At 46.7% G+C, this 61,992-nt stretch overlaps 2 protein-coding genes across 2 annotated transcripts; both read right to left on the minus strand.

Annotated features, from left to right (window-relative positions):
• Window positions 1-36,413: 36,413 nt before the first annotated feature.
• On the minus strand, window positions 36,414-39,392 carry LOC140065257 (protein BTG4-like). The gene is made up of 5 exons (XM_072112855.1): window positions 39,220-39,392; window positions 38,513-38,647; window positions 38,164-38,419; window positions 37,779-37,883; window positions 36,414-36,443 (listed from the first exon to the last, which is right to left on the minus strand). The coding sequence occupies exons 1-5, from the start codon at window positions 39,390-39,392 to the stop codon at window positions 36,414-36,416; spliced, it is 699 nt and encodes a 232-aa protein (XP_071968956.1).
• A 10,994-nt stretch (window positions 39,393-50,386) lies between these two features.
• LOC140065258 (maternal B9.10 protein-like) lies at window positions 50,387-51,956 on the minus strand. Its single transcript, XM_072112856.1, has 4 exons — window positions 51,784-51,956; window positions 51,012-51,146; window positions 50,663-50,918; window positions 50,387-50,527 (listed from the first exon to the last, which is right to left on the minus strand). The coding sequence occupies exons 1-4, from the start codon at window positions 51,954-51,956 to the stop codon at window positions 50,387-50,389; spliced, it is 705 nt and encodes a 234-aa protein (XP_071968957.1).
• Between the last annotated feature and the right edge of the window lie 10,036 nt (window positions 51,957-61,992).

Genomic DNA, 61,992 nt, shown 5'->3' on the forward strand with positions numbered 1-61,992 from the left:
AGCTGAAAACATTCACCATTTGTTCTATTGGATCTATAGAAACCAAAATAAATTTTCCACTGATCCACGTCCAGTTCTAAAATATTTCTACATTAGTTGATAAGCAAGTCGCCATTTTCATGCCTTGTCCATAAGTTTCCCCATCTTGGTCCTCCACGTAATTAGATATCCTGATAGATCTATATGGAGGTTCTTGAAAACCCATCATGGATCCTCATCTCTAGACGACCTCATGCAGGTCCATCAGGATCTTCTCTCTAACGTGTAATATTTGCCTATTTCAGGTGTATCCGGGTGAACAGGAATGACCGGGAGGAGACCATCCTGGAGGCCTGTGCCCATAGTGGCCTCAGCTACCAAGACCTGTCCCTCCCCAAGGAGATGACCCTGTGGATTGATCCCTACGAGGTCTCCTGCCGGTGAGTTGTCCCTCCTCCTGTAATACTCAGTAGGGCTGGTGGTGGATGTTTCCGGTACTAATGGCCGTGTCTCACATTTCTTTCTATGGACAGATTGGGTGAGGATAATTATCCTTATACGGTAGCGAGCTTCCATCCAAAGAAGCCGCGTCTTCCAGATCCAGTAGAAGAGGAGAAGGTGCCATCTGGACCCGGTCCCATCACTTCCTCCACCCCACCACCAGAAAATGGCGGCGCCACAGTCCCATCATCACCAAGTCTGAGTGGGGAAGACAGCGGTATAGAGGATGGGACTACTACCCCCACCAGACCAGGGAGCCGCAATGTGGACGACCCAGTCCCTATACCGGTGAGGAATGATTAACCTGACACTTGTAGTTGAGGGGTGATGACGCCCCGGGGGAGGTGGGGTATGGGGTGATGACGCTGTGGGGGTGCAGGGTGATGACGATCTCGGGGGGGGTGCGGGGTGATGACGCTGTGGGGGTGCAAGGTGATGATGCTGTGGGGGTGCAGGGTGTTGACACTCAAGGGTAATGACCGGGAGGTGGGGTGATGGCGATCTCGGGGGTTATAGCGAGAGGAGTTCCTATGATTAATGTTTCTTTTATGCTGTCTCCTCAGGCCCCCCCGAGCTGTCTTCAGGACCGCAGCCCCCCTCTGGATCCCCGGGTGGAGGGCCCCATAGTTTTATCAAAATTCCCCAGAAAACCATCAGCAAGGATTCTGGGTACAGGCCCAGTGGGTGACAGATCCTCTTGTCTGAAGATTGGGGGTCAGGGAGATAATTGTATTTTAATTGTATTTATTTTTTTTATTGAAAACAAGAAATTGTAAATATTTATAATGTAATAAAGATCTGGAGATAAATCGGCTGCTATGTCTTTAATGAAGGTGAGACCACACCCCCTCATATACATACACAAGGGGGCGCTGTGGTCAGTGGGTCTGGGGAGACCACACCCCCTCATATACATACACAAGGGGGCGCTGTGGTCAGTGGGTCTGGGGAGACCACACCCCCTCATATACATACACAAGGGGGCGCTGTGCTCAGTGGGTCTGGGGAGATGACGGTGGGGGGGTTATAGTCACAACTACTGAGGGAGAAGCTCCTCCTGCAATTAAGGACCTGCCACCAGGAACATGTGACCACAGGTCCTAAAACACAGTATAATGTAGTAACTCAGATGAGATCTAGAGGGCGCTGTTCCTCTGCCTTACACATATACATAACATATGCCTAGAGCAGGACCGGGCATTGTGCAGCCGCAGGTCACATCAGGCACAGGGAGTATACGGCACTATTGTGGTGGGCGGGTCACGCAGGGACATTGGTGGCAGGACATGCGCTGGTGCTGTACAGCAGTAGGGATTGCGGCTTGTGTGCAGTAATACACTCCCTGCTCTGCCACTAGGGGCAGCACCGCTCCCAGCACAGGCAACGTGAGGACGGCACCACCCGCCGGCGCTGGGCGCCCTAATGCTACAAGAGGGGGGCGACATTAGAAAATCAGAGGGGGCAGTATAAATGAGGGCATAAGGAGATGGGGCATTATATATGGGGCCATAAGAGGGGTATGATGAAGGGGGGCACCAGGTATTACATCTAAAAACATTCCACTTTCCCATGTGACCACAGGGAAAGATTATTTGCCCCCCCCCCTCCCCTGTTATGGAGGGGGTCTCCTATTTATATCTATCAACTCCAAGACCCCATAAGTCATTGCGTTATACATGGTGGTCCCCATGTGCTAGTCCTTACCTGTCACACTATATATTATATTTTGGCTGTTGCATATTTACCTGTATATAAGATACATGAATGGCGGCCTCCCCTGTAGTAAGATGGCGGCAGGGAGGTGACATATCTCCTGCACCTCATGTCTCCCGCTGGCGCCATCTGTTGTGTATTTTCTGCTGCGCATTAGGCATAGCTCCCAACCGTCCCGATTTTGCCGGGAAAGTCCTTTTTCTTACCTAGCTGTCAGATTGTCACGGATTTTCCCCTGGTGGGAACACGGTGGCAAGCTCAGGGAGAACGCATAGGCCCTGTGAGGCACGCGGACGGGCCAGGACGGACATGAGGCACACATGCCGGCCAGACACTAGTTGTGCAGACCGGACGCGAGGCGTGTAGCCCGGCAGGACTCGAAGCGCAAAGACCAGGCCTGACGCGAGGCGCGGGACGTGCCGCTTCTCAGGAGAGGTGGGTAGGGCAGGGAGCCGCGGGCAAGTAATAGATAGTGGTGGGCCCCTTTGGAGCTCTGGGGCCCCGGTCAGCCGGATGCCGACGCCGGGCCTGCCTGGACGCCCTATAATTTCCGGTATCAACTCCCTTTACTGCAGATTTATCCCATTACGTAGATCTCTGCCTACAAAAATGTCAGAAAACTTCCATCTTTAAGCATATTTTAACCACTCACATAAGAAGTGTCCATGGTCAGAAACAAGAGAATCATCCTCTTTATACTGTGACCCCTCATGACCTCGGTATTCATGCAACAGTACAATATCCAAGACAAGATCCCACATTGTGCGATACACAAACCACGTTCATCCTTGCAGCCGTCTCCTTCATATTGAGCCATAATTATTTTTCCTTTCAAGAACGGATTTTTATCCAAAGAAGAGGCACGGCCATGGGCAGGAAATTTGCCCCGAGCTACGCAAACCTCTATGTGGGCTGATTTGAAGAACAAAACATCTTTACACATCCATCCTCCAAACGGCTCACCTACAAACGTTACATAGATTATATTTTTATTATTGAGGGACAAAAGATGAAGCCATCAATTTCATTCAAGATATTAACAACAACTGGGGCCTGGAATTCACTTCCAACATTACTAAAGAAGAAATTGAATTCCTAGATATAACGATTCCCCGTTTCAATGACAAAATCCTCACCAAAACCTACTTCAAGGCGGTAGATAGTAATGGTTACCTCGATTTTACTGGTAGTCACTATAAAAAATAAAAATGGAAGACCAACATCACGTTCGGCCAATTTAAGAGAATTAGGCGTAATTGCACGACGGATGAAGATTACACCACCCAAAGCAAGCTTCTGTGCAACAGGTTCCTCGCCAAAGGATATCCACCTCCTGTCTCTCCGGCATGTGCCAGGGCAGGGGCCACCAGTCAAGCTGATTGCTTTGAACCCAAAAGAGAGCAAAGTACCCTCCCGAAAAACTAATATTAATTTCATTACCACATATTCCAATGATGGCAGTCAGATTGGAATCTCCTCTTGCACGACCCCCATCTCAGGAGCTCCGTTCCCTGTGCCCCCCCCCAGTCACCTTCACGAGGTCTCGTACCCTTAATCCGTTAGCCTCAAGCTGTTTACGTGCGCCCAAAACCAATAAACCGGTCTCAAGTATACTGTTATGTTACATACAATATTAGTAGTCTCTTCATTAGATTTATTTGCTCAACCAATCACTTTGAAAATGTTCTATATATAATTTACTCCATTTTATTATCCCATTTATAACATTGCATCCACTTATTTATGGTTTTAATCATGGCGGCGATATGTACTTGTCTCTTATGTGCCCTCCTCAAAAGGGATTCACTAGCTTATTAAGCCATAGTATTCACTATACTTGGCGATATACTTCTCTCTCATATAGCGCCCCCTGTCTATTGCCGAGGGAGTGCAGTTTTTACGGACCCCTCAGCGCGATACACATCTTTCTTCAATAGTATTGGTGCCTGCTCCTTAATGCGCAGGCGCCGACTCCCCCGGACCTTCTGAGCATACGCGCCAATAACCTCCTTACTCCTCGAGCACATCACCACATCAGCATTTATCTATCCATCTCCTATCTCTCCATTTCTCTCTGTATCTCAGTCTTGGTGCGGATCTAGTATCGGGTTTGGGCTCTCGCTCTGGCTGCCCATTTCTCTTTGTATAGAGGAGCTCGGGGTCTTTCCTGTATCCGGTCTTGTTGCTGCTCTTCCCATATCTCCTCCATCTTTCTATCCCCCCCCCCCCCACCAATATCTTAGAGATTTATTTTTCTTACAAAAAGTTTCCCTGTTCTTGTTTTTCTTGTTTCCTCCCATAGATATAATGGCGTCTTACACCTTCGTCCCCCTGGAGATGAGAGGAGCTGTTGGCCGGGGTTAGTTATAAAAAACTCTGGCCAACAGATTCCAAAAACTGGACCCAATGAAGGTCAAAATATTCGGAGACAAGGTCTTAGAAATTCTTTCCAAAAAAAAATACACAGGACACTGGTCCCCGGAGAAGCCAATGAGAGGCCGGGCCTACAGGTAACGCACTGCTCATATGTGGTACCATCATCCCAACATCCATCAGCATCTCCAAACATTCCTGCATCAGGGACTTTCTATCAGTTACCAAAATTCCTAAATCAGTTTTCCTAAAAGTTTCCCGCACTTACTTATTGAATAATTCCCATGTCATCCTGCTCCATAGTCGGTTCTAGAGAATTTCCTACATCTCCAATGTTTTTATATTGTTCCATTATAATTCTTTTTAGTAATCCCAGTTTTGTCTTCTGGCAATAATTCTAAATATTCCAACATTGATCCATCAGCTTCTCACATAAATGACTCCATTGTTCTATTGGGAGAAGTTTTATATCCATGTCCAGGTGTAGAATATTTCTGTATTTCAGCATTTTGCCATTTATTTTCCTTATTACTTTGTATGTCCATAAATTTCCCACCATCACATCTTTCGATAACTCCATATAGATCCATCCGGATATCTAGAAAACCCATCATGGATCCTCATCTCTAGACGACTTCATGCAGGTCCATCAGGATCTTCTCTCTAACGTGTAATATTTGCCTATTTCAGGTGTATCCGGGTGAACAGGAATGACCGGGAGGAGACCATCCTGGAGGCCTGTGCCCATAGTGGCCTCAGCTACCAGGACCTGTCCCTCCCCAAGGAGATGACCCTACGAGGTCTCCTGCCGGTGAGTTGTCCCTCCTCCTGTAATACTCAGTAGGGCTGGTGGTGGATGTTTCCGGTACTAATGGCCATGTCTCACATTTCTTTCTATGGACAGATTAGGGGAGGATAATTATCCTTATACGGTAGCGAGCTTCCATCCAAAGAAGCCGCGTCTTCCGGATGCAGTAGAAGAGGAGAAGGTGCCATCTGGACCCGGTCCCATCACTTCCTCCACCCCACCACCAGAAGATGGCGGCGCCACAGTCCCATCAACACCTAGTCTGAGTGGGGAAGACAGCGGAATAGAGGATGGGACTACTACTCCCACCAGACCAGGGAGCCGCAATGTGGAGGAACCAGTCCCTATACCGGTGAAGAACGATTAACCTGACACTTGTAGCTGAGGGGTGATGATGCTCGGGGGAGTGCAAGGTGATGACCGGGAGGTGGGGTGCGGGGTGATGACGCTGTGGGGGTGCAGGGTGATGACGATCTCGGGGGTTATAGCGAGATGAGTTCCTATGATTAATGTTTCTTTTATTCTGTCTCCTCAGGCCCCCCGAGCTGTCTTCAGGACCGCGGCCCCCCTCTGGATCCCCGGGTGGAGGGCCCCACAGTTTTATCAAAATTCCCCAGAAGACTACCAGCAAGGATTCTGGGTACAGGCCCAGTGGGTGACAGATCCTCTTATCTCCCGGACCCCCAATCTTCAGACAATTGTAAATATTTATAATGTAATAAAGATCTGGAGATAAATCGGCTGCTATGTCTGTAATGAAGGTGAGACCACACCCCCTCATATACATACACAAGGGGGCGCTGTGGTCAGTGGATCTGGGGAGACCACACCCCCTCATATACATACACAAGGGGGCACTGTGGTCAGTGGGTCTGGGGAGACCACAACCCCTCATATACATACACAAGGGGGCGCTGTGGTCAGTGGGTCTGGGGAGACCACACCCCCTCATATACATACACAAGGGGGCGCTGTGGTCAGTGGGTCTGGGGAGACCACACCCCCTCATATACATACACAAGGGGGCGCTGTGGTCAGTGGGTCTGGGGAGACCACGGTGGTGGGGGGTTTATAGCCACAACTACTGAGGGAGAATCTCCTCCTGCAATTAAGGACCTGCCACCAGGAACATGTGACCACAGGTCCTAAAACACAGTATAATGCAGTAACTCAGATGAGATCTAGAGGGCGCTGTTCCTCTGCCTTACACATATACATAACATATGCCTAGAGCAGGACCGGGCATTGTGCAGCTGCAGGTCACACCCGGTACAGGGAATATCCGGCACTATTGTGGTGGGTGGTCACGCGGGGACATTGGTGGCATGAGATGAGCTGATGCTGTACAGCAGTAGGGATCGCGGCTTGTGTGCAGTAATACACTCCCTGCTCTGCCACTAGGGGCAGCACCGCTCCCAGCGCAGGCAACGTGAGGATGGCACCACCCGCCAGCGCTGGGCGTCCTAATGCTACATGAGGGGGTGACATTAAAAACACAAAGGGGGCACTATAAATGAGGGAATAAGGAGATGGGGCATTATATATGGGGGCATAATAAGAGGGGTATGATGAAGGGGGCACCAGGTATTACATCTGAAAACATTCCACTTTCTCATGTGACCACAGAGGAAGATTAATTCCCCCCCCCCCCCCTGTTATGGAGGGGGTCTCCTATTTATATCTATCAACTCCAAAACCCCATAAGTCCTTGTGTTATACATGGTGGTCCCCATGCGCTAGTCCTTACCTGTCACACTATATATTATATTTCGGCTGTTGCATATTTACCTGTATATAAGATACATGGATGGCGGCCTCCCCTGTAGTAAGATGGTGGCAGGGAGGTGACATATCTCCTGCACCTCATGTCTCACGCTGGCGCCATCTGTTGTGTATTTTCGGCTGCGCATTAGGCATAGCTCCCAACCGTCTCGATTTTGCCGGGAAAGTCCTTTTTCTTACCTCTGCCCCTCATCAGGGGCAGCTGTCAGATTGTCCCGGATTTCCCCCCAGGTCCCGCCTCTGTGCCCCGCATAGTAAATACTTTCATAGCCTGAACTAATAGTACAGAATGGCTTCTACAGACATAGGGCAGGGAATCCTTTAGAGAGAAGTGTCGGGTTAGTGGAGAGCAGGGACCACGTCATCAGGTTCAGATCAGCATCTGTCCATATATGGTCTCCAGGGCTTCCCCAGACAAGCTATTTAATTAAATAAATTTTTGCCCCGTCTGGGATTCGAACTCTAGACCCTCTGCATTAGAAATAGGAGCCTCAAACCATAGGGCCATAAACTCAGTGGTTGTGTAGCTAAGGATTTTCTCAGAGGCTATTATTGTAATAATTGAGACTATTATAAATTTTATTATGGAGACGATTATTAATAATAAAATAACCATCTCCATAATAATAAGTCTCAATAATTACAATAATCTGAGAAGATGCCTCTCTATATACCAAGGTATTAAATCTGTGTAACAGTAACAGTTCTTAGTTATCAAAATAATCATTGAGATCATAGCTCAGTGCATAGAGGTGCTGTGTCATTGTTCCTGGACACTGCAGGTTCAAGGTTCTAATCCCAGTCAGGATAAAAAAAAAAAAATTTAACATTGAGAATAATAATAATAAATAATAATAAAATGTGGGGTATGGCCAGGGAGTGATTGGGGGTGTGGCTTAGGGGGATCGCTACGCGTGCTGCCATTTTGTCCCTCTTTCCCTATTACAAATGTTGGGAGGTATGGCATTAGGCCACAGTCGCTGATGTCCTGCAGTTTTCCCGGATCCCATGTGAGCGGCGCATGTACTAGAGGAGAACTATACACAGGTGTTACATCGCACCAGGTGACCCCCATATATTGGTCATTTGTGGACAGATTAATTTTATGTCAAAGAAAAAAAAAAACAAACTTCATAGAACTTTGGGTCGTGTTATTTATTCACCAGTTTTTTTGAACAGATCAGATTATGTATCACCGATCGTGCGGTGTTATGTATATACAACTATGGTGTTTTAGGAAGTCACATGACATGTTGCCATGTTGCTTTTATGCTATATATACACACACACACACACACACACAATCACCGGCCACTTTATTAGGTACACCTGTCCAACTGCTCGTTAACACTTAATTTCTAATCAGCCAATCACATGGCAGCATGATGCACATGGCACATTGTGCATTTAGGCATGTAGACATGGTCAAGACAATCTCCTGCAGTTCTCCCGAGCATCAGTATGGGGAAGAAAGGTGATTTGTGGCCTTTGAACGTGGCATGGTTGTTGGTGCCAGAAGGGCTGGTCTGAGTATTTCAGAAACTGCTGATCTACTGGGATTTTCACGCACAACCATCTCTAGGGTTTACAGAGAATGGTCCGAAAAAGAAAAAACATCCAGTAAACGGCAGTTCTGTGGGCAGAAATGCCTTGTCGATGCCAGAGGAGAATGGGCAGACTGGTTCGAGCTGATAGAAAGGCAACAGTGACTCAAATCGCCACCCGCTACAACCAAGGTAGGCAGAAGAGCATCTCTGAACGCACAGTACGTCCAACTCTGAGGCAGATGGGCTACAGCAGCAGAAGACTACACCGGGTGCCACTCCTTTCAGCTAAGAACAGGAAACTGAGGCTACAATTTGCACAAGCTCATCGAAATTGGACAGTAGAAGATTGGAAAAACGTTGCCTGGTCTGATGAGCATGGATCCATCCTGCCTTGTATCAGCGGCTCAGGCTGGTGCTGGTGGTGTCATGGATCCATCCTGCCTTGTATCAGCGGCTCAGGCTGGTGGTGGTGGTATGGTGTGGGGAATATTTTCTTGGCACTCTTTGGGCCCCTTGGTACCAATTGAGCATCGTTGCAACGCCACAGCCTACCTGAGTATTGTTGCTGCCCATGTCCATCCCTTTATGAGCACAATGTACCCTGTAACATCTGATGGCTACTTTCAGCAGGATAATGCGCCATGTCATAAAGCTGGAATCATCTCAGACTGGTTTCTTGAACATGACAATGAGGTCACTGGACACAAATGGCCTCCACAGTCACCAGATCTCAATCCAATAGAGCATCTTTGGGATGTGGTGGAACGGGAGATTCGCATCATGGATGTGCAGCCGACAAATCTGTGGCAACTGTGTGATGCCATCATGTCACTATGGAGCAAAATCTCTGAGGAGCTTCCAGCACCTTGTTGTATCTATGCCACGAAGAATTGAGGCAGTTCTGAAGGCAAAACTGGGTCCAACCCGTTACTAGCATGGTGCACCTAATAAAGTCGCCGGTGAGTGCATTTACATATGTTGCAATTATACTCACCCTGGTGGGAACGTGGTGGCAAGCTCAGGAAGGAGACCGCATAGACCCTGTGAGGCACGCGGACAGGCCAGGACGGACATGAGGCACACATGCCGGCCAGACACGAGCTGTGCAGGCCGGACGCGAGGTGTGTAGCCCGGCAGGACTCGAAGCGCAAAGACCGGGCCTGACGCGAGGCGCGGGACGTGCCGCTTCTCAGGAGAGGTGGGTAGGGCAGGGAGCCCATCCCACTACCTCTCCACCCACCTGCTATGCAGCCTGCATTCAGGGGAGGTAGTGGGACGACCACAGGCAAGTAATAGATAGTGGTGGGCCCCTTTGGAGCCCTGGGGCCCCGGTCCGCCGGATGCCGACGCCGGGCCTGCCTGGACGCCCTATAATTTCCGATATCAACTCCCTTTACTGCAGATTTATCCCATTACGTAGATCTGTGCCTACAAAAAATGTCAGAAAACTTCCATCTTTAAACATATTTTACCACTCACATAGGAAATGTCCATGGTCAGAAACAAGTGTGAATCATCCTCTTTATACTGTGACCCCTCATGACCTCGGGATTCATGCAACAGTACAAAATCCAAGACAAGATCCCACAATGTCCGATACGCAAACCACGTTCATCCTTGCAGCCGTCTCCTTCATATTGAACCATAATTATTTTTCCTTTCAAGAACGGATTTTTATCCAGAGAAGAGGCACGGCCATGGGCAGGAAATTTGCCCCGAGCTATGCAAACCTCTATGTGGGCTGATTTGAAGAACAAAACATCTTTACACATCCATCCTCCAACAAATGCCTCACCTACAAACGTTACATAGATGATATTTTATTATTTGTAGAGGGACAAAAGATGAGGCCATCAATTTCATTCAAGATATTAATAACAACTGGGGCCTGGAATTCACTTCAAACATTACTAAAGAAGAAATTGAATTCCTAGATATAACGATTCCCCGTTAAATAAAAATATGGAAGACCAACATCCCGTTCGGGCAATTTAAGAGAATTAGGCGTAATTGCACGACGGATGAAGATTACACCACCCAAAGCAAGCTTCTGTGCAACAGGTTCCTCGCCAAAGGATATCCACCTCCTGTCTCTCCGGCATGTGCCAGGGCCGGGGCCACCAGTCAAGCTGATTGCTTTGAACCCAAAAGAGAGCAAAGTACCCTCCTGAAAAACTAATATTAATTTCATTACCACATATTCCAATGATGGCAGTCAGATTGGGGGGGGGGGGGGCCACAGGGAACGGAGCTCCTGAGATGGGGGTCGTGCAAGAGGAGATTCCAGTCACCTTCAAGAGGTCTCAAACCCTTATAAATCAGTTAGCCTCGAGCTGTTTACATGCGCCCAAAACCAATAGACCGGTCTCAAGTATACTGTTATGTTACATACAATATTAGTAGGCTCTTCATTCGATTAATTTGCTCAACCAGTCACTTTGAAAATGTTCTATATATAATTTACTCTATTTTATTATCCCATTTATAACATTGCATCCGCTTATTTATGGTTTTAATCATGGCGGCGATATGTACTTGTCTCTTATGTGCCCTCAAAAGGGATTCATTAGCTTATTAAGCTATAGTATTCACTATACTTGGCGATATACTTCTCTCATATAGCGCCCCCTGTCTATTGCCGAGGGAGTGCCGTTCTTTCTACGGACCCCTCAGCGCGATACACATCTTTTCAGTAGTATTGGTGCCCGCTCCTTAATGCGCAGGCGCCGACTCCCCCAGACCTTCTGCGCATGCGCGCCAATAACCTCCTTACTCCTCGAGCACATCACCACATCAGCATTTATCTATCCATCTCCTATCTCTCCATTTCGCTCTCTGTATCTCAGGTCTTGGTGCGGCTCTAGTATCGGGGTTGGGCTCTCGCTCTCTGGCTGCCGATTTCTCTTTGTATAGAGGAGCTCGGGGTCTTTGCTGTATCCGGTCTTGTTGCTGCTCTTCACGTCTGCTGCATCTCCTCCATCTTTCTATCCCCCCCCCCCCCCAATATCTTAGAGATTTATTTTTCTTACAAAAAAAGTTGACCTGTTCTTGTTTCCTCCCATAGATATAATGGCCTCTTACACATTCGTCCCCCTGGAGATGAGAGGAGCTGTTGGCCGGGGTTAGTTATATTAAGACTCTGCACAACAGATTCCAAAAACTGGACCCAATGAAGGTCAAACTATTCGGAGACAAGGTCTTAGAAATTCTTTCCAAAAAATACACGGGACACTGGTCCCCGGAGAAGCCAATGAGAGGCCAGGCCTACAGGTAACGCACTGCTCTGATATGTGGTAACATCATTCCTACATCCATCAGCGTCTCCAAACATTCCTACATCAGGGACTTTATATCAGTTACCAAAATTCCTAAATCAGTAATTTGCCTAAAAGTTTCCCGCACTTATTGAATAAATGGAATAATTCCCATGTCATCCTGCTCCATAGTCGGTTCTAGAGAATTTCCTACATCTCCAATGTTTTCATATTGTTCCATTATTGTTCTTTTTAGTAATCCCAGTTTTGTCTTCTGGCAATAATTCTAAATATTCCAACATTGATCCATCAGCTTCTCACATAAATGACTCCATTGTTCTATTGGGAGAAGTTTTATATCCATGTCCAGGTGTAGAATATTTCTGTATTTCAGCATTTTGCCATTTATTTTCCTTATTACTTTGTATGTCCATAAATTTCCCACCATCACATCTTTCGATAACTCCATATAGATCCATCCGGATATCTAGAAAACCCATCATGGATCCTCATCTCTAGACGACTTCATGCAGGTCCATCAGGATCTTCTCTCTAACGTGTAATATTTGCCTATTTCAGGTGTATCCGGGTGAACAGGAATGACCGGGAGGAGACCATCCTGGAGGCCTGTGCCCATAGTGGCCTCAGCTACCAGGACCTGTCCCTCCCCAAGGAGATGACCCTGTGGATCGATCCCTACGAGGTCTCCTGCCGGTGAGTTGTCCCTCCTCCTGTAATACTCAGTAGGGCTGGTGGTGGATGTTTCCGGTACTAATGGCCGTGTCTCACATTTCTTTCTATGGACAGATTGGGTGAGGATAATTATCCTTATACGGTAGCGAGCTTCCATCCAAAGAAGCCGCGTCTTCCAGATCAAGTAGGAGAGGAGGTGGTGCCATCTGGACCCAGTCCTGTCACTTCCTCCACCCCAACACCAGAAGATGGCGGCTCCACAGTCCCATCATCACCGAGTCTGAGTGGGGATGACAGTATAGAGGATGGGACTACTACCCCCACCAGACCAGGGAGCCGCAATGTGGAGGACCCAGTCCCTATACCGGTGAGGAACGATTAACCTGACACTTGTAGCTGAGCTGTAGGGATGGGGTGCGGGGTGATGACGATCTTGGGGGTTATAGTGAGAGGAGTTCCTATGATTGATGTTGTTTCTTTTATTCTGTCTCCTCAGGCCCCTCCGAGCTGTCTTCAGGACCGCGGCCCCCCTCTGGATCCCCGGGTGGAGGGCCACACAGTTTTATCAAAATTCCCCAGAAGACCACCAGCAAGGATTCTGGGAACAGGAAGTGTGAGGGGAAGATCCTCTTGTCTGAAGATTAGGGGTCAGGGAGATAATTGTATTTATTTTTTTTTTAATTGAAAACAAGAAATTGTAAATATTTATAATGTAATAAAGATCTGGAGATAAAAATGCTGCTATGTCTGTAATGAAGGTGAGACCACACCCCCTCATATACATTACCTAGGGGGCACTGTGGTCAGTGGGTCTGGGGAGACCACACCCCCTCATATACATACACAAGGGGGCGCTGTGGTCAGTGGGTCTGGGGAGATCACGGTGGGGGGGGCTTATAGCCACAACTACTGAGGGAGAAGCTCCTCCTGCAATTAAGGACCTGCCACCAGGAACATGTGACCACAGGTCCTAAAATACAGTATAATGCAGTAATTCAGATGAGATCTAGAGGGCGCTGTTCCTCTGCCTTACACATATACATAACATATGCCTAGAGCAGGATCGGGCATTGTGCAGCCACAGGTCACATCCGGCACAGGGAATATTCGGCACTATTGTGGTGGGCGGTCACATGGGGACAGGACATGAGCTGGTGCTGTACAGCAGTAGGGATCGCGGCTTGTGTGCAGTAATACACTCCCTGCTCTGCCACTAGGGGCCGCACCGCTCCCAGCGCAGGCAACGTGAGGACGGCACCACCCGCCAGCGCTGGGCGTCCTAATGCTACATGAGGGGGTGACATTAAAAAAAACAAAGGGGGCAGTTATAAGAGGGGGCAGTATAAATGAGGGAATAAGGAGATGGGGCATTATATATGGGGGCATAATTATCCAGACCCTATAGAAGAGCAGCAAGTGTCATCTGGTTCCAGTACCATCATTGGGTCTGAGTGGGGAAGAAACAGACAGCGGTATAGATATTAACAGCGATGGGACTACTCCAAGATCAGAATGTGGAGGAAATATGGGAGAACCCTGCACCAATACAGGAGAGGAATGATTTATCCAATCAGGAGTTTGCCCAGAAGTTCCCTTCACTTGCTCAAATTAGCAAAATTTCCTATCACTATTGACAACCAGTAAATTACTACAAAGGATTTCATGAGTGATCTGTATACATGTACTGTCCATGGTCAGATGTAGAGAATTCCCTGCATTGTGTATCGGCAGCTTCAAACATTTGTAATTGTTTTATATTGTTCCATTATTATATTGTTCCATTATTATTATTATTATTATTCTATTTCATCCATTTTGTTTATTGAAAACAATTCTAAAGATTCCAACATCGATTCATCAACTTCTCAAATAAATGACAGTTTTATTGGCCCTATAATAACCAAAATAATTCCCCCCCCCCCCCCCACTGGTCCATGTCCAGTTCTAGAATATTTCTGTATTGGTCGATAAGTAATTAACCATTTTTATTCCACATATTTCATTCCGTGCCCATAAAGTTCTAATCTTGGTCCTTCACATCTTTAGATATCCTGATCTATTTGGGGTTCTCAAAACCCATCATTAATCATCTCTAGACGACCTCATGCAGGGCCATCAGGATCTTCTCTCTAACGTGTAATATTTGCCTATTTCAGGTGTATCCGGGTGAACAGGAATGACCGGGAGGAGACCATCCTGGAGGCCTGTGCCCATAGTGGCCTCAGCTACCAGGACCTGTCCCTCCCCAAGGAGATGACCCTGTGGATCGATCCCTATGAAGTCTGACAATAAACATTCAATGCACACACGTGTTTCACAATAAGAAAAACATGGATACAAATACCCACAACATTTTAAAAACAAAAGCGCGTTTCCAGATATGAGAGATTGCAGAATCCCCCCCCCCCCCCTTTGTAGTTTTATCCTGGGGGAAGGGGGACACACACACAAAAACCAAAATGGAGTTTGAGAAATTTTCCCTAAACATACTTACAGTATGTGCCACTCAATAGGAAAAGGTACCAAAGCAGAAGAGGGGGGGGGGGGGGGAGCCAGCTCTTCTGGAGGGTCCCACATTTCTCAGACAATTTTCCTGATGAAGAAGCTACTCAGGGAGAGTGAGAATTTGCTGGACGCCAAACAGCGCAAGCGGAGCGGGAGCATGAGCTGTGGATGGCCCAGATATAGCTCCAACAGGAGCCAAGAGCTTCACCATCACAGAGAGTCCATGGACAGTTTCTTTTAGGCGCCGTCTGGATCATTGTCCTGTCCTGGAGAATGATGGGGACCTGGATGTCTTTTTGCAAGGATTTGAGAGGGTCTGCAGGCAATTTCAACTGCCGCCTGCTGGATGGGCAGATGCCTTACCCCTGGACTTTTAGGCAAAGCACTGGAGGCGTTTGTAGCCTTTCCTGCCTCTGTGGAGCACGATTAGGAGGCTATAGAAAGGGCTCTGATACTCCAGAGGAGTACAGAGCATTTCCGTACCGTCAGGCGGACAGATACAGATAGTCATGCGGAGTTTGCACCATTTCACCAGGTTTAGCATTTCCTGGCAGAGGATGGGGTGTGACTACCCTAGAGGAGATGGATGACCTGATCACCATGGACTAATTTATTCACACCTGTACTGCGGAGGTGCGACCGTTCATACCAGAATGGAAGCCAAAATCCTTGGAATAGGCTGGAGGGGGTGGTAAGCCCCCTGTCAACTCTTCTACTGTTCACAAAGCTTCTGGGGTGACACCTACCTCACCCAAGCCAGCGGGAGACCGGTGCAGATGTTCTATGAGGCACATCAGTATTACATGCCCAGAGAAGAGGAAGACCACCCCTTCGCCCACACCAATGGTCTCTTCACCTTCTGTTTTGTCTGTGGGAATAAGGGTGGCTGGTGACAACCTACAGGAGGTTACAGTGGGTGACAATGTCAGTGGGTTTGAGGGATACAGTGCACAGATGACCCTTGTGAACCCGTCACTTGTCAAACCAGAGGATCTCATCCCAGGTGTTTCTGGTGTTGGAGGCCTCACCCCAGCTTTGCCCAATGCACGTGTGTACCTGGATTGGGGGAGCGGTAACGGATAACCTTCCCAAAGTTGTGGAGACAGATTTAGGATAATTAGTGTCTAGATATGTGCCCATGGGTGCTAAGGAGGACCTGGGCACACTTGGTGCCACAAGTGAGTTGGAGACTGCCCAATATGAACAGTGATAGTTATAGGTCCAATGATATGAGAGAATAGTCTACTGATTATCTGCATAATCCTAGTGTAACTATTACCAGCTGTGCTAGATGTCTGCATGCATAGTCCTGATATAGCTATAGCCAGCGGTGATGTATCAGCAGGCTCTGTGGACTGTAATGTGTTATCCAATGCTGTAGATAGTATGCACCTACCTAGTGATAGCATGATCGGCACTTCATGTGCTGGAGGGATTTCATGTATATCTGATGTGGGAACTACAGATACCATAGCGTCAGACACGGCTGTTACACCGGATTCATTTCTTCACAGAGGGGAGGAATACGTCCTTTCCAGACTTCTGCAAGGGGCTCATTTAAGGCCATCAATATTCCATCGGGCGTCCTAACATTTTCCAGACCCGATTGCCTCCCTCCAATATGTCGATTTATGATTGGCTACTGAAGACAAGGACCTCCATCTTTGTTAGCAGAACTGTTCACATTGCTGCATGAAGCAGGTTTGAAACTGATCGAAAAGGTCAAGCCATTGCAAACTGAGGTCAGATAACAAAGTTGACAAGGCCAAACGGTATTTCATAGAGGGCTTTGCAGAAATATCCAGGCCTCCATGATCTATGAAAGACAATGATCCAATTGGACCATGGGGAGAGGAACAGGAAGATTTTTTTAAAAGAGAAACCTGCAAACCAAACCAGGAGGATGAGACTGGAACATTCAGGTTCTTGCCTCTGAACCTCTGCAGTACTGTTGCAGGTGGGAGAGGAGAATTTGGGGAGATTTTCCAAGCTTAAGATTCCGGGTTTGAAATTTGTGCAACACATCTTGTGCGGGTGCATTTTACAGTTAAATCAACTGAACAATGGATTTCAACAAAATCATTTTGCAGACTTCCCATTTCACACCTAAACTTCACCTCTGGGGGTCCCAGGTGTCGCATCAGATTTGCACATTGTTTGTCTGTCACCAACGCAAAATTACATTCAAAGCCAAGTCTGTGCTTCCTCAGTTGATGCACTATGAGGGAGAAATGTCTGGACACATTTCAGGAGCCTTGTCCTTCTCTTTAGGAGAGAGGACGAGAAAACAGAGGAGGCGGTTTATATAGACTGGTCCAGATATCATTCAGAAGGGCCACACTACACAGGCTTTGGTACCCAGAAGGGGGATGTGCAGTTCAGTGCAGACTACCAGGACATTACAGGTTCAATCTCTGCCCTTTGTGCCGAGTAGAGATGGAATTGGATGAGGAAGAGAACAGGAGCCACTGGTTATTTATAGTGACAGCTCATAAGTTGTGAGATCTTACAGATCACTTAGTAGTGTGGAAGATGAGGTTATGTAGACTTCCCAACAAAGTCCTGATGCACAGCGAGGCAAAAATATTTAAGTAAACATCCAAAAATGCCAACATCCATGTAGTAGTGAAGGTCTCAGCACATCAGAAAGGCGCACATCAGCCAACCGTAGGAACCACCACTGCAGAGGAATTAGCAAAAGCAGCTAGAAGTGGAGAATTGCTGGAAAACATTGAGTCTTTGGAGGCATCTCCAGTCAAGAAAAAGTGACACGCTTTGCCTTTTGCAGAGGATCCACCCATTGCTGCGCCTCAGGTTGATCTAAAACCTCCCTTTGTTTGTGATAACAGGGTTGTGTGTCATGACTCCAATGGGCGACCTCAATTTGCAAATGATTTGGTATAACAACAAGAAGATCCCAAGTACAACCATAAAAGTTGTCATTTGGAAAAAAAAAAATTAAGACCGTCCAAGATGCAGGTCAGTCAGGTCTCATCTGTGCTCAAGTAAATCCACGACCTACAGGACAGATGCCTCCAGTCTTACGAATTACACCTGCCTGCAGGAGGTCCATGGTCTACATTGCAGATTACATAGGTCCTTTACCTACGAGTAAACATGGACTCCGATGCTTTGGTGGTTGACACATTTTCAAGATGGCTGTGGAGAGAGCATCATCTCTTACAGAGAAGATTTCAACCCAAGGCATTAAGGAATCATGTGTCTGTACTCGGGGAATTCCAAAAATGATCACTTCAGACAGAGGAAGTCACTTAATTTTCCCAATAAAGTAAAATCTAGAGATACAACAGTTCCATGTACCCTACAATCCATAATCTGCAGGGATGGTGGAAAGGATGAACAGATACTTAAAGATGAGAATTGCCAAACTGTTGCTTGACAAAAGGAAATACCTGGGTAGATTCAGTCCCTTTTGTTCTGATGAGTATAAGGATCAGATTCCTCAATAACACAATTTACTCCTTTTGAACTAAGGACAGAAGAAAAATGCCATTGGTTTTCCAAATGAGCCATTGTCCACTCCCCATAAGGACGCTATAGTCAGGTCATAGATACTGCAGGAGAAGGCAAGTACAATTCTTCCACATGCAGAATCTAATATGTAACGTATGATATCACATCACTCTCCAGGTTTGTGAAGGAAGCTTCAGTGATTAACACATTGAGGATTAGATCTCTAAGATTTCTTGGAGGAACATATCCAGGACTATTCTCGTGACATCTCAGGAGCCTTTGCATGGACCATGGTGCCAAATGTATTGAAATGCACGATACACATATTGAACTTGTTGCAAAAGCAGAACCCAAACCAAGATCCACACAAGGAACATTCATAATAGGACTGGTACCTGGGAGTGTAAATTACAAGATGCATTATCCTGGGGTGTAACTATAAGGAAAGGAGAGCCACTGGGTCTGGAGAAGTCACAAATCACATGATATCTTCAGGAAAAGTAGGAAGAGCGAGAGCAAATCAGGTGTTAAACCCAAAATGCTGTTAACTATAGATCCATCAATTCTTCCTATTACAGGAAGAGATGATGAAGATTGGGAATCAAATTTACCAGTTCCCTTAAAATTTGGAAACACCAGAGTTGACATTTCCATAAGCTTTACAGTCACAAATACCATTAACCCTCAAGTTAAGATTCCCTCGTATGATAAATATGGAGAAAACAGAGCCACTAGTTTTAGAAGGCAACACAAGGTTAGATCTTCCATTAGATTCCACCTTCACATGGACAAAAGGAGAGAGATTTTTGGGAAGTTTTACAAATAGTCTAAAGAGATTCTTAAAGGACAATAAGGGAACGTGAAATGGTTAAATAAGAAATTAGGGTTTAATCAACACCAACCATCCCCCAAAGCCTCAGGAATATATCTAATAACTAAGGCAAATTATAAACTGGGAATCTGAAGGTCACTATGGTCACCCATACACAGGGCTTGTGCTGGGGTTACATTTAGTCCATCTGATCCCTTTCAGATTAATAATTTCCAGTCTAAACCTCTATTAAGAAATGGTAAATGTGTTACTATAATGTGGACATAAAATATTTATGATTGGAAAGTGTCCTCTGGATATCCTCAGTGTAGGCAATATCTAACCAACATGGAGGAAGGGTTAGAGTGTTGGGTTAGAAAAAGCCTTTCAAACAAGGGCCAAGAGATGAATAATGAAATATCTTGGAGGATTGGGGACAACTGGGAGTGTAGTTACTGCAATGGATAGTAACACAGCAGTCAGACCTAAAATCCATAGGTTATCTGGGAGAAAGGAGTCTGAACCAACTTCTAGAGACAATGATTGTCTACTCTGGTCGTATTGGGGTCATCTGTAAGACAGGACATTAGAATGGAGATCACTGAAGAGATGGAGGTAGCCAGAGCTTGTATGGAGACGTAGAAGATTCCACTCATCTATAATGTCCCCGGTATTACTCTGCTTGGAATATTAGAAAATATAATTATTGTACCAAATAAGTGGCTGGGATGAAAACACGAGTCTAGACACTTCATTGATTCCAATAGCTGGAGGAGGACAAATGATTGTTCCTGTAACCGTGTGAGGGGTTGTGGTCAGTAACGTGATAAATCAGAGTATAGAGTGCACCGAATCTGCATACGATGGTTCTCACCTGGAACAATTAGATCTTTCAGGTTTGTATTTTCCGTGTAAGATCACATGCTTGTCTAATCAAGACGCAGTAATTTTGCCGGGCACAGATTGAAGTGTCCACTCAATCCATGACGTGGTGGTCACAATAAGACTTCAGATGGATGAAAAGGAAAAGTGTGGACCGTCTTTCCTTCTTACATACATTCAGAAAGCTTAAGGACCTTATTGTATGGAAGGAAATATAGAAGCCATTTCTAGGACTATGGGAAGGACAAATATCTTTCCCATAAGCACCAATCAATTAAGATCCTTCCTAGACAAGAACCTCATAGATTGATACATTTCCTTGGGATATTTGGACAGAAGTGATGATGTATAAAAGATCTTTTGAAAACTGAACAATTAAGGAGCAGAAGTTGTATTTAGACATAAACAAGGTCATTTATCAGAAATGGAACATGAATGGAACGTGATGTCGGGAAGATCTTGTGGGGGGAGTCTCCGTAAACATCTGGTCAAAATCCTCCCCACAAACTGCTGTGCAGACACTTTGTCACATCCCATTGTTATTTTTATCATTCTGCTTTTGTGTTACAATCCAAATTTTCATAATGTGTAAATTCGTAAAGGTCTATAGAAATTAACACCTTCATTACAGAAATATACAAAATGGTGGGTTTAATTATTAATCTAGAACTAGAAGAGTCATCCAGGATGCTACATGGTCCAGGAAGGAGTGTGATACCAATGGTGACTGGAAGGTTAGGATTGGAATTGTTCCAAATCATAACCAGTGGAATTGTTAAATATTAATTCATATTAACCAACTCCTGTACACCAATGTATTTTGGGACCATGTTTAGCAGCATCTGTGGTAAATCCATCAAATGGAGGCGGGTCACATTGGACTGCCCACCCACCCACGTGGTCTGATGAACTCGATGGCCATCTTGCAAGCTGCCTGGGCCAGTTTACAGGCAGGGAACCATGCTGCATACAAGACCCTCATGGGTGCTACAGAACGGCGAGAGGGAGCACAGGCTACAGGATGGAGGGAGCACTCCCAATGGGATCGTGAGCACCAGCTGCAGATGCTCCAGCTAGTCCAGGGTTACCAGAGAACCATGTGCCAAAGCTGCGGACTGAGGACTTTACCCTGCTGGATAAAGGTGGACCTGCGGGGAGTTTCCATGATAATTTGCAGCCCGTCACCATAGGCCAGGCCATGGGATTGAGAAACACTGGGGCTGGGTTGACCCTTGTATGGCCTGAACTGGTGTCCCCACAGGATTTGATACCCAGGAAAACCCTCACCGTTTCCAGAATTGGAGGAACAGAATTGGCGTTGCCCATTGCCAAGGTGTATTTGGACTGGGGTGCAGGGAGGGGCGCGTGTCACCTGACATTCCCTGCTGGGAACAGACTTGGGCCAACTAGTGTCACATCCAAGCAGAGGGTCAGGCTACTATGGGAAGTGTACTGTCATCCTCTGGATACCAGATGTCCTCTGTCACTCCTAGTGTAGTGAGAGACAGGGGGCTAACAGCTGCAGGGGAAAAGCTTGCTGGGATGACAGAAAAATACCGGGACTAGTGAAGCATCTAAGGAGCTTACCCCCAACCAGACTGCCTCAGGACAGGGCCTGTCCATCTGCCTTGGCGACTGGGTCAGAAGTAGAGGAAGTGAACGCTACCTGCGGTCACAGCGGCCATCACTGCTAGGGCACGCAGTTAGAGCGTTGTGGTCCCTCGGGAGCTCGTTGACTTCCACCCTTCTGATCAAGTGGCTGCCAGGTCAGAGATGGAACTAGGGAAACCGGTAGAAGATGTTGGGGTTTCTTCTACTCTCACCACATTGGGTCAGTGGTCTCAGGTAGGTGGGTCTGTCGTTGAGGACAGGAAGAGGTAGGTCTTCACGGAAAGGACTTGCTACATGGCCAATCCCCAACCGGAATTTTAAAGGACTGGGTCAGTCTACACACTTCATGCCTTGTCCATAAATTTCTCATCTTGGTCCTTCATATCTTTAGATGGAGTTATCAGGATATCTAGAAAACTCCATCATGGATCATCGTCTCTAGACGACCTCATGCAAGTCCATCAGGATCTTCTCTCTAACGTGTAATATTTGCCCATTTCAGATGTATAAGGGTCAACAGGAATGACCGGGAGGAGACCATCCTGGAGGCCTGTGTTCATAGTGGCCTCAGCTACCAGGACCTGTCCCTCCCCAAGGAGATGACCCTGTGGATTAATCCCCATGAAGTCTGACAATAAGTAGTCCCTTTTCTTATAGTACTCAGTAGGGTTGGTGGTTTCCAGTAACAATGACAGTGTCTCACATCTTTCTATGGACAGATTGGGTGAAGACATCTATCCATACACGGTGATCAGCTTTAGGGTGCATAATACAGAGATCAGTTTTTTTTGAAAGACAAAGTAAAAATTCTGAAGATAAATCTTTGGCATACATAAGAGGGTCCACTGAGCCGGGGCCATAACTAATCAACCACTAGCTGCCATTTTTCATGCAAAAAAAAAAAAAAAAAAAAAGTCATATTCATTTGATGGTTCATGAAACAAATTCGGTGGCACTGTTCCAGCTCCTCTTGGTAGCATTTACATGGAAAGGGGGGGGGGGGTACGATAGTGGGCATCCGTGAGACATGGCAGACGACCACCTGCTGCCAAGCCAGGTCTCCAGGACCACCTGGAAATTATAGAAAATGTCACCACCACTCAGTCTCAAGAAAGTCCAACATCATGGCGCTCCAGAGAGACTAGGACCATTAGTCTTGACAGGAAGTTGTTAAGCTGCCCTAAGGAAGATACTGCGTGTGCGCCGCACTAGAGATATATAGAAAATTATGGGAAATTTGCTAGATAGTGTGAGTCAATTTGGAGGGAAACCAGCAGTACAGACAGTGAAAGAGGGAAAGAGGCTGTAACAGGATGTCAGAGAATGTTGGAAAGGGCAGGTATGCCAAAATGTGGTAGTTTGTATGTTAGTAAATGGAAAAGGTTCTGAAAAGAACAAAGGCTGGTTGCATGATAATGATACGACGGAAATTGCAAGTAGATGGGAGAAAGTTACAGAGGAAGTGACCAGAGGAGGAGATTATAAAGAAACAGCCATAGGAAATCGTGTGTTGTATGAGTGTTATGACGATGATGGACAAAGACCTAACACTGGACAGACAAAAGACTAAATTCAGAGAAATGTTCTACCCCCCACCCTATAATGGCCATCAACCCAAGGAATTCCCCTTCATCAAGATCCTATAAAAGCAAATAGTATCACCTGATTCCAAGTCTGTCACTTCCTCCGCACCAACCAGAAGATGACGGCTCCACAGTCCAGTCATCACTGAGTCTGAGTGGGGAAGAAACCGACAGCGGTCTAGATGCCAGTGATGGGACTTCTACCCCCACAAGACCATGGAGCCGAAATATGGGAGAACCCTGCACTAATACAGGTGAGGAATGCTTTACCCTCCCTCTTCTACAGTCTGACACTTGTGGGGGCACAGTGATGATGCCCAATGTCTTAGAGATAAGGAGCTGTTGGCCGGAGTTGGATATAATAGAACTCTGCCCAATATATTCCATGAACTGGATGTGGCCGTGGTGGAGACATCCAGAGAAATGCTTTACTAAAAGTCACCGACCACTGGTATCTAGTGAAGGCAATGAAAGGCCGAGCCTACAGGTAACTCCCTGATCTGTATGATAGGTGGTAAATTACAATATTGTTCCATTAGCAGCTCAAAAAAATTCCTGGATTTGTTACACGTCAAAGATAAAATGTCACTTTTTATATTCTAAAGATTCCCATTTAGATCAGTTACCAAAACTCCTAAAATTACCTAATCTCTAGTTTACCCAAAAGTTTCTCACTTGCTCGTTGACAACTTTCCCCAATATTTTCCCTCCCATCTGAAGTCAATCCCTACATATGGCCAGAAGAATCAAAATAAATTAGCAAAATGTCCTATCGCTCTATTAACAACCAGTAAACTACGACAAATAACTTCCTGATTGATCTCTAAATGTCTTGTAGAGAACCGGTCAGTAGTAGAGAATTTCCTGCATCGTGTATCGGCATCTGAAAACATTTGTAATTTTATATTATTCCATTATTATTATTATTATTAATCTCAGTTTTGTCTTTTGGACACAATTCTAAAAATTCCATCATTGGCTCATCAGCTTCTCAGATAAATGACTAATGTTCTACAAGAAGCTGAAAACTTCCACAATTTGTTCTACTGGACCAATAGAAACCATAATAATTCTCCCCATGGTCCATGTCCAGTTCTAGAATATTTCTGCATTAGGCAAGAAGCAATTTGCCATTTTTACTCCACATATTTCATGCCTTGTCCATAAATTTCTCATCTTGGTCTTTATATCTTCAGATGGAGTTATCAGAATATCTATAAACCCATCATGGATCCTCATCTCTAGACGACCTCATGCAGGTCCATCAGGATCTTCTCTGTAACGTGTAATATTTGCCTATTTCAGGTGTATCCGGGTGAACAGGAATGACCGGGATGAGACCATCCTGGAGGCCTGTGCCCATAGTGGCCTCAGCTACCAGGACCTGTCCCTCCCCAAGGAGATGACCCTGTGGATCGATCCCTATGAGGTCTCCTGCCGGTGAGTTGTCCCTCCTCCTGTAATACTCAGTAGGGCTGGTGGTGGATGTTTCCGGTACTAATGGCCGTGTCTCACATTTCTTTCTATGGACAGATTGGGTGAGGATAATTATCCTTATACGGTAGCGAGCTTCCATCCAAAGAAGCCGCGTCTTCCGGATCCAGTAGAAGAGGAGAAGGTGTCATCAGGTTCCAGTCCCATCACTTGCTCCACACCGAGCTCCACAGTCCCATTATCAGTGAGTGGGGAGTAGATACTAATAGTGATGGGACTACTACCCCCACAAGACCATGGAGCCGCAATGTGGAGGAAATATGGGAGAACCCTGTACCAATACAGGTGAGGGATGATTTACCTTCCCGCTACAGAGGCTCAGGGGTGCAGGGGGATGGGTTTCTTAATGCACTTTGAAATGTGGGGCCTGGAAAAATAAAAAAATTGATCAAAGACAATTCTGATGACCACAGCAAGGCTCCTGGCTACAGACACTGGGGTGCAGATCCCATGTTTATGGGGGGAAATTAGGGTGCATATGCATGTATAGAGATTTTAAAAAAAAAAAAAAAAAAGTGTAAAAGATCCAAAGATAAACCTTCAGTGTCCAATAAGAGTGAGACTCAGCCTCTTGTATACATAACAGGGTGCTCTGGGCACGGGCCACAGCTACAACTAATCAAAACCACCAGGATAATGTGACAATGGTTCATGAAACTAATTTGGTGGCACCGTCCTAGCACCTCCGGGAAGCATTTACATGGAGGGGGGGGGGGGGGTTGTTAAGTTCTTCGGAACCAGAGGAACAGTGAAAACCCAGATACAGTGCGTGTACAATATTGCCAGGAGCCGCATAAGATGGAGGAACTGGAAGTCATAAATGTTGGAAGGGAAATACGATAGTGGGCATCAGTGAGACATGGCAGATCCCCACCTGGAAATTATAGAAGATTCCACCACTCAATCTCAAGAAAGTCCAACATCATGGTGCTCCAGGGCTTCCTGCCTACAAGCTGAATACTAGACTCCAACACAATTCCAAATTGGGCAGGTAAAGAATATTTAGATATCGGTAAGAACTCTATAAACTTCAATATAGGTCACCAGCGTCTGAGCAACTTCTACTATTTGCCATACGGATGTATCAGGAGCAATAGATATGAGAGGCCATCTCAGAAGCTTGTGTCCACAGTGGCCTAAAGTACCAGGACCTGTCCAGAGAGATGACCCCATGGATGAACCCACATGAAATCCACCAGTAACCCTCCAAGGTTCACAACTCTAAGTTTCATTTTCTGTAATTCTGCAGGACGACTTCTGTAGGTCATCACCTCCAACCAAACATAATGTCCCACACTGCCCTGCAGAGGAACATTTGATGGTGGAGCTTTGGAGAACACTAGCTCCTTGTCAGACAGGTTCTGCATGGAACAAGTCACAGCATTTTATACACCCGGCAGTGATCAAAGGAGAATTAAAAACTTTAACAGATTGATGAATTCTGGCCACCATGGATGTGGAGTCTCTATACACTAACATCCCCCATATAGATGGAATAGCGACATGCCGGGCACATGGAGAAGCACAACCTACCTACAGAACTGGCCTCAGATCTCATACAATGTGTGGTCACCCACAACTATTTCTCATCCGGAGAGGATCTGTACCTACAGTGTACGGGAACACCAATGGGTCAGGGTGTGCACACAGTATGCTGATCTTTGTATGGCTGAACTGGAAGGCACTTACTTATCCACATGCACCACAGAACCCATGACCTACCTCCGGGATATTGATGATATTCTGATTATCTGGACGGCAGGTGAGGAGGTCCTGATTCAATTCCATGAGGGCTACAACAACGTTCACCCCAACATCATCTGAAACCAAGTTATTCAGATAAGGAGATCCAAAATCCACTTTCTGGATTCCACAAAGATGAAAGACAGCTGCTTAACCACAACAATATTCCGTAAACCAACAGACAGAACGACCTACCTGAGAAATAACAGCTTCCACCCCAAACTTACTAGACAATATATCATGTACAGCCAGGCCATACGCTACAATCTGCTCAGACCTGGAGAAACACCTCCTGGAGCTCAGGTCTGAATTTCTCCCATTGGGCTGCAGACCAAAAAGTGACATGACCAAGTAAGATTGATATCCCCACAGCCAAGCGCCTACAGGCTAATGACTGCCTGCAAGTCTGGGCATAAAAGTTAGTGAGGTTTTTAGCAGCGGCAGCACGGCCCCTTTAAGAGAAGTTTGTTTATTTCTGGGTGCATGGGCTACAGGTGTGGGTGGTATTAAGGGGTGGGCTACAAGTGGGCTGTAACTGTGGACTCACCCTCTTTCCTGCGGATCTTCCTGCCCTCCCTTTTTTGCAATTCTAATGTCACAGCTGGTGGTTTTATTGGGTTTGTGACCTACCTGCCCTCTGACAGGTGGGTACACAGGTGCCTGGGTTTATCCGTTATATTTAACAGTAGGAGTTATTTGTTATATAGTTACATAAAGCTGTGCCCGACTCTCTCGTCGTCATACAACAAAGTTAAAGGTTAAATGTGTCTGGTCTTTTTTTGGTTGAGTTAAAGGGGCAGTTGGGTGGGCCGATCCGGGTTACAGGAAAAGATATGCTTGCAGTCAGATTTACTCACATATAAAGAGACCCCACAGGAGGCCGGAGTGCCCCTAGTAGTCACTTACAGCCACAACTGGAGATCCTACGTCACATTCCAAGGAACTCCAACCGATCCGACATAAAGACACAAGACTAAAAGAAATATTCCCAGTCCTTCCTCTCCAGTCCTTCCGGCAACCACCAAACCTGAAACAACTGGTTGTCCGGAGCCCTGAGACCCCCATCAGAAAATGTCCCCTCACCTGCCTGCATGCGGGTGTAACATGTGCAGCACATCTGAACAGGTGACCAGGTATCTGTACCTCAATCACAGCAGGCACATGAGATCCAGGGACCTTCTCCTGCAGGTCCTATAATGTGGTACCTTATTATGTGTCAGCAGTGTCCAACCACAGGCCTTTATGTCGGGGAAACATCCAGAGACTCCATCAGCGCATGAACTCGCACCGATCTGATATTACACATGAAAGGAAGGATCTCCCAGCGGCTGCACATTTCTCCATAGGACCTCACTATGGGGGATCTGCAGGTCACTATTATAATGGGATATAAGACACAGCACTCTGCTGCGCTCCATGGAGTACATCATTCCTTCTCCATGGAGAATAAGCCAAGCACAATAACCAAGAGGGCTCCATGTAGTTCAATAATAAAGTAGAGAACCCTAGAAACCACAGGAGTCTCTCCGATTACTCGTCCAGGCCTGGAGCAGAGGTGATTACATATCGGAGCAGAGGTGATTACATATCGGAGCAGCGCAGGGTCTCATGTGCAATACAAAGCAGTGGCCGCGTCACCCCAAGAAAGACTCCACTTCAAGATCTCAGGAGAAGGATCCAGCTATAGACTGGTCAACTACTCCACCACGAGAAGTCATCCTCATACCAGAGACTTACCACCTCCATCTGTGGAGACACTGACCAGGGGATAGGTGGCATCTGGAGACTACCCCCGCCCCCCCATTATCATGGGATACGGCTTCAGTACAGCTTTGTAATACTACAACTCCCACTATCTACATAATGTGCAGCACAACACCAACACTTGGGGCGCAGGATGAGGGCTTGGGGTTTATTTTGTTGGAGTGGAAGGTGAAGAAGCGGATGGAAGAACAGTCCGAAGTCTCCTCTATTCCCGCACTAGGATTAGGATCACTGATAAAGGTCACTGAAGGAAACAAACCAGAGTCTGAACTGGGCCCTAGGAGGGATTGCTCCCAAATTCAGTACATTAATCCTCTACAGGAGCCTTTCCCCGGCACAGACACATCAGTGGCCTCGGCACGTGCCGCCTTGTCAGGGTCCTTGTACAATATCCACATAACAAATACAAATCTACAAAAATTGTTAAGCATCAAAAGTCACATAAACGCCCTCACCTGGGGGTCTCCAAGCAAAAGAGACGTTACTATGAAATTACTGGGACCGGAAATAAAAAAGCTGAATTTACCCCTAGATGCTGACCTGATGGAGGCGCTGTTCCCCTGTTTCTGCAGCAGTACACAACACTACCTGATCCAGAATCTGCAGCAGACAGAACGATGCATCTGTGGCCTCCATACTAGTGTAGGGATTGATGTTCTGTTGTGCTAGGAGTGAAAAAGTGAGCCCTGAGCTTCCCACAACCCCTGTCCCTACCTACTTGCCAGACCCTGCGCTAAATCACAGGCGGCAACTGGGCGGCGGTCCCTACACTGGTAAGTGCACAGCAAAAGAGATGAATACAGACAGGAAGACAAACAGCTAAAGGCAAAGTCATACTAACTGGGTCAGAACCAAGATGGCGGTGAAGTACAAAACCTGCCACAGGGACTCAATATAGGTACCCAGCTATATACTTCTGCACTAGGACAGGGGCGAAGTGTGCAGACCACCAGTGATCGCTGCCAGCTCCAACATAAAGTCCTCTCTACCCAAAACTAAACATTTAGTCTTTCCAGAAAAGGATAAAAATCCAAAACTCCGGCTCCGAACAGGAGATAAGAAAAATAATAAAAACACCCATCAGTGAGACAATGTATAGCAGAGGGGAGAAGGCTCCGCGCCCCCTATAGGTGTCGGACACCTTAGTGACTTGTTGAGTATTGGAAGCACCGAGGAGCAGGAGGAGGTCACCACAATAGTCCAACGTATCCATGTCAGGAGAACTTCTAACAAGTGGCCCTACAAGACCTCCAGCACCGAGCACCCGCATGTTACCTGCTCAGGGGCACCCAACCAGAAAACACACAATGAATGAAGCACTTACAGTCTGAGATACTTGGGTCGGTTCAGACACAGAAGAGGTTTTCCATCAACAAAGGCATCGCCCACCGGTCATAGAGTAACATCCAAAGAGCCACAAGAAGCCCCGGAGCCGCCTCCTGCATTACATACACAGAGCGCCCCCTAGTGGTCACGTGCCACCCTCCTGCATTACATACACAGAGCGCCCCCTAGTGGTCACGTGCCACCCTCCTGGATTACATACACAGAGCGCCCCCTAGTGGTCACGTGCCACCCTCCTGGATTACATACACAGAGCGCCCCCTAGTGGTCACGTGTCACCCTCCTGCATTACATAGAGCGCCCCCTAGTGGTCACGTGTCACCCTCCTGCATTACATAGAGCGCCCCCTAGTGGTCACGTGTCACCCTCCTGGATTACATATACAGAGCGCCCCCTAGTGGTCACCCTCCCGGATTACATATACAGAGCGCCCCCTAGTGGTCTCGTGTCACCCTCCTGCATTCCATACACAGAGCGCCCCCTAGTGGTCACGTGTCACCCTCCTGGATTACACACACAGAGCGCCCCCTAGTGGTCACGTGTCACCCTCCTGGATTCCCATCACTATTGCACATGATCCGCATTTCGTCAGGGTTCTGCATCAGTATTTTAGTTATGACCAGGAAGGGTCCAGAGCGGATAACACACAGATCCTGCGCTACACGTCCTCACATACAAAACCCTTACACTGAGCGCGTGCAGACGCCATTGGGGCGCGTTCACACATTAAGATGTAGTTTGATGCCAAAACCAGAAGTAAAGAGAAAAAAGTTCAACCTGCTACTGATTTCAAAAACCACCAGGGGACGTGCACCCACATCACAGGCTCCTCTAGTGGGTGCAGGACACAAGTTACCATGAAGTGTTGATCAGCAAGGGGTTAACCTGAGTATTTTTCATATGGACCACTGAAGCCTCTTCATTTATGTAAAGGGATTGTCCAGCGACAATGAGTTAGCCCCTCCCCTATTCTCATGGTCCATGGTGGTCCCATCACTGAGCCCCACCATCAGCAGGTCCGGCCCGATCCTATGGAAAGGGGTTAATGTGCTGGATGGACAATCCCTTTAATCATAGAACCTTCATGCTCTGAACCCAAGAGATCGTCCCCGAGAAATGTATCATTATATAACATTCCAAACATAAAGGAAAGTGATAAGAACATGAGGACCGGACCCAATAATAATCCGCCCCCCGGGGGGTTACCTGTACCTGGGGGTCGCTCCAAGCCCCCAACATCCCAAGGAGGATCCAACTCACATCCCAGGACCTCACAAGGTCCAGTAACGTCCTCCAGGACCAGGAGTATCAACAGAGAACCAGTGACCCAGAGGAAGCAGCAGCAGGTCCAGACTGAGGACACCTGAGTATATATGGAGGGTCAGGACCCGCCCCTGCAGCTGATTGGTCCAGGCTCCAGAGACACACCCCCAGCCCAGGGAGGGGCCACCTTGTCAATCATCAGAGTATAACCCCAGGTGTGGCCTCCAGCCCAGAGACACCACAGCAAGAACCGGGACACAGAGTTCTACCAAAGGTTCTGTTCCACAGACAGGACCAGTGAAAATGTGGGTCCAGTATTCACAAAGAGTCAAAGAGCAAACTACACACTACAGGTCCTGACAGACTTATCCCATGAGGTAAGTAATAGCCCCACAGCTTCCCCAGATATTACACTGATAGCACCACAGCTTCCCCAGATATTACAATGATAGCCCCACAGCTCCCAGCAGATATTACACTGATAGCACCTCCCAGCAGATATTACACTGATAGCACCTCCCAGCAGATATTACACTGATAGCACCTCCCAGCAGATATTACACTGATAGCACCTCCCAACAGATATTATACTGATAGCACCTCCCAGCAGATATTACACTGATAGCACCTCCCAGCAGATATTACACTGATAGCACGGCAGCCCCCAGCAGATATTATACTGATAGCGCCTCCCAGCAGATATTACACTGATAGCACCTCCCAGCAGATATTACACTGATAGGACCTCCCAGCAGATATTATACTGATAGCGCCTCCCAGCAGATATTACACTGATAGCACCTCCCAGCAGATATTACACTGATAGGACCTCCCAGCAGATATTACACTGATAGCACCACACCTCCCAGCAGATATTACACTGATAGCACCTCCCAGCAGATATTACACTGATAGCTCCTCCCAGCAGATATTACACTGATAGCACCTCCCAGCAGATATTACACTGATAGCACCTCCCAGCAGATATTACACTGATAGCACCTCCCAGCAGATATTACACTGATAGCACCCTACCTCCCAGCAGATATTACACTGATAGCACCACACCTCCCAGCAGATATTACACTGATAGCACCTCCCAGCAGATATTACACTGATAGCACCTCCCTGCAGATATTACACTGATAGCTCCTCCCAGCAGATATTACACTGATAGGACCTCCCAGCAGATATTACACTGATAGCACCACACCTCCCAGCAGATATTACACTGATAGCACCTCCCAGCAGATATTACACTGATAGCTCCTCCCAGCAGATATTACACTGATAGCTCCTCCCAGCAGATATTACACTGATAGCACCTCCCAGCAGATATTACACTGATAGCACCTCCCAGCAGATATTACACTGATAGCACCTCCCAGCAGATATTACACTGATAGCACCCTACCTCCCAGCAGATATTACACTGATAGCACCACACCTCCCAGCAGATATTACACTGATAGCACCTCCCAGCAGATATTACACTGATAGCACCGCTCCTCCCAGCAGATATTACACTGATAGCACCACACCTCCCAGCAGATATTACACTGATAGCACCACACCTCCTAGCAGATATTACACTGATAGCACCTCCTAGCAGATATTACACTGATAGCACCTCCCAGCAGATATTACACTGATAGCACTGCACCTCCCAGCAGATATTACACTGATAGCACCACAGCTCCCAGCAGATATTACACTGATAGCACCTCCCAGCAGATATTACACTGATAGCACCTCCGAGCAGATCTTACACTGATAGCACCACACCTCCCAGCAGATATTACACTGATAGCACCTCCCAGCAGATATTACACTGATAGCACCTCCCATCAGATATTACACTGATAGCACCACACCTCCCAGCAGATATTACACTGATAGCACCTCCCAGCAGATATTACACTGATAGCACCTCCCATCAGATATTACACTGATAGCACCACACCTCCCAGCAGATATTACACTGATAGCACCTCCCAGCAGATATTACACTGATAGCACTGCACCTCCCAGCAGATATTACACTGATAGCACCTCCCAGCAGATATTACACTGATAGCACCTCCTAGCAGATATTACACTGATAGCACCTCCCAGCAGATATTACACTGGTAGCACCACACCTCCTAGCAGATATTACACTGATAGCACCACACCTCCCGGGAGATATTACACTGATAGCCCCTCCCAGCAGATATTACACTGATAGCACCACAGCTTCCCCAGATATTACACTGATAGCACCTCCCAGCAGATATTACACTGATAGCACCACACCTCCCAGCAGATATTACTCTGATAGTACCTCCTGGCAGATATTATACTGATAGCACCTCCCAGCAGATATTACACTGATAGCACCGCACCTCCCAGCAGATATTACACTGATAGCACCACACCTCCCAGCAGATATTACACTGATAGTACCACACCTCCCAGCAGATATTACACTGATAGCACCTCCCAGCAGATATTACACTGATAGCACCTCCCAGCAGATATTACTCTGATAGCACCACACCTCCCAGCAGATATTACACTGATAGCACCACACCTCCCAGCAGATATTACACTGATAGCACCACACCTCCCAGCAGATATTACACTGATAGCACCACACCTCCCAGCAGATATTACACTGATAGCACCACACCTCCCAGCAGATATTACACTGATAGCACCTCCCAGCAGATATTACACTGATAGCACTTCCCAGCAGATTTTCCCAGCACCTCCCAGCAGATATTACACTGATAGCACCACACCTCCCAGCAGATATTACACTGATAGCACCTCCCAGCAGATATTACACTGATAGCACCTCCCAGCAGATATTACACTGATAGCACCACAGCTTCCCCAGATATTACACTGATAGCACCTCCCAGCAGATATTACACTGATAGCACCGCACCTCCCAGCAGATATTACACTGATAGCACCACACCTCCCAGCAGATATTACACTGATAGCACCACACCTCCCAGCAGATATTATACTGATAGCACCACACCTCCCAGCAGATATTACACTGATAGCACCTCCCGGGAGATATTACACTGATAGCACCACACCTCCCAGCAGATATTACACTGATAGCACCTCCCAGCAGATATTACACTGATAGCACCACAGCTTCCCCAGATATTACACTGATAGCACCTCCCAGCAGATATTACACTGATAGCACCGCACCTCCCAGCAGATATTACACTGATAGCACCACACCTCCCAGCAGATATTACACTGATAGCACCACACCTCCCAGCAGATATTATACTGATAGCACCACACCTCCCAGCAGATATTACACTGATAGCACCTCCTAGCAGATATTACACTGATAGCACCTCCTAGCAGATATTACACTGAGCACCACCTGCAGATATTATCAGGGTGTGATACCCCGGATATTATATGTAATAGAGATGAATTGTGATTTCATGTGTTTTTATATTTTATTACTTCATTATATTTGATTACTTGGTATATTTGGTACTCGATGTGTTCATGACAGCAGGAGGGAAGGTCCTGCACCTGTCCTGGCTCTCCTGCCATCTCTCTGTATTGGAGTCTATTCCATATTCCTTACATACAGGAGGAGACTGCTGACCCCGCGGTGATGTCTAAGCTTCTCCCTCCCCCTCCTTCCCCCAGGCGTCACGACCACATTCACATCCAAAGCCGGAAAGTGCAGGAGCCGGTTATCTCCGTCTGTCATACACATGTACTAGGGGCAGAGTGTCCTCCCCACTCACTGTAGTGACTCACTGCTGCCCCCTGCTGCCGGGGGGACTGGCTGCACCCAGACATGTGACTGCGGGGTAAGTGATGAAGGTAATTAGTAGCCGAGACGTCTCACCTTATCCAGACTCTCCAGGACCTTCTCCTCCCCCTCCTGCAGCTCTCAGTCCTCAGAGGTCCCTGCAGACTGTGACACTAACTATAGGTTATTGTCTAGGGCAGTGGTGGAGAACCTATGGCACGGGTGTCAGAGGTGGCACACGGAGCCCTCTCTATGGGCACCCGCCATCACCCCAGCACAGACTTCGCTAGACAGGACTCAAGGCCTCTTGCAGTCCCAGGCAGCCCAGGACCCCAGAAGGAAGCTACAATAATAATCCAAACTTCTTCTCCTTACTTCTCCTGTATTGGTGTCCTCAGGGGCCTATACAATTTAAACCTGTAACAGAGCAGGGAGTAAGAAGTTACTGCTTAAATGGTTGAATCTGCACTTTGCGAAAATATGTGGGTTTCGGTCGTAGTTTGGGAACTCTGCATCTAAAAGGTTCCCCATCACTGGTCTAGGGTGTCATCTGGGAGGTGTGGACCCATAGGGTGCCCCTGCTCAGGGGTGACACCTACAGGGGCTGCTAATTCTACAGACTTGTATCACAAGTTCAACACATTTCCCTTTATTAATGCAGAAAGCCCCTCGCAGACGATGCAGATGGGAAGTTTTTGGAGAAACCAAGTAATTTGAATATTAGCAGGTGCCTATAGGCCAAGATTCCTAAATTCCTAAAAATGGACCAATATTCAAATTGTGCTGGATTTATTGTGCATGACAATGGAATATTATGGAATTTCTCAAAAAAATGTTTAGAGGTGGAGGGAAGTAGGATTTTTGGGAGGTGTCAGTATAGATTCCCTGGACAGCTGGAATGAAAGGGGATTTGCCTAATATGAAACATTTTTAAAGAAAACTTTAATTTATGAATTTGGGAGATGATGGAGAGATCATGGGGAGGGGGTACGGGAACTGACAATTATAGGCAAAAGCACCAACACAAATATTATAGTTGATGTCATAGGGATGTGTTGAGTTGTGGATGGACCAATGTGGATCGTTAGTTTGTCCTTTCATGTTCTTCTCCCGTCTTTCCTCCAGTTTATCCCGGAATAAATCCACCAGCACCGGATCCATTTTCTAGAAGCTGTTGAGCAGAGTCTTGGCGCCGTCCACACCGGCCCCAAGTTCCTCCCTCCTCTCCGGCAGAACCATAGGACACGTGGTGATTATTCTGTGGGAGGAACAAGTAAATGTATGACAATATATGAGGAGCATCAGATACATGTGAGAAGTCTCCGGCCTCCTCCACCGGTTCTCCTCCTACTCCACTTCTCTGGGTCTGATCCATATAAGCCTCCTCTACCGGTTCTCCTCCTACTCCACTTCTCTGGGTCTGATCCATATAAGCCTCCTCCACCGGTTCTCCTCCTACTCCACTTCTCTGGGTCTGGTCCATATAAGCCTCCTGTGGAGATCGGTTAGAAGATGATTACGGTCTCTTGGACTTTCTGTGGAGAACCATTAGAAGATACATTAATAAATAATGAATTCTAGATCTGATCCAAACATCTGGTCTCCGGATCTTTCCCAGTTCCTGGTTTATCTTTTCCATTCGATAAGTTTTCTACATCTATAAATCCTCATAGTCCCGTTAGAATAGTCATTATTTTATTCCCTTTTCTGTCTATACAAGTGAGATCTTTGGGTGGAACATTAGAAATCTCTTGTTGCAGATAATGAATATTTAGTAGCATTAAAGGGAACCTGTCACCAGGAGACCCATTTTTAGCGCTCCCCCGGTCCCCACAGAGCATAGTACATACACTGCCAAAGTGTTTTTGTGTTAAAAATTGGTTTTACAGAAGATATGTTATATTGTACCTTTCATTAGCATCTGCCGTGTGACTAGGCAGTTGCCTTTTGGGAGTGGCTGGAAAGGAGCAGTCCCCCCCCCCCAACCTTGGGAAACTGCTCCTCCATGTGTCCTTTTCAAATATATGAATAACTCCCATCACTGGGCTTAGCGACGCCCCCTGCTCCTCTACAGCCAATCCCGAGTGAGGGGAGTTATTCATATATTTGAAAAGGTCACATGTTTCCCAAGGGTGGGGGGGGGGGGGACTGCTCCTTTCCAGCCCCTCCCATTTGGCAACTGCCTAGTCACACAGCAGATGCTAATGAAAGGTACAATATAACATATCTTCTGTAAAACCAATTTTTAACACAAAAACACTTTGGCAGTGTATGTCCTATGCTCTGTGGGGACTGGGGGAGTGCTAAAAATGGGTCTCCTGGTGACAGGTTCCCTTTAAATCATCAACCTGGGACATAAATCCTTATCTTGTGGGAATATATCTGGGGGAATTATTGATCACATTTCGTGTGGGATCCAGTTTTCTCTGGAAAATATGAGGGGGTGTGGTCTCTCCAGACCCACTGACCACAGCGCCCCCTTGTGTATGAATATGAGGGGGTGTGGTCTCCCCAGACCCACTGACCACAGCGCCCCCTTGTGTATGTATATGAGGGGGGGTGGTCTCCCCAGACCCACTGACCACAGCGCCCCCTTGTGTATGTATATGAGGGGGGGGTGGACTCTCCAGACCCACTGACCACAGCGCCCCCTTGTGTATGTATAGGAGGGGGTGTGGTCTCACCTTCATTAAAGACATAGCAGCCGATTTATCTCCAGATGTTTATTACAATATAAATATTTACAGTTTTTTAGTTTCTTTACAACAAAAATAAATACAATTATCTCTATAATATATATATACACCCCCCGCCCGGACCCCCCCCCCTAATTATCAGCCAAGAGGATCTGCCCCCCACTGGGCCTGTACCCAGAATCCTTCCAGGTGGTCTTCTGGGGAATTTTGATTGAACTGTGGGGCCCTCCACCCGGGGATCCAGAGAGGGGCCGCGGTCCTGAAGACAGCTCGGGGGGCCTGAGGAGACAGAATAAAAGAAACAACATTAATCATAGGAACTCATCTCGCTGTAACCCCCGAGATCGTCATCACCCTGCACCCCCACAGCGTCATCACCCTGCACCCCCACAGCGTCATCACCCCGCACCCCCCCCCCCCCCCCCCCCGAGATCGTCATCACCCTGCACCCCCGAGATCGTCATCACCCTGCACCCCCACAGCGTCATCACCCCATACCCCACCTCCCCCGGGGCGTCATCACCCCTCAGCTACAAGTGTCAGGTTAATCATTCCTCACCGGTATAGAGACTGGATCCTCCACATTGCGGCTCCCTGGTCTGGTGGGGGTAGTAGTCCCATCCTCTATACCGCTGTCTTCCCCACTCAGACTTGGTGATGATGGGACTGTGGAGCCGCCATCTTCTGGTGGTGGAGTGGAGGAAGTGACAGGACCGGGTCCAGATGACACCTTCTCCTCTCCTGCTCGATCCGGAAGACGCGGCTTCTTTGGATGGAAGCTCGCTACCGTATAAGGATAATTATCCTCACCCAATCTGTCCATAGAAAGAAATGTGAGACACGGTCATTAGTACCGGAAACATCCACCACCAGCCCTACTGAGTATTACAGGAGGAGGGACAACTCACCGGCAGGAGACCTCATAGGGATCGATCCACAGGGTCATCTCCTTGGGTAGGTCCAGGTCCTGGTAGCTGAGGCCACTATGGGCACAGGCCTCCAGGATGGTCTCCTCCCGGTCATGTCTGTTCACCCGGATACACCTGAAATAGGCAAATATTACACGTTAGAGAGAAGATCCTGATGGACCTGCATGAGGTCGTCTAGAGATGAGGATCCATGATGGGTTTTCTAGATATCCGGATGGATCTACAGACTATAAACATTGAAGAATTGTTTTGATTATAATGGTCCAATATATAAAAAGTTGGGAATATTTTCATCTCCCGATAGAACAATGGAGTCATTTATGTGAGAAGCTGATGGATCAATGTTGGAATTTTTAGAATTATTGCCAATAGACAAAACTGGGATTACTAAAAAGAACAATAATGGAACAATATAAAAACATTGGAGAATTTTTGAAAATGCCAAAACCCAATGTAGGAAATTCTCTAGAAGCGACTATGGAGCAGGATGACATTGTCAGAGATCAGTCAGAAAACCATTTGTAGTATTTTCCTGGACGCTGCGGCTCATATACAGGGAATTATTCCATTTATTCAATGAGCAAGTGAGGGAAACTTTTAGGCAAATTACTGATTTAGGAATTTTGGTAATGGATCTAAATGGGAGATTCTGATGGATGTTACCACATATCAGAGCAGTGCGTTGCCTGTAGGCCTGGCCTCTCATTGGCTTCTCCGGGTACCAGTGTCCAGTGTATTTTTTGGAGAGTATTTCTAACACCTTGTCTCCGAATATATTGATCTTCATTGGGTCCAGTTTTTGGAATCTGTTGGCCAGAGTCTTAATATAACCAACCCCGGCCAACAGCTCCTCTCTCATCTCCAGGGGGACGAATGTATATGAGGCCATTATATCTATGGGGGGAAACAAGAACAGGTCAACTTTTAGTAAGAAAAATAAATCTCTATAAGATATTGGGGGGGGGGGGGAGTTAGAAAGATGGAGGAGATATGGGAAGAGCAGCAACAAGACCGGATACAGGAAAGACCCCGAGCTCCTCTATACAAAGAGAAATAGGGAGCGCCCTAAAAACTGCGGAGAGAGAGAAGAGATGGATAGGAGAAGGTCCTGGCAGCGCAAGGTGAACCTTACAAGGTTGGGGGCCACAAGTCCGGGCTTGGACCTTACATATGTACAAATGGAGGAGGCAGCGCTCCCAGCAATCCAGAAAATACTTCCATGTGCAGACACAATGGGGCACATTTACTTACCCGGTCCAGTCGCGATCCAGCGGCGCGTTCTCTGCACTGGATTCGGGTCCGGCCGGGATTTAATAAGGTAGTTCCTCCGCCGTCCACCAGGTGGCGCTGCTGCGCTGAAAAGCATTTTAACGCGCCGGAATTCACCGAGGCCGTCTGAGTGAAGGTAAGCGGGTCCCCAGCGACACATTTTCGGTTCTTAAATGCGGCGGTTTTTCCGAATACGTCGGGTTTTCGTTCGGCCACGCCCCCCGATTTCCGTCGCGCGCATGCCGGCGCCGATGCGCCACAATCCGATCGCGTGCGCCAAAATCCCGGGGCAATTCAGGTACAATCGGCGCAAATCGGAAATATTCGGGTAACACGTCGGGAAAACGCGAATCGGGCCCTTAGTAAATGACCCCCAATGTTCCAGAACTTTCTTCATAGATAATTGGTGGATGGAAATGACAAGTTATACATATATATAAATAACTGGTGGATTATTCACCCAGAGAGCGAGAGTGCAGGCCCCGGATACTAGAGCGAGGGGCCCAGGCCCCGGATACTAGAGCGAGGGGCCCAGGCCCCGGATACTAGAGCGAGGGGCCCCGGATACTAGAGCGAGGGGCCCAGGCCCCGGATACTAAAGTGGTACCAAGACTGAGATACAGAGAGACAGAGATGAGAGATAGATAGAGGATGGAGAGAGATGAGATGTACAGATAACATTGAAATGAATGAAATTAAGAAACCAAAATAGAAAAAAAAATATATATATATATATATATATATATATATATATATATATATATAAACAAAAATGTTGTTCCCCTTCCCTATGGGATGTCGGGATATATGGAAAGATAGGAGATTGGGGGTCATTAGCTGTGAGTATATTTTTTTGTCTTTGTCGTTTTGGCTCTTTGTGAAATGCAGGTTTTTTTAGCCTTATTAGGCGCAAGTTTTAAAAAAGATGCAATTTGTTGCACAAATCCCTCCATTGCCTTTTCGAAGTGCGGTCAGGACTGGCGTATTCTTACGAAATTATTTGTACCCATATAGGGGCAGTAGTAATAAATCAGGTGCAAACATCTGTAAAGAGGCAAACATGGAGCATAACATTCCAAAAAGGAGCAAAATCGGCACAAAACAGCCAATACACAGCAAAAAGGGGCAAAAACACAAACCACAAGGGAAAGAAATGATAAATGACCCCCATAGAGATGGAGATGAGATTCATTTACAACTTATAATATAAATCACATGTAAGAAAGTAAAATAGAGGAAAGCAGAGATAAGATGATGATGAGATGATGATGGATGTGAGAGAAGAAGGAAAGATCCTCATTACAGACAAATAAGGGAAAAGCTAAAGCTCCAAAAGTAAGAAAGTAAAGTATAAGAAATAGATAAAACCTGTAGAGAACCTTCCATGGTCTGCAGTGAGACCTGAGGTGCCTGGGGGTCACTTACCTTACAGGTGATGGTGGAGGTAGGTGTGCGCTGTGCAGGGTCTTCACCACGAGTGATGGAGGAGGGAGGCAGGAGCCGGCTTATATCAGGGCAGGGGGCAGAGGGCGGGGCCTACACTGCGTCATCCATATCACATGTCTATTCACTGACTACAGGCCACGCCCACAACATCCCATCATACAGGGGTCCCTACAACCCCTGCCCCCCCCCCTCCAAGACTGGAGACTCACCTGTCTGATATCTACTGTATTATATCTATCTACATCATATCTATCATCTATCTACCTCATAGTTACTAATAACCAGAGAGAAGCGGCTCCAGGAGCGGAGGCCGCTATCCAGGACATGATCCACCTGTAATAACCCAGAAATATGATCCCAGGAGCTTTATAAAGTGATAATATGAAGGTTTATGCCTCGTGTCTCTCTGGTATCTAGAGTCGCACAGTGTGAACAGTCTCCTAAGAAGCGGGGGGGGGGGGGGGGGCAGCGGATACAATGTATCTCCGGTCTCTTCTATTCTATAGATCTCCTGCATCTTCTCTCCATCTCACATCTAACATTCACAATATGGAAGCAGCAATAAAGTGACTTCTCCATCTATTATATATATAACTATCTGACTATATGAAGATTATTATTATTAACCCCTCAGTGAGGCGCCCTGAAAAGCCTCTAATGGCTGCAGCATTTTTAGTGAATTTTCATACACAGGCATCTAAGGGCCAGAACTTTTTTTGTTCGCTACCTAAATCATTTTTGTGGAGTTTTACGGGTCACAAAGCAAGTAAAAAACATAATAAAAATCAAGATTTTTTTTCATTCTATATTTTCTTTGTGGTTAATTGAAAAAAAAATGCTTAGTATCTATATGTATATACACTTTTTTTCATTTTCATAATTATTAATTTATTAATAATTATTTATTAATGAATTTCCTATTTTTTTTAATATATATATTAGAATTTGTCTCGGGGACATGGGGGCAGATATTTTTTGTAGTGTAGGAGCGGAGTTTTGTATTTTTATTTATGATTTGTTTTTTTACAAGTTTTCCCTGTACATCTATAAGAGCCCCAGTTACAGGTGGAAGCGACCCCCCTGTGAGGCTGTTGTGGGTCACAGCTGTACTGGTTCTGATCAGACCCAACAGGTCTGATTAACCCCTTTAGACCTGAAGCGCGATGCAGTGAGGAATGGAGAAGGGAGAAGCAGCAATAAACCTCATCTCCCTCCTCGGATAGCGAGGACTCCGGATCTGCGCCCACTGAGGTCCGAGACGAAATAATGTGGAGTAACAGCGCCCCCCTAGATCTGATCTAAATTACTGCATTATACTGGGTTTTAGGACCTGTGGTCACATGTTCCTGGCGGTAGGTCCATAATTGCAGGAGGTGGTTCTCCCTCAGTAGTTCCCCCCTGTTGTGATATCGGACCCACTGACCACAGCGCCCCCTTGTGTATATATAAGAGGAGGGGCTGTGGTCTCACCTTCATTAGAGACAGAGGAGAAGATTTATCTCCAGATTTTTATTACAAAATAATTATTTTACAGTTTTTGTGTCTAAAAAAAAGTAAATACAGTGATCGCTCTATATGTGCACCCCCCATAATCATCAGCCATGGGGATCTGCACCCCGGTGTCTGTAGCCAGGAGCCTTGCTAGAGAAGATCCTGATGGACCTGCATGAGGTCGTCTAGAGATGAGGATCCAGGATGGGTTTTCTAGAGATCCGGATGGATCTACAGACTATAAACATTGAAGAATTGTTTTGATGATAATGGTCCAATACATAAAAAGTTGGGAATATTTTCATCTTCCGATAGAACAATGGAGTCATTTATGTGAGAAGCTGATGGAATTTTTAGAGTTATTGCCAATAGACACAAAATGGGAACATTAAAAAGAATAATAATGGATGGAGATATAATAGTAGGAAAAAGCCGCCGCCCAGAAGTAACAATGTGACATAATAAGTGTCCGGTTATGGAACAAGAGAAACATTTGTTACATTTTGGAGAACGGCTTTTCCTACTATAATAGAGGATAGACAGGACATGGATATAGAGAGAGGAGATGTAGAGATAGTAGTCTGGAGCCGCTCAGGTAAGTAGGTAGAGTATATACCATTATATACATATGTACTAAAAAGAAAAATAGCAGCGCTCCAATGAAAGTGAAAGAGGTCGGATACTTTATTTACCATCAGAACCATTTCGGGCCCAGGTAGCCGGATCCTTCTTCTAGCGAGAGAACGTTACAAACAAGCAAGAATATATATAGCATAAAAGCAACATGGCCTCCATGTCATGTGATCCGAATCATGTGACTCCTCCATGTCATGTGATCCGAATCATGTGACTCCTCCATGTCATGTGATCCGAATCATGTGACTCATCCATGTCATGTGATCCGAATCATGTGACTCCTCCATGTCATGTGATCCGAATCATGTGACTCCTCCATGTCATGTGATGCGAATCATGTGACTTCATAAAACACCATAGTTGTATATACATAACATCGCACGATCAGTGATACATAATCTGATTTGTTAAAAAAACTGGTGAATAAATAACACGACCCAAAGTTATATGAAGTTATTTTTTCATTACACAAAATTCATCTGTCCACAAATGACCAATATATGGGGGTCACCTGGTGCGATGTAACACCTGTGTATAGTTCTCCTCTAGTACATGCACCGCTCACATGGGATCCTGGAAAACTGCAGGACATCAGCGACTGTGGCCTAATGCCATACCTCCCAACATTTGTAATAGGGAAAGAGGGACAAAATGGCGGCAAGCGTAGCGCTCTCCCTAAGCCACACCCCCAATCACTCCCTGACCACGCCCCAAATTTTAACCGTATTATTATAATATAAATCATCTCAATAATAAAAAAAATGTTTTTTCCTGACTTGGAACTGAACATAGAACCTGCAGTGACCATGAACAATAACAACACAGCGCCTCCACTAACTGAGCTATGATCTCAGTGATTATTCAGTCGAGGAATTTTGGTAACTAAGAACTGTCACTGCTACTGTTACACTGTGACACAGATGATTTAATGCCTTGGTATATAGAGAGGGATCTTAATCAGAGATTATTGTAATTATTGAGACTACTATTATTATTATTGAGATGATTATTATTATTTTTACTATTACTAATAATCGTCTCCATAATAATAAAAATAATAATATTTATAATAATAATAATTGTCTCAATTATTACAATAATAACCCCTGAGAATATCATTAGCTACACAGTCACAGGGCTTATAGCTCAGTGGATTGAGGCTCCTGTCTCTAATGCAGAGGGTCTAGAGTTTGAATCCCAGACTGGGCATATATTTATTTAATTAAGCAAAGAGCTTGTGTCTGGGGAAGCCCTGGAGACCAAATATGGAGAGATGCTGATCTGAAACTGATGACGTGGTCCCTGCTCTCCGCTAACCCGACACGTCTCTCCAAAGGATTCCCTGCCCGATGTCTGTAGAAGCCATTCTATAGTTCAGGCTTTGAAAGTATTTACTATGCGGGGGCGGGACCTGGGGGGAAATCCGGGACAATCTGACAGCTGCCCGTGACGTGGGGCAGAGGTAAGAAAAACGGGACTTTCCTGGCAAAATCGGGACGGTTGGGAGCTATGCCTAATGTGCAGCCGAAAATACACAACAGATGGCGCCAGCGGGAGACATGAGGTGCAGGATATACGTCACCTCCCTGCCGCCATCTTACTACAGGGGAGGCCGCCATTCATGTATCTTATATACAGGTAAATATGCAACAGCCAAAATATAATATATAGTGTGACAGGTAAGGACTAGCACATGGGGACCACCATGTATAGCGCAATGACTTATGGGGTTTTGGAGTTGATAGATATAAATACAGGGGGGGCAATTAATTGTTCCCTGTGGTCACATGAGAAAGTGGAATGTTTTCAGATGTAATACCTGGTGCCCCCCTTCATCATACCCCTCTTATTATGCCCCCATATATAATGCCCCATCTCCTTGTGCCCTCATTTATACTGCCCCCTCTTATAATGCCCTCTTTGTTTTTTAATGTCACCCCCTCATGTAGCATTAGGACGCCCAGCGCTGGCGGGTGGTGCCGTCCTCACGTTGCCTGCGCTGGGAGCGGTGCTGCCCCTAGTGGCAGAGCAGGGAGTGTATTACTGCACACAAGCCGCGATCACTACTGCTGTACAGCACCAGCTCATGTCCTGCCACCAATGTCCCCGCGTGACCACCCACAACAATAGTGCCGAATACTCCCTGTGCCGGATGTGACCTGCGGCTGCACAATGCCCGATCCTGCTCTAGGCATATGTTATGTATATGTGTAAGGCGGAGGAACAGCGCCCTCTAGATCTCATCTGAATTACTGCATTGTAATGTGTTTTAGGACCTGTGGTCACATGTTCCTGGTGGCAGGTCCTAAATTGCAGGAGGAGCTTCTCCCTCAGTTGTGGCTATAACCCCCCCCACCCCCCAACCGTGATCTCCCCAGACCCACTGATCACAGCACCCCCTTGTTTATGTATATGAGGGGTGTGGTCTCCTCAGACCCACTGACCACAGCGCCCCCTTGTGTATGTATATAAGGGGGTGTGGTCTCCCCAGACCCACTGATCACAGCGCCCCCTTGTGTATGTATATGAGGGGGTGTGGTCTCCTCAGACCCAATGACCCCAGTGCCCCCTTGTGTATGTATATGAGGGGGTGTGGTCTCCCCAGACCCACTGACCACAGCGCCCCCTTGTTTATGTATATGAGGGGTGTGGTCTCCCCAGACACACTGACCATAGCGGTCCCTTGTGTATGTATATGAGGGGGTGTGGTCCCCCCAGACCCACTGACCACAGCGCCCCCTTGTGTATGTATATGAGGGGGTGTGGTCTCCCAAGACCCACTGACCACAGCGCCCCCTTGTGTATGTATATGAGGGGGTGTGGTCCCCCCAGACCCACTGACCACAGCGCCCCCTTGTGTATGTATATGAGGGGGTGTGGTCTCCCCAGACCCACTGACCACAGCGCCCCCTTGTGTATGTATATGAGGGGGTGTGGTCCCCCCAGACCCACTGACCACAGCGCCCCCTTGTGTATGTATATGAGGGGGTGTGGTCTCCAAAGACCCACTGACCACAGCGCCCCCATGTGTATGTATATGAGGGGGGGTGGACTCTCCAGACCCACTGAGCACAGCGCCCCCTTGTGTATGTATATAAGGGGGTGTGGTCTCTCTAGACCTACTGACCACAGCGCCCCCTTGTGTATGTATATGAGGGGGTGTGGTCTCCCCAGACCCACTGACCACAGCGCCCCCTTGTGAATGTATATGAGGGGTGTGGTCTCCCCAGACCCACTGACCACAGCGCCCCCTTGTGAATGTATATGAGGGGTGTGGTCTCCCCAGACCCACTGACCACAGCGCCCCCTTGTGTATGAATATGAGGGGGTGTGGTCTCCTCAGACCCACTGACCACAGCGCCCCCTTGTGTATGAATATGAGGGGGTGTGGTCTCCCCAGACCCACTGACCACAGCGCCCCCTTGTGTATGTATATGAGGGGGTGTGGTCTAAAAAGACCCAATGACCCCAGTGCCCCCTTGTGTATGTATATGAGGGGGTGTGGTCTCCCCAGAACCTCTGACCACAGCGCCCCCTTGTTTATGTATATGAGGGGTGTGGTCTCCTCAGACCCACTGACCACAGCGCCCCCTTGTGTATGAATATGAGGGGGTGTGGTCTCCCCATACCCACTGACCACAGCGCCCCCTTGTGTATGTATATGAGGGGGTGTGGTCTCCCCCAGACCCACTGACCACAGCGCCCCCTTGTGTATGTGTATGAGGGGATGTGGTCTCCAAAGACCCACTGACCACAGCGCCCCCATGTGTATGTATATGAGGGTAGGTGGACTCTCCAGACCCACTGAGCACAGCGCCCCCTTGTGTATGTATATAAGGGCGTGTGGTCTCTCTAGACCTACTGACCACAGCGCCCCCTTGTGTATGTATATGAGGGGGTGTGGTCTCCCCAGACCCACTGACCACAGCGCCCCCTTGTGTATGTATATGAGGGGTGTGGTTTCCCCAGACCCACTGACCACAGCGCCCCCTTGTGAATGTATATGAGGGGTGTGGTCTCCCCAGACCCACTGACCACAGCGCCCCCTTGTGTATGAATATGAGGGGGTGTGGTCTCCTCAGGCCCACTGACCACAGCGCCCCCTTGTGTATGAATATGAGGGGGTGTGGTCTCCCCAGACCCACTGACCACAGCGCCCCCTTGTGTATGTATATGAGGGGGTGTGGTCTCCAAAGGCCCAATGACCCCAGTGCCCCCTTGTGTATGTATATGAGGGGGTGTGGTCTCCCCAGACCCACTGACCACAGCGCCCCCTTGTGTATGTATATGAGGGGTGTGGTCTCCTCAGACCCACTGACCACAGCACTCCCTTGTGTATGTATATGAGGGGGTGTGGTCTCCCCAGACCCACTGACCACAGCGCCCCCTTGTGTATGTATATGAGGGGGTGTGGTCTCCAAAGACCCACTGACCACAGCGCCCCTTGTGTATGTATATGAGGGGGTGTGGTCTTCAAAGACCCACTGACCACAGCGCCCCCTTGTGTATGTATATGAGGGGGTGTGGTCTCCTCAGATCCACTGACCACAGCGCCCCCTTGTGTATGTATATGAGGGGGTGTGGTCTCCAAAGGCCCAATGACCCTAGTGCCCCCTTGTGTATGTATATGAGGGGGTGTGGTCTCCCCAGACCCACTGACCACAGCGCCCCCTTGTGTATGTATATGAGGGGTGTGGTCTCCTCAGACCCACTGACCACAGCACTCCCTTGTGTATGTATATGAGGGGGTGTTGTCTCCCCAGACCCACTGACCACAGCGCCCCCTTGTGTATGTAAATGAGGGGGTGTGGTCTCCAAAGACCCACTGACCACAGCGCCCCTTGTGTATGTATATGAGGGGGTGTGGTCTTCAAAGACCCACTGACCACAGCGCCCCCTTGTGTATGTATATGAGGGGGTGTGGTCTCCTCAGATCCACTGACCACAGCGCCCCCTTGTGTATGTATATGAGGGGGTGTGGTCTCCAAAGGCCGAATGACCCCAGTGCCCCCTTGTGTATGTATATGAGGGGGTGTGGTCTCCCCAGACCCACTGACCACAGCGCCCCCTTGTGTATGTATATGAGGGGTGTGGTCTCCTCAGACCCACTGACCACAGCACTCCCTTGTGTATGTATATGAGGGGGTGTGGTATCCCCAGACCCACTGACCACAGCGCCCCCTTGTGTATGTATATGAGGGGGTGTGGTCTCCAAAGACCCACAGACCACAGCGCCCCTTGTGTATGTATATGAGGGGGTGTGGTCTTCAAAGACCCACTGACCACAGCGCCCCCTTGTGTATGTATATGAGGGGGTGTGGTCTCCTCAGATCCACTGACCACAGCGCCCCCTTGTGTATGTATATGAGGGGGTGTGGTCTCCAAAGGCCCAATGACCCCAGTGCCCCCTTGTGTATGTATATGAGGGGGTGTGGTCTCCCCAGACCCACTGACCACAGCGCCCCCTTGTGTATGTATATGAGGGGTGTGGTCTCCTCAGACCCACTGACCACAGCACTCCCTTGTGTATGTATATGAGGGGGTGTTGTCTCCCCAGACCCACTGACCACAGCGCCCCCTTGTGTATGTAAATGAGGGGGTGTGGTCTCCAAAGACCCACTGACCACAGCGCCCCTTGTGTATGTATATGAGGGGGTGTGGTCTTCAAAGACCCACTGACCACAGCGCCCCCTTGTGTATGTATATGAGGGGGTGTGGTCTCCTCAGATCCACTGACCACAGCGCCCCCTTGTGTATGTATATGAGGGGGTGTGGTCTCCAAAGGCCGAATGACCCCAGTGCCCCCTTGTGTATGTATATGAGGGGGTGTGGTCTCCCCAGACCCACTGACCACAGCGCCCCCTTGTGTATGTATATGAGGGGTGTGGTCTCCTCAGACCCACTGACCACAGCACTCCCTTGTGTATGTATATGAGGGGGTGTGGTCTCCCCAGACCCACTGACCACAGCGCCCCCTTGTGTATGTATATGAGGGGGTGTGGTCTCCAAAGACCCACAGACCACAGCGCCCCTTGTGTATGTATATGAGGGGGTGTGGTCTTCAAAGACCCACTGACCACAGCGCCCCCTTGTGTATGTATATGAGGGGGTGTGGTCTCCTCAGATCCACTGACCACAGCGCCCCCTTGTGTATGTATATGAGGGGGTGTGGTCTCCAAAGGCCCAATGACCCCAGTGCCCCCTTGTGTATGTATATGAGGGGGTGTGGTCTCCCCAGACCCACTGACCACAGCGCCCCCTTGTGTATGTATATGAGGGGTGTGGTCTCCTCAGACCCACTGACCACAGCACTCCCTTGTGTATGTATATGAGGGGGTGTGGTCTCCCCAGACCCACTGACCACAGCGCCCCCTTGTGTATGTATATGAGGGGGTGTGGTCTCCAAAGACCCACTGACCACAGCGCCCCTTGTGTATGTATATGAGGGGGTGTGGTCTTCAAAGACCCACTGACCACAGCGCCCCCTTGTGTATGTATATGAGGGGGTGTGGTCTCCTCAGATCCACTGACCACAGCGCCCCCTTGTGTATGTATATGAGGGGGTGTGGTCTCCCCAGACCCACTGACCACAGCTCCCCCTTGTTTATGTATATGAGGGGGTGTGGTCTCCAAAGACCCACTGACCACAGCGCCCCCTTGTGTATGTATATGAGGGGGTGTGGTCTCCCCAAACCCACTGACCACAGCGCCCCCTTGTGTATGTATATGAGGGGGTGTGGTCTCCTCAGATCCAGTGACCACAGCGCCCCCTTGTGTATGTATATGAGGGGGTGTGGTCTCCCCAGACCCACTGACCACAGCGCCCCCTTGTGTATGTATAGGAGGGGGTGTGGTCTCACCTTCATTAAAGACATAGCAGCCGATTTATCTCCAGATGTTTATTACAATATAAAAGTTTACAGTTTTTTAGCTTCTTTACGAAAAAAATAAATAAAATCATCTCTATAATATATATATACACCCCCCGCCCGGAACCACCCTAAATAATTATCAGCCAAGAGGATCTGCTACCCACACCTCCTGTGCCCAGAATCCTTGCCGATGGTCTTCAGGGGAATTTTGATAGAACTGTGGGGCCCTCCACCCGGGGATCCAGAGGGGGGCCGCGGTCCTGAAGACAGCTCGGGGGGCCTGAGGAGACAGAATAAAAGAAACAACATCAATCATAGGAACTCATCTCGCTGTAACCCCCGAGATCGTCATCACCCTGCACCCCCCCGGCGTCATCACCCCTCAGCTACAAGTGTCAGGTTAATCATTCCTCACCGGTATAGGGACTGGGTCGTCCACATTGCGGCTCCCTGGTCTGGTGGGGGTAGTAGTCCCATCCTCTATACCGCTGTCTTCCCCACTCAGACTCGGTGATGATGGGACTGTGGCGCCGCCATCTTCTGGTGGTGGGGTGGAGGAAGTGACAGGACCGGGTCCAGATGACACCTTCTCCTCTCCTGCTCGATCGGGAAGACGCGGCTTCTTTGGGTGGAAGCTCGCTACTGTATAAGGATAATTATCCTCACCCAATCTGTCCATAGAAAGAAATGTGAGACACGGTCATTGGTACCGGAAACATCCACCACCAGCCCTACTGAGTATTACAGGAGGAGGGACAACTCACCGGCAGGAGACCTCATAGGGATCGATCCACAGGGTCATCTCCTTGGGGAGGGCCAGGTCCTGGTAGCTGAGGCCACTATGGGCACAGGCCTCCAGGATGGTCTCCTCCCGGTCATGTCTGTTCACCCGGATACACCTGAAATAGGCAAATATTACACGTTAGAGAGAAGATCCTGATGGACCTGCATGAGGTCGTCTAGAGATGAGGATCCATGATGGGTTTTCTAGATATCCGGATACATCTATATGGAGTTATCGAAAGATGTGATGGTGGGAAATTTATGGACATACAAAGTAATGAGGAAAATAAATGGCAAAATGCTGAAATACAGAAATATTCTACACCTGGACATGGATATAAAACATCTCCCAATAGAACAATGGAGTCATTTATGTGAGAAGCTGATGGATCAATGTTGGAATTTTTCGAATTATGTCCAGTAGACAAAACTGGGATTACTAAAAAGAATTATAATGGAACAATATAAAAACATTGGAGAATTTTTGAAAATGCCAAAACCCAATGTAGGAAATTCTCTAGAAGCGACTATGGAGCAGGATGACATTGTCAGAGATCAGTCAGAAAACCATTTGTAGTATTTTCCTGGACGCTGCTGCTCATATACCGGGAATTATTCCATTTATTCAATGAGCAAGTGAGGGAAACTTTTAGGCAAATTACTGATTTAGGAATTTTGATAACTGATCTAAATGGGAGATTCTGATGGATCAATTCTGGAATGATGTTACCACATATCAGAGCAGTGCGTTACCTGTAGGCCTGACCTCTCATTGGCTTCTCCGGGTACCAGTGTCCAGTGTATTTTTTGGAAAGTATTTCTAAGACCTTGTCTCCGAATATATTGATCTTCATTGGGTCCAGTTTTTGGAATCTGTTGGCCAGAGTCTTAATATAACCAACCCCGGCCATCAGCTCCTCTCTCATCTCCAGGGGGACGAATGTATATGAGGCCATTATATCTATGGGAGGAAACAAGAACAGGTCAACTTTTAGTAAGAAAAATAAATCTCTATAAGATAGTGGGGGGGGGGTGGGGGAGTTAGAAAGATGGAGGAGATATGGGAAGAGCAGCAACAAGACCGGATACAGGAAAGACCCCGAGCTCCTCTATACAAAGAGAAATAGACAGCCAGAGAGCGAGAGCCCAACCCCAATAGTAGAGCGAGAGCCCAACCCCAATAGTAGAGCGAGAACCCAACCCCAATAGTAGAGCGAGAGCCCAAACCCCAATAGTAGAGCGAGAGCCCAACCCCAATAGTAGAGCGAGAGCCCAACCCCAATAGTAGAGCGAGAGCCCAACCCCAATAGTAGAGCGAGAGCCCAACCCCAATAGTAGAGCGAGAGCCCAACCCCAATAGTAGAGCGAGAGCCCAACCCCAATAGTAGAGCGAGAGCCCAACCCCAATAGTAGAGCGAGAGCCCAACCCCAGTAGTAGAGCGAGAGCCCAACCCCAGTAGTAGAGCGAGAGCCCAGGCCCGATACTAGAGCGAGAGTTCAAACCCAATAGTAGAGCGAGAGCCCAACCCCAATAGTAGAGCGAGAGCCCAGGCCCGATACTAGAGCGAGAGTTCAAACCCAATAGTAGAGCGAGAGCCCAAACCCAATAGTAGTGCGAGAGTTCAAACCCAATAGTAGTGCGAGAGCCCAAACCCCGATAGTAGAGTGAGAGCCCAGGCCCGATACTAGAGCGAGAGTTCAAACCCAATAGTAGAGCGAGAGCCCAACCCCAATAGTAGAGCGAGAGCCCAGGCCTGATACTAGAGCGAGAGCCCAACCCCAATAGTAGAGCGAGAACCCAACCCCAATAGTAGAGCGAGAGCCCAAACCCCAATAGTAGAGCGAGAGCCCAACCCAATAGTAGAGCGAGAGCCCAACCCCAATAGTAGAGCGAGAGCCCAACCCCAATAGTAGAGCGAGAGCCCAACCCCAATAGTAGAGCGAGAGCCCAACCCCAATAGTAGAGCGAGAGCCCAACCCCAATAGTAGAGCGAGAGCCCAACCCCAATAGTAGAGCGAGAGCCCAACCCCAATAGTAGAGCGAGAGCCCAACCCCAATAGTAGAGCGAGAGCCCAACCCCAATAGTAGAGCGAGAGCCCAACCCCAGTAGTAGAGCGAGAGCCCAGGCCCGATACTAGAGCGAGAGTTCAAACCCAATAGTAGAGCGAGAGCCCAACCCCAATAGTAGAGCGAGAGCCCAGGCCCGATACTAGAGCGAGAGTTCAAACCCAATAGTAGAGCGAGAGCCCAACCCCAATAGTAGAGCGAGAGCCCAACCCCAATAGTAGAGCGAGAGCCCAACCCCAGTAGTAGAGCGAGAGCCCAGGCCCGATACTAGAGCGAGAGTTCAAACCCAATAGTAGAGCGAGAGCCCAACCCCAATAGTAGAGCGAGAGCCCAGGCCCGATACTAGAGCGAGAGTTCAAACCCAATAGTAGAGCGAGAGCCCAAACCCAATAGTAGTGCGAGAGTTCAAACCCAATAGTAGAGCGAGAGCCCAGGCCCGATACTAGAGCGAGAGCCCAGGACGATACTAGAGCAAGAGCCCAACCCCAATAGTAGAGCGAGAACCCAACCCCAATAGTAGAGCGAGAGCCCAAACCCCAATAGTAGAGCGAGAGCCCAACCCCAATAGTAGAGCGAGAGCCCAACCCCAATAGTAGAGCGAGAGCCCAACCCCAATAGTAGAGCGAGAGCCCAACCCCAATAGTAGAGCGAGAGCCCAACCCCAATAGTAGAGCGAGAGCCCAACCCCAATAGTAGAGCGAGAGCCCAACCCCAATAGTAGAGCGAGAGCCCAACCCCAATAGTAGAGCGAGAGCCCAACCCCAATAGTAGAGCGAGAGCCCAACCCCAATAGTAGAGCGAGAGCCCAACCCCAGTAGTAGAGCGAGAGCCCAGGCCCGATACTAGAGCGAGAGTTCAAACCCAATAGTAGAGCGAGAGCCCAACCCCAATAGTAGAGCGAGAGCCCAGGCCCGATACTAGAGCGAGAGTTCAAACCCAATAGTAGAGCGAGAGCCCAAACCCAATAGTAGTGCGAGAGTTCAAACCCAATAGTAGTGCGAGAGCCCAAACCCAATAGTAGAGTGAGAGCCCAAACCCCGATAGTAGAGCGAGAGCCCAAACCCCGATAGTAGAGCGAGAGCCCAGGCCCGATACTAGAGCGAGAGCCCAGGCACGATACTAGAGCGAGAGCCCAGGCCCGATACTAGAGCCGCACCAAGACTGAGATACAGAGAGACAGATATAGATGAGATAAATAGATAAATAGATAGATAGATAGATAGGAGATAGATAGATAGATAGGAGATAGATAGATAGATAGATAGATAGATAGATAGATAGATAGGAGATAGATAGATAGATAGATAGATAGATAGATAGATAGATAGGAGAGAGATAATGGATGGAGAGAGATGAGATGTACAGATTATAAAATTTAAATGAATGAAATTAAGAAACCCAAATAGAAATAAAAAGGAACATAAAAATGTTGTTCCCCTTCCATATGAGATGTAGGGATAGATGGATATATGGAAAGATAGGAGATTGGGGGTCATTAGTTGTCAGTCTATTTTTTGCACCTCATTTGTCTTTGTCGTTTTGGCTCTTTGTGAAATGCAGTTTTTTTTAGCCTTATTGGGCCAAATTTGAAAAAAGATGCAATTTGTTGCACAAATCCCTCCATTGCCTTTCCTAAACGTGGTCAGGACTGGCGAGTCATTGCCCAATTATTTGCGGCCATGTAGGCGCAGGAGTATAATAAACAGGTGGAAACATCTATAAATCGGGCGCAAAGTAATAACAAATGGAACACAACAACACGCGGCGAACTGAGGGGTAACATTCCAAAAAAAAGCACAAAATAGGCGCAAAACAGCCAATACACAGCAAAAAGGGGCAAAAACACAAACCACAAGGGAAAAAGAAATGATAAATGACCCCCATAGAGATGGAGATGAGATTCATTTACTTACAACTTATAATATAAATCACATGTAAGAAAGTAAAATAGAGGAAAGCAGAGATAAGATGATGATGAGATGATGATGGATGTGAGAGAAGAAGGAAAGATCCTCATTACAGACAAATAAGGGAAAAGCTAAAGCTCCAAAAGTAAGAAAGTAAAGTATAAGAAATAGATAAAACCTGTAGAGAACCTTCCATGGTCTGCAGTGAGACCTGAGGTGCCTGGGGGTCACTTACCTTACAGGTGATGGTGGAGGTAGGTGTGCGCTGTGCAGGGTCTTCACCAGGAGTGAGGGAGGAGGGAGGCAGGAGCCGGCTTATATCAGGGCAGGGGGCAGAGGGCGGGGCCTAGACGGTGTCATCTCATTTACATATCACATGTCTATTCGCTGACCACATGCCCCGCCCACAATATCCCACCCTACAGGGTCCCCACAACCCCTGCCCCCCTCCCCCCCAGGACTGGAGACTCACCTGTCTGCTATATACTGTATTATCCTATATCTAACTAATATCTATCTACATCATATCTATCAAAAATCGGAGAGAAGCGGCTCCAGGACCGGCGGCCGCTATCCAGGACATGATCCAAAGGATCCAATGGAATAATACGAGAAATAGGAGCAAAACAACTTAGAAAAGTGACAACGTGTAGATTCATTCCCCCATATACAAAACCTTCCCCGTCCATCTATTCATTTCCCTGGTGTCTCTCTGGTGTCACTCAGTGTGAACAGTCTCCTAAGAAGGAGCAGGGGGGGGGGGGGGGCAGCGGATACAATGTATCTATTATATATATTTCCTGTCTATCTCATATCTAAGAATCTATATTGATATCAGTCCCTGGTGTCACACGTGTCCCAGTCTGTGGCAATGACATCTTGTGCGGCTGTGTCCATTGTGGTTTCCTCTTCCCGCAGCAGGATGGATCTTCTATCTAACCATCTCCATCTCCTATCTATCTATCTATCTCCTATCTATCTATCTATCTATCTATCTCCTATCTATCTATCTATCTATCTATCCATCTATCTCCTATCTATCTATCTCCTATCTATCTATCTATCTATCTATCTATCTATCTATCTATCTCCTATCTATCTATCTATCTATCTATCTCCTATCTATCTATCTATCTATCTATCTATCTATCTCCTATCTATCTATCTATCTATCTATCTCCTATCTATCTATCTATCTATCTATCTATCTCCTATCTATCTATCTATCTATCTATCTATCTATCTCCTATCTATCTATCTATCTCCTATCTATCTCCTATATATCACATATCTTCTATCTATCTCCCATCTATCTCCTATCTATCTATCTATCTATCTATCTATCTCCTATCTATCTATCTATCTATGAAATGATCTCCTGCCCCCATGTCCCTCCTCCTGCAGGACGCGTCTCACTATTGGATATTATCTCTCGGTACATATTATATATTATATCTCTCCATCTAGATACATCCCGGTCACTGATAATGAGAGACATAAAGACCTGAGTAATAATCTTGTCTCCTCCGGGGGGTGAATGTGATTATATAATGGACCTTATAGAATTATCTATGATACACAATGTATTTTTTTAAAAGTATTTATTTTTGCAGTTTTTGAATTTTTATACAAACATAATAAACAAAACCAGAAATCAAGATTGTCTGTCACATATTTCCTTCCCCCCAATACAGGATTATTATATAACAGCCATGGTAACAGTCAGGTTCTTACTGCGTTTCAAAACTACCTGAGGGATATTACATAGTAGATAACAGCAGGATACTGCAGCCAGACATCTTGATACAACACAAATAACTATTGACACGTAGACAATCAGTCACACACACACACACACACCAGCACGCTCAGTCTCCTTCATCATGGAGAGGAATATAAATCACATGTGATTATAAGGCTGTATGGGGAGTCGCGCACCATCTGGACCAGATGCGGTCAAACTTCTGGGGACACTTCCTGTTGGTATACAGGGACCGGTAGTGGGGAATGACACTATTAATGAGTAGTATCCATCTTTTTAATGGAGGGGGCTCCTGGTCCTTCCAGGTCATCACCACCACTTTTCGGGCGTAGTATAGGACAAACCTAAAGAAAATTTTGTCATAGTGGCCATTGACAACTTCATTTATGATGCCGAGGAGACACACAGAGGGAGATAGTAAGCGTGGGAAATCAAAGTGTAAATTAAGGAACTCCAGCACTTCGGACCAGAAGACATGGACCCTAGGGCAGGACCAGACACAATGCAGGAAGGATCCGACTTCAGCCTGACAGCGAAAGCAAAGATCATTAGGCATTGCTCCCATGCGAAATAGTCTAGCAGGGGTGAAGTATACTCTATGGAGGAATTTAGATTGGATCAGGAAGTCCCTCGCACTCACTACAGATGTGAAGTAGGACAGTTCGACCTCCCTCCAGTCATCATCTGACAGGTCAGGGATATCCTGACTCCAGCGTTCACAGGCTCTATCAAACGGTCTGGACTTTTGCTCTTGTAGGAGAGCATAGCACTGAGTGAGTGGCTTAGGGAGGTCTGGGGTACTCATCAGAGTCTCTAGTTTGGAGAATTTCACTGTCAGGCTGAAGGAGCCGAATTGGGCTTTGAATGCGTGTCGCAGTTGCGTGTAATGGAAGCTGGCCGTATTGGGTACAGTATGTCTCTCCCTTATCTCGTTAAAGCTGAATGATACACAATGTATAGATGTCTCCTATGTAGAACAATGCGGGTGTAATCCCATCATCCTCTGTAGTGTAGTATATGACACGTCCAGCAGCAGGAGAAGCCCCCGGCACATCCCCCGGAGACCCCGGACACTTCATATGTAGATGCCCGGAACAATCACATGGAGAGCGGATAGAAGATGTGTATCCGGATAATCCGCCACATAGACCTGTATAGTGAGCGGAGAGAGATCGATGGAAATATAAGATCTAATAATAGACTGGAGATAACATGAGATGTAGATACATCTGGTAGGTAGTTGGTGAGCGGTTTGTGTTCTGTCGGTACCGGGTCACTGCGTCTACATCCCGGCTGCTTTGGTTTGTGGATGTGTCCTGGTAACATGTGGCGGGTGCTGGGGGAGGTGACGCTACACACAAGGTGATGGGTTACACCCGCATTGTGCTACATAGGTGACAGGTATCATTGTGTCTCATAGACGTCAATAAAGGGTTAATTACATAACACAAGGCACAGACGTCCCAACCCAAACCCCCAGTGTCCCCGACCCCAAACCAAAATATCCTCCATATACAAGGTCAGTATCAGGGGGAGGGGAGGGGTTCCTGGCATCACTTTCCTTCCTTCCATGGGGTTTTCTATTTCCATCTAAATTGGTAGAAAGTAAAAAAAACTGTAGACAGGAAAGAAACAGAAAGATGGAGAAATATACAGATAGATGGATGGAGATATATAGATGTATAGATGGATGGATGGAGATATAGATATATATACAGATAGATGGATATGAGAGATATATAGATAGATGGATGGAGATATATATAGATATATAGATAGATGGATGGAGATATATATAGATATATAGATAGATGGATGGAGATATATATAGATATATAGATGGATGGAGATATATATATAGATGGATGGATGGAGGTATATAGATGGATGGATGGATGGATGGATGGATGGATGGAGATATATATATATAGATGGATGGAGATATATAGATGGATGGATGGAGATATATAGATGGATGGATGGAGATATACAGATGGATGGAGGTATATAGATGGATGGAGATATATATATATAGATGGATGGATGGATGGATGGATGGATGGAGATATATAGATGGATGGATGGATGGAGATATATAGATATATAGATGGATGGAGATATATAGATGGATGGAGATATATAGATGGATGGATGGAGATATATAGATGGATGGAGATATATAGATGGATGGATGGAGATATAATACTAGGGGGTAACAATGGGACATAATAAGTGTCTGTAGATGGATAAATATATAAATAGATATGAAATGTATAAATGTCCACATAAAAGATTAGTAATAGTTTGGAGCGTCTGATGTTAGTGGAAAGGCCGGACCCGTCCACATCAATATCCAAAATGTACAAAGTGATGAAGCAGCAGCCGAAGAATCCGCCAGATACTTGGGGGAATAAGATGATACATTGTTTGGCTGCTTCAACATTCTTTAGGTTTTTCAATACAAAGATGTATAGTCCCCCAGATCCATCCATCTAATATCTATCTATCTATCTACTATCTATCTATCTATCTATCTCCTATCTATCTATCTATCTATCTATCTATCTATCTATCTATCTATCTATCTATCTATCTATCTATCTCCTATCTATCTATCTATCTATCTATCTCCTATCTATCTATCTATCTCCTATCTATCTCCTATCTATCTATCTATCTATCTATCTATCTATCTATCTATCTCCTATCTATCTATCTATCTATCTATCTATCTATCTCCTATCTATCTATCTATCTATCTATCTATCTATCTATCTATCTATCTATCTATCTATCTCCTATCTATCTATCTATCTATCTCCTATCTATCTATCTATCTATCTATCTATCTATCTATCTCCTATCTATCTATCTATCTATCTATCTATCTATCTATCTATCTCCTATCTATCTATCTATCTATCTATCTATCTATCTATCTATCTATCTTGACAAAGGCTGAATACAGCCGAAACGTTGCGGGAGGTGGAATAAACACCAAGTTTGTTTTTTCACATTTTTGGAGTGCTGCCGTTTTCTTTGCTGTATATCCATTGGACTCTGACTGGTGAGAGTTAAGGATAGCACCCAATGGGCCACATTTATCACTTGTTTTTTCTGTTGTTTTTGCGCCTTTTCGTTTAGGCGCACCGTTTTTGCGCCATTTTTGCGATTAAACGTCAAATTAGCCGCGCAGCTAAAATAACCACCTTTCCCTCATCTATCGTTCAATTCCAGATGTTTTGCTGCGCCTAATGATATTCATCATGTGCGACTTTTGCATTTAGGCGCAAAAACGGGCGCAAAAACACTCCAGCTCGAAGGTAGTGTTATCTGAGAAGAAAGCACTGAGCCCCTTTGCAGAAGAGCTCATTTCTAGCAGCAGAGCTCAGCCAGACACTAGAACATATACTAGATACATGAGATACATTACAGACACTAGAACATATAATAGATACATTACAGACACTGGAACATATAATAGATACATGAGATACATTACAGACAGGAGCTGCAGACTATTTACACTTCATCACTTTCTATTTACAAAATATTCTGCAAAACCTGAGCTCAAAGCAAGAGCAAGAGAAGTTTGCACAAGTTTGCAGAATTTTGCAGATACTACAAACAAGTGTCCTCCATGTAATTCTGCACAGTATCTGAGGGGGATACTGTGCAGAATTACAGGGGGCAGCAGGAGACCAGCACTGGGGGATCCCCTCCAGGAGAAGCCCCTGCTGAGGAGGTCACTGGGTGCTGAGTGTCACACACCTGGGTGCTGCTGAGGAGGTCACTGGGTGCTGGGTGTCACACACCTGGGTGCTGCTGAGGAGGTCACTGGGTGCAGGGTGTCACACACCTGGGTGCTGCTGAGGAGGTCACTGGGTGCAGGGTGTCACACACCTGGGTGCTGCTGAGGAGGTCACTGGGTGCAGGGTGTCACACACCTGGGTGCTGCTGTGAGTGTTATCTTCATTCTGGGATGTGGGAGAAGCAGAGAGGAGCTTGTAGCAGGATGACATGTAAGTGCCCGAATCTAACATTGCGCCTAAACTGCGCCTAAACTAAAGTGATTAATAAGAGGCAGAAAATACACTTATCACAGATGGTTGTAGCTTGTGATAATTCTAGCAAAACAGTGCGACAGAATTTAGGCGCAACTACTACACTTAGGCGCACAAAAGTGATAAATGTGGCCCAATATTTCCTATTATTCGCTGGGACTGTGCTGCTATTTTTCTATTTTTCTATCTATCTATCTATCTATCTCCTATCTATCTATCTATATATCTATCTATCTATCTATCTATCTCCTATCTATCTATCTATCTATCTATCTATCTATCTCCTATCTATCTATCTATCTATCTATCTCCTATCTATCTATCTATCTATCTATCTATCTATCTATCTATCTATCTATCTCCTATCTATCTATCTATCTATCTATCTATCTCCTATCTATCTATCTATCTATCTATCTATCTATCTTCTATCTATCTATCTATCTATCTATCTATCTATCTATCTCCTATCTATCTATCTATCTATCTATCTATCTATCTCCTATCTATCTATCTATATATCTATCTATCTATCTATCTATCTCCTATCTATCTATCTCCTATCTATCTATCTATCTATCTCCTATCTATCTATCTATCTATCTATCTATCTATCTATCTATCTATCTATCTATCTCCTATCTATCTATCTATCTATCTCCTATCTATCTATCTATCTATCTATCTATCTATCTATCTCCTATCTATCTATCTCCTATCTATCTATCTATCTATCTATCTATCTATCTATCTATCTCATATCTATCTATCTCCTATCTATCTATCTATCTATCTCCTACCTATCTATCTATCTATCTATCTATCTATCTATCTATCTATCTATCTATCTATCTCCTATCTATCTATCTATCTATCTATCTGTCTTCTATCTATCTATCTATCTATCTCCTATCTATCTATCTATCTATCTATCTATCTATCTCCTATCTATCTATCTATCTATCTATCTCCTATCTATCTATCTATCTATATATCTATCTATCTATCTATCTATCTATCTATCTCCTATCTATCTATCTCCTATCTATCTATCTATCTATCTATCTCCTATCTATCTATCTATCTATCTATCTATCTATCTATCTCCTATCTATCTATCTATCTATCTCCTATCTATCTATCTATCTATCTATCTATATA

Source organism: Engystomops pustulosus, chromosome 6, assembly GCF_040894005.1.
Source record: "Engystomops pustulosus chromosome 6, aEngPut4.maternal, whole genome shotgun sequence".
In the NCBI taxonomy this organism is placed as follows: domain Eukaryota; kingdom Metazoa; phylum Chordata; class Amphibia; order Anura; family Leptodactylidae; genus Engystomops; species Engystomops pustulosus.

What these genes read in the sequence shown, in the direction of transcription:
- LOC140065257 (XM_072112855.1), bottom strand. Translation starts at nt 39,392, where the DNA reads ATGAGAGAGGAGCTGTTGGCCGGGGTTGGTTATATTAAGACTCTGGCC. An exon ending in CCCTATGAGGTCTCCTGCCG is followed by an intron (nt 38,420 to 38,512) that starts GTGAGTTGTCCC and finishes TTCTATGGACAG; the next exon opens with ATTGGGTGAGGATAATTATC. An exon ending in AGGATCCAGTCTCTATACCG is followed by an intron (nt 37,884 to 38,163) that starts GTGAGGAATGAT and finishes CTGTCTCCTCAG; the next exon opens with GCCCCCCGAGCTGTCTTCAG.
- LOC140065258 (XM_072112856.1), bottom strand. Translation starts at nt 51,956, where the DNA reads ATGAGAGAGGAGCTGATGGCCGGGGTTGGTTATATTAAGACTCTGGCC. An exon ending in ATGAGAGGTCAGGCCTACAG is followed by an intron (nt 51,147 to 51,783) that starts GTAACGCACTGC and finishes TGCCTATTTCAG; the next exon opens with GTGTATCCGGGTGAACAGAC. An exon ending in ACGACCCAGTCCCTATACCG is followed by an intron (nt 50,528 to 50,662) that starts GTGAGGAATGAT and finishes CTGTCTCCTCAG; the next exon opens with GCCCCCCGAGCTGTCTTCAG.